Source organism: Pseudophryne corroboree, chromosome 9, assembly GCF_028390025.1.
Source record: "Pseudophryne corroboree isolate aPseCor3 chromosome 9, aPseCor3.hap2, whole genome shotgun sequence".
Classification (NCBI taxonomy): Eukaryota; Metazoa; Chordata; class Amphibia; order Anura; family Myobatrachidae; genus Pseudophryne; species Pseudophryne corroboree.
This window is the reverse complement of record NC_086452.1, coordinates 311717337-311789425: the sequence shown is the minus strand read 5'-3', so window position 1 is coordinate 311789425 and position 72089 is coordinate 311717337. Positions and strand designations below refer to the sequence as shown.

The window sequence follows — 72089 nt, the reverse complement described above, 5'->3', positions numbered from 1 at the left end:
ATATAATGACGGACCTGCTGGACACTGTCTGTCAGCAGAATGAGTTTTATTTTTATAGAATAAAAAAAAAAAAAACACACAAGTGAAGTCACACGACGAGTGTTTAACTTTTTCAGGCAATCACAATATAAGTATACTACTAACTATACTGGTGGTCAGTGTGGTCAGGTCACTGGTCAGTCACACTGGCAGTGGCACTCCTGCAGCAAAAGTGTGCACTGTTTAATTTTAATATAATATGTACTCCTGGCTCCTGCTATAACCTATAACTGGCACTGCAGTAGTGCTCCCCAGTCTCCCCCACAATTATAAGCTGTGTGAGCTGAGCAGTCAGACAGATATATAATATATATAGATGATGCAGCACACTGGCCTGAGCCTGAGCAGTGCACACAGATATGGTATGTGACTGACTGAGTCACTGTGTGTATCGCTTTTTTCAGGCAGAGAACGGATATATTAAATAAACTGCACTGTGTGTCTGGTGGTCACTCACTATATAATATATTATGTACTCCTGGCTCCTGCTATAACCTATAACTGGCACTGCAGTAGTGCTCCCCAGTCTCCCCCACAATTATAAGCTGTGTGAGCTGAGCAGTCAGACAGATATATATAATATTATATATAGATAATAGATGATGCAGCACACTGGCCTGAGCCTGAGCAGTGCACACAGATATGGTATGTGACTGACTGAGTCACTGTGTGTATCACTTTTTTCAGGCAGAGAACGGATATATTAAATAAACTGCACTGTGTGTCTGGTGGTCACTCACTATATAATATATTATGTACTCCTGGCTCCTGCTATAACCTATAACTGGCACTGCAGTAGTGCTCCCCAGTCTCCCCCACAATTATAAGCTGTGTGAGCTGAGCAGTCAGACAGATATATATAATATTATATATAGATAATAGATGATGCAGCACACTGGCCTGAGCCTGAGCAGTGCACACAGATATGGTATGTGACTGACTGAGTCACTGTGTGTATCGCTTTTTTCAGGCAGAGAACGGATATATTAAATAAACTGCACTGTGTGTCTGGTGGTCACTCACTATATAATATATTATGTACTCCTGGCTCCTGCTATAACCTATAACTGGCACTGCAGTAGTGCTCCCCAGTCTCCCCCACAATTATAAGCTGTGTGAGCTGAGCAGTCAGACAGATATATATAATATTATATATAGATAATAGATGATGCAGCACACTGGCCTGAGCCTGAGCAGTGCACACAGATATGGTATGTGACTGAGTCACTGTGTGCTGTGTATCGCTTTTTTCAGGCAGAGAACGGATTATAAAGTAAACTGCACTGTCCTCACTAGTAAACTCTCTCCACTCAGTCTCTACACTTCTACAGTAACAGTACTCCTCCTAGTCAGCTCCAGTAAATCTCTCTCAGTCTCTTATAATCTAAATGGAGAGGACGCCAGCCACGTCCTCTCCCTATCAATCTCAATGCACGTGTGAAAATGGCGGCGACGCGCGGCTCCTTATATAGAATCCGAGTCTCGCGATAGAATCCGAGCCTCGCGAGAATCCGACAGCGTCATGATGACGTTCGGGCGCGCTCGGGTTAACCGAGCAAGGCGGGAAGATCCGAGTCGCTCGGACCCGTGAAAAAAAACATGAAGTTCTGGCGGGTTCGGATTCAGAGAAACCGAACCCGCTCATCTCTAGTAGTTCTCCCCACGTAACATAAGCCACACCCACATTTCAGAAGATGTATGACAAACTTGGAGTCACAATTCATGAAAGACTGTAATACATATTCTTCATTGGTCAGGGGCAGGTGTATTGATGTGGTTTTTCTGGATATATAGGAGCACATGGTGCAAGGTGTCTTACCACATCTATAAAAGCCACATGGTCTCTGTACTAACCAACTCTGATCAGTGGGTTTAGTATTAGCTTTGTTTATTCTCAGATGACTTGGTGCTAGTATAGTTTTTAGAGTCTTATTTTTCTTATAAATTACCTGTATATTATTCGGTAATAATTTCCCGAGTATATTGTCTTGTCTCAATACTTTATAATTACGGGAGATGACGGCCTTAATTTGTTCTGAGCATCTGTTATATTTGCTAATGAAAGCACACTGTCTATCTTCTATCTTTTTAACAGAATCCTGAGAGGATTTATGATCCATATATTTCTCTAGGAGATCTTTTCTATCCATATTCAACACCTCTTCTAAAGCTTGTTTTAGAATATTGTCAGGATACTCTCTCAATCTGAATGATTCGATCATGTCGGTCGCTTGTGTACGGAAGGTATCGATCTCCGTACAGTTGCGACGCAATCTCATTAATTGCCCCTTTGGTATATTGCGTTTCCAGGGAGCATAATGCGCACTTCTATAGTGTAAATATGAATTAGTGTTGACCGATTTGACATAATTGGAAGTAATTATTTTATCTCCCGCTGTTCTAAGGGTCACGTCCAGAAAGTCGACGTGTCCCTGACTATAAGTGAAAGTGAATGATAAATTATATATATTGGAATTAAGTGATGAAACAAAGTTAGACGCTGATGAAAAATCCCCGTCCCAAATAATAAAAAGATCATCTATGTAACGGCCATAGAAGACCAGGTTCTCGCCCCTGCCGCCGCTCCACACATGGTGATCTTCAAAATCTCCCATGTAGAGATTGGCATAACTGGGCGCGAACCTGGTCCCCATGGCCGTCCCCATAACCTGTAAATAATAAGTGTCCAAAAAAAGAAAATAATTGTGATGTAGAATAAACGAGATACAGTCCAGAAGAAATTTATTGTGTTCCACACTGAGGTCTCCATCTGAGGACAAACGTTCACGTACAGTTTCTATGCCCTTAGAGTGAGGAATGTGGGTATAGAATGCTTGGACATCTAGTGTCAAAAATGCATAACTTTGTTTCCAAGAGATCTTTTGAATTTTGTTAAGGAAATCTGTTGTGTCCCTCAGATGGGACCTCAGTGTGGAAACACGTGGTTGTAGAAAATAGTCTATATAGTATGAGAGATTGGAGGTAAGGGAGTTGATGCCAGAAATAATAGGTCTCCCGGGAGGTGAAGTGAGGGATTTGTGAATTTTTGGGAGAAAATAAAAAGTGGGTGTAACCGCAAATGAAGGGAACAGGAATCGTCATTCTTCTCTGGAGATGACCCCTGAAAGAACAGCAGAGTCCAACAGAAGAAAGAGTTCTTGAGTATAAGCCTGTGTAGGGTTCGTTTTGAGAATTGAATAAAATTGAGTATCGTGCAGCTGTCTGAATGCTTCGTTGGTGTAATCTTCTCTATTCATTAGAACTAGACCTCCCCCCTTATCCGCCTCTTTAATAATTATAGTAGTATCCTGAGTCAGATGTTTAAGGGCTCTCTTTTCCTGTCTGGATAGATTAGAATGGTGATGATTTTGTTTGTGTTGTTTCCCAATTAAATCTTTAAAGTCTCCCAAGGTAATTTTGTAGAAAGACTTGATGCAACTACTCTTAGCCGAAATCGGAAAGAATTCGAATTTGAGTCTAAATGTGTTGGCTGATTTTTGTATATCGAAAATCTTTCGATAATCCTCGGACTTAGGTTGTTCTGTATGGTTCTGTTCCCAGAGATCCTCGAGGGTGGAAAGCATAGCATCATCATTAGAATCCAACAAGATAGGTATGGATTGATCTCTTTGTCGCTCAAGATCCCTTTTGGCAAAGAATCTTTTGCGGCACAGAGACCTGACATAGCGATTTAATTCAACATAGAGATCAAAGATGTTGGGTTCATCTGTTGGAGAAAATTTCAAACCTTTCTCCAATAGAGAAATATCTGATTGACTTAATGTTCGATTAGATAAATTAAAGATACTACTTTTATGTGTCTCACTAGTTTGATGTTGTACTATACTCTGCTTGGATTTTTTCTGTGCATGCTTTCCTCCTCTCTTGCCCCTGGGCTTATATCCCTTCCTCTTTTTGGGGTGGCTTTGTAATGTGAGTGATTGAATTTCGTTTTTGGACGTGCCCCTAAAAAATCCCTATCTTCTATATAATGTTTCTGTGCCCCTCCCAGATTCTCATCTCCATATTCACTTCTTCTCTCCTGATGGGGAGAGGTGTGGCTATCTGTAGGATTATATTGCTCCCTCCTATCCACTTTCTTATATCCCTGGTTTTTATAATTGTTGGGATAAGGGGAGTCTTTGGACTGGTTCCTATATGACTGTCTACCTCATCCCCGTTTGCGGCCCCGGATTAGGGCTCCGGCGCCCACGTGGTGCCCGCCGGCCCGGGGCTGGCTGCAGGGGGTGGGGGGGGGTGCACGGCATGTCCGGGTGGGCCGATTTTTGGGTCCCTCATTGGGTTTGGGTAGGGGATCGCGGCCTGGGTGCCCTGGGTTTGGGTGCAGGTTTCCGTGGGTGGGCTCCGTTTCGTGGGTGCATTTGGGTGCCCCCTCCCTTAGTGGGGGCCCCCGGCCTCGGTGCCCGCGGCGGGGTCTCACCTGTGTGGCCCCCCCTTCTCATGCTTGGTTGTTCTGTCCTGGGCCCCCCCCCATTTCCCGGCTTGCAGGTGCCCCCGCATTGCAGGCTGGGACGGTGCGGATGGTGGCAGCGCTGTCGTCTCCGCCTGCATCGTTCCACCTGCCTGGCCCTCATTCTTGTTTTCCGTCGTTGGCTGGGTTTTTCCTGGGGTCAGGTCCCGCCACTTTTTCCCGCAGCTCGTACCTGGCCCGTTGCGCGGCGGTCACCACATCTTCCATTGTTCGCTTCCCGGGCCCCCTGCCCGCCTCCCCTCAATCTTCCCCCCTTTTGCTCAGTTTCGTCCCCTGGGATTCCGCCACGCGGGCTGCCAGCTCGGTAAATCCCCCGCTACGGCCCGCAGGCCCAGATTTCACAGCCTCCCCGCTCCCGCGCAGTTCCCCACGGTTCCGCCATGTTTTCCCGTGCAGCGGTTATCTTCCCCTCCCATGGCTTACGGCCTACGCCATTTGGGACGCCCCGTGGGTCATGGCTGCCTTTCTGCATGATTTCCTCCCTACCACGCGGGGGTCCCCGCCGCCTCTGCCAGCTTCCCCCCCCCCCCGGGTTTCGGGGTTTGACTTGCCACTTTCGCCTGTTTCTCCTGTTTTGTTGTCGACGCGCGGGCGTTTCCTGCCCTTGTTGTACCCTCTGTTTTGTCTGTTCAGGTGTCGGCGGGACCTGGGGAGTCAGGGCTTCAACACGGAGGAACCGGAGGCCGAGGAGGGGTGCAGCGGCAGCGGAAGACGCATCGCCGAGATCGGTGGCGGCAGCGGATGGTGTTCCAGGTCCTTCAGGCACCGGTGAGCATGCTGTTGTTTCTCCTTATTGTTACAGTACGTTTAACTTCTGTAGTTTTCCTCTGGTTCTCCTTGGCGCCCGCATTAGTTGGCTGGGCTCCTGCGCGGCGCGTGGCGTTAGGCGTCTCGGAAAGGCAGGGCGCCGGCGGCTGCTGTTCCCTCCGCCTCCTGCGGTTCGCCCGTACTTTAATCTGTGGTTACGATGTTTTGTTTGTACGGCTTGTGGCACCGGGTCGCGACCTGCCGCGTATCACCACATGGTGCAGTTTGGTGTCAGCGCACGCGATTTAAATCCCAGGTTTACGCGTGGGTAGATAACGACGTCAAGTCCGTTGTGTTCGGGGCGGTAACGTCGTTTTTCCTTGGGGTTGTGGTTGGGGGTCAACCGGCAGGCCGGACCGCACAGTGGGGTCCCAGGTCGCCAGCCCCTCACATTTGGCACTTCTGTTTGGCGTTCCTTGGTAAGGGTGGGTTTTTTTAGCTTATGGCACGGGCAAGTACACCATAGATATACACTCCCGTTTTCGTCACTCATGCAAATTTGTGAGGCCTGTCACCCGTCCAGTGACGGGGCGCTCACGCTGTCCCGCATCAGGTCCGGCAGAAGGTGCACGCAGAACCGGCTTGGGGCTTGTGTGGGCTCTATGCCATTTTTTCCTGTCTTCACGACTTGTGCATCTTTCCTGTGGGGTTGGTGCCCAAGGACCCCGGGCTAGTTCCGCCTTATCCTACATTCGTCTTATCTTCATGGTGTTTCTTTTCATGCTCCGTTTCCGAGACCGGGCGCAGGTTGAGTATTAGTCTTTTAGGGACTCTGCGTTTTGTTTCGTGATTATGGGCCGGGTACCTCCTTTTTGGCTAACTTATACGTTGGTGGTGTTTTCGCCTCTTCCCCTGCGCCCCTATCCCCTGCAATTTTTCGGGCCTTGATTAGGTGCCAGTTTTATGCTGACAGGTGCTTGTCCCTGGGGTTTTTCTGTCTCATGTGCCTCTTTGAGTAATGCGGCACTTTCTTGCGTTGGCATACTGTCCATCTCCGGCCCCCCCCTCTGTGTTTCTCGCCACCGGGACTATTTTATCTTAATGGGTCTGGTAGGCATTTCGGTTTGCAGCTATCCTTCTGTAGGTTGCCAGGTCTTGTTCGGGGGCCTGGGTGTTCCCGTTGCCCCGGTGCGCTGATAGGGCCCTACCGGTTGCCTGAGTTTTCAGAGGTTGGCGCTTGGCACAATGGCGGGTTGCTGTCGCCTCCCTGCTGACAAGTTACCGACACTTTTGGTTTTTATTAACCACTGCTTGGGGCAACGCGATGTTCGGTTTTGGCGGGTGCGGTCGCCGTTTAGCTCCTCCCCGTTTTGCGAGCAGGTTTATCCCCATGGGTGGCATAGTTTGCAGTAAACCTGCGGGCCGCTGCGGGGTTGGCCAGGTAGGGTCACGCAGTTTCCCTTCCCGCGAGATCAGAGATGTTTTCGTGGTTTCGGTCTTCATTCCTATAGTCTTGTTACGGGGAGGTTTTTCGGGCCTCCTCCTCCTTGTTCCCTCCAGTCCCCCCAGGCTTTGCGACTGTTGCGACATCTGTTTGTCTGCTGGTGGCACAGTTTTACCATTGCGCGCCCAGAGTCAGAATGGGTTTGCGGATGCTTTATCTCATTTCAGTTTGATAAGTGCCGTGAGTGGGTTCCGGGGGGGGCAACATAGGTTTTCTCATGCTCGTCTTCTGTCGGGCGGATTGTACGGGTGGCTACTCGGACTAGGCACGCGTTGGCTCCTTCCTCGTTTGGGGCGTCGGCTGCGTCCGGGTGTTTTTTCAGTAGGTTGGCTACAGCGGGTGTGTCCCTGGTAGATGGCTGATGGTTATGTTCGATCGTTATCTGGGAGGTAGGTCCTAGGCTGCCCGGTATCCTGCCCTTGCGGGCATTTCCTTCTGTTCTGGGCTGCGCGAGCTGGTGGACCCCGCCTGGTCTTTCGCCCCCCTTTCGTGAGCGCTTAACGGTTGGGCTAGGGTGCAGCCATAGGCCTGCTACGTGGCTTCCCGTAGGCCTGCTACGTGGCAACTTTTGGCGTAATTGCTGGGTGGGTGTTAGGGTCTCCTGCCCTGTGCTGCCACGTCATCATGGCAACCGGGAGACAAGTGCTAGCGGAGTGACCTGAGCGCAGCTGATACTCCGGTTCGGGTCTTTTGCTGTGCAGTGGTTATAGGCTCTGTGCATGGCAGGGGATCCGGTGCTGGTTTTTGTGCTCACAGTCTGTGAGGTCTGAGTGGGGCGTGGACAGCACCTGCTTTATAAGGCCTCTTCTCAGGGTAAGCAGATGCTGCTGAATCTTTGTTGGTTAGTCAGTTTCTGAAAGTTAGCCAGTACTGTGTAGCTTTGTATTTGTTTGTTGCTTACTGCAAATAGGCCTGGGGATTTGGTATTACACTCTGCCAATCCAGACCTAGCAGTAAGACTGGAGTCAGTCGTTTAGCTTGCTGGGGTTCTGTTACTACTCTGTGAACTTAGCAAGTTTGTGGCTGTATTCTAAGACTTGCCTGTCTAATCCTGTCTCACTGTGCTAGGTGTCAGGGGTCAGTTTAGTGGCAGTAAGCTGAACCTGTGCACTGCAAGTGAGAATTAGGATTGTGGAGACTCTCCTTGTGTCTATCATTCCATCTCTGACCAAGGAGTTTACTGCCACACCCGTTGGTAACCCTTTAGGGTTTTGCTGTTGCCCTTAGCAACAGCATTTCGGGTTCTCTACGTATTAAAACACAACATCTTGCTTTTCCCATCTGAGCAGTTCTAATACAAGGGAGATACCCAGTTCCTTAGCCTCTGGGCTTCTCTGTTCACTTTGTGTGTATTTAGTTAACCTATCACCTTCTGTGTACGTTATGTCATATTCCCCAGTCTGTCTGTAAGTCCATTTGTTTTGCATAACAGTTCAAACACCAGTACATTCCTGCAGGCACTGGAGTGCATAACAGTCCTGACACCAGTACTTTCCTGCAGGCACTGGTGTGCATAACATATTCAGCAGCCTAATACTCCTGTTGAAATTTTGTGGGAATATGGAGCATACCCCTCAAAATACATTGCAACAGGTGGTCGATCAGGTGCAGGTCCTGACTCGACAATTTAATGATTTGTCCATTAAAATGCACACCTCCCAGGCTGCTGGCGGAGCTCCCGCAGCAGCAGCACCTGCAGGGGTTAAGGAGCCGAAAGTAAATCTCCCGGATCGTTTTTCTGGCGATCGCTCGCAGTTCTTTTGTTTCAAGGAGAGCTGCAAGCTATACTTCCGGCTTAGGCCTCAGTCTTCTGGGTCGGAGATTCAGCGGGTGGGCATAGTGATTTCCTTGCTACAAGGAGACCCACAGGTCTGGGCATATGGGTTGCAGCCTGACTGTCCGTCGCTTAAAAGTGTTGATGCTTTTTTTACGGGACTGGGCATGTTGTATGATGACCCTGACAAGACGGCCTCAGCCGAGGCTCAGATTTCGATCCTTAAGCAAGGGCGAAGGCCAGTTGAGGTTTACTGTACGGAGTTTCGGAGGTTGGCCCATGATACCCAGTGGAATGACCCAGCCCTGAGACACCAGTACCGAAGAGGTCTTTCTAACCAGATAAAGGACCAACTGGTACAATATCCCTTGCCTGATAGCTTGGATCAGCTCATGCAGTTATCCATCCGGGTGGATAGACGGCTGAGAGAGCGTAGGCTTGAAAGGGAGACTGAGATTTCCTTCCATCCCAAGGGAACCTCAGACTCTGAGGAATTTTCAGAGGAGCCTATGCAGATTGGGGCTACCCGCCTCTCCTCGCGTGAGAAGACGCGGAGGAGACAGCAGGGGTTGTGTTTGTACTGTGGGAATAAAGGTCATGTGGTAGTATCATGCCCAGAAAAGCCGGAAAACTTCAGGGCCTGAGGGTGATGGGAAATATCCTGTCAGGCCAGAAGTCAGAATTTCCCAAGAAGACTTTTATCATTCCGGTGACCTTGAAGATCCTCGGTCAAACTGTCAAGACTGAGGCCTTTGTGGACAGTGGGGCCGACGGGGTTTTTATGGACCGCCAATTCGCCCTGAAACACTCTGTTCCCTTAGTACCCTTGGCATCGGAAATTGAGATTTGTGGGTTAAACGGGGAACCATTATCCCAAGGTAAAATTACCTCTTGCACTAGCCAGATTTCTTTGTTTATTGGAGCCACACACTCTGAAAAATTGTCCTTTTATGTGACTGTCTGTACTTTTGCCCCATTGGTGTTGGGGTTACCCTGGTTAAGGGCCCACAATCCTCAATTTGACTGGGTCTCTGGGGAGATTCTTAGTTGGGGTACTGATTGTTTCAGGAGTTGCTTGAGCCTTCCAGTCAGGCTCTCACAGCTAAGTTTGCCAGGATTGCCAGGGTGTTATGCAGATTTTGCGGACGTGTTCTCCAAAAAAGTTGCAGAGGTACTACCTCCCCATCGCCCCTATGACTGTGCCATTGATTTGTTGCCAAATGCTAAGCTTCCCAAGAGCAGGTTGTACTCCCTGTCACGTCCTGAGACTCAGGCTATGGCAGAGTACATTCAGGAGAACTTGGCTAAGGGATTTATCAGACCTTCACAGTCTCCAGTTGGGTCGGGGTTCTTCTTCGTGGGTAAAAAGGACGGTTCGTTGCGACCCTGCATCGACTTCAGGGAATTGAACCGTATCACGATTAAAAACTCATACCCACTGCCTCTCATTTCGGTCTTGTTTGACCAGCTTCGTACTGCCACCATTTTTTTCTAAGATTGACCTACGCGGTGCGTACAATCTAATCCGAATAAGAGAGGGGGATGAATGGAAGACTGCCTTTAATACCCACTCAGGGCATTATGAATATTTGGTGATGCCTTTTGGGCTCTGTAATGCCCCGGCAGTCTTCCAGGATTTCATGAATGATGTGCTCAGGGAATATTTGGATAGATTCTTAGTTGTATACTTAGATGACATCCTAATCTTCTCCCATTCCCTGGAGGAACATCGGAAGCATGTACGCTTAGTCCTCCAGAAACTCAGAGACCACCGGCTTGGGGCGAAGCTGGAGAAGTGCGAATTTGAAGTTCAGCAAATCGCATTTCTAGGATATATTATCTCCCCAGAAGGTTTCCAAATGGAGGGTTCCAAGGTACAGGCAGTCCTGGATTGGGTGCAGCCCACTAGTTTAAAGGCGCTTCAGCGTTTCCTGGGCTTTGCGAATTTTTATAGACGATTTATCGCTGGATTTTCGTCTATAGTGGCGCCCTTGGTGGCACTCACTAAGAAAGGGGCGGATGTTGCTCACTGGTCTTGTGAGGCTAAAGCGGCTTTTGCCCGTCTCAAAAGGGCATTTGTTTCGGCCAAGGTGCTGCGACACCCAGATCCAGAGCGTCCTTTTGTGGTGGAGGTGGATGCCTCTGAGATGGGTATTGGGGCAGTGCTTTCTCAGATGGGAGTGTCTGATAATCGCCTTCATCCCTGTGCTTACTTTTCCCGTAAATTTTCGCCTGCCGAGATGAATTATGACGTGGGTAACCGGGAATTGTTGGCTATTAAGGATGCACTCGAGGAGTGGAGACACTGGCTTGAGGGGGCTAAGTTTGTGGTCTCAATTCTCACTGACCATAAGAATCTGGCATATTTAGAGTCAGCGAAGCGTCTCAATGCCAGGCAGGCATGATGGGCTTTGTTTTTTGCTCGCTTTAATTTTTTGATAACATATCGCCCTGGGTCAAAAAACATCAAGGCTGATGCGCTCTCGCGGAGTTTTGCTCCAATCCAGGAGACCACCGAGGAGCCGTTGCCCATTGTTTCCCCATCATGTATTAAAGTGGGCATTACCCAGGAACTCTTATCATTAGTCCTTAGAGCACAGGAGCAGGCTCCTCCAGACCTACCGGTAGGTCTTTTGTTTGTGCCTCCTAGGTTAAGACAGCGAGTGTTCCTGGAATTCCATGCCAAGAAGTCTGCAGGTCACCCGGGTATTGCCAGAACTCGGGAGTTGCTATCTAGGGCGGTGTGGTGGCCCTCGGTGGCTAAGGATGTGGATCAGTGGGTTCGGGCATGTGACATCTGTGCCCGAAATAAGACTCCTAGAGGGGTTCCGGTTGGCCCATTACATCCACTCTCTATCCCATCTAAGCCATGGACCCACATTTCAATGGATTTTGTGGTGGACTTGCCCAAATCCTCGGGGATGACAGCCATCTGGGTTGTCGTTGACAGGTTTTCGAAGATGGCGCACTTCGTTCCACTGGTTGGGCTGCCATCGGCCAGACGCCTGTCTGAATTATTTATGCTGCATGTTGTGCGTCTCCACGGGTTGCCACTTGATGTGGTCTCTGACCGCGGATCCCAGTTTGTGGCCAAATTCTGGAGGGCATTTTGTTCCGATCTCCAGATTTCTGTCAGCTTGTCGTCGGGCTACCATCCGCAGTCTAATGGGCAGACTGAAAGGGTGAACCAGTCCTTGGAGCAGTTCCTCAGGTGTTATGTCTCCAAGTGTCAGACTGACTGGGTTGCTCATCTGTCCATGGCGGAGTTTGCCTATAACAACGCGGCTCACTCTGCTACAGGGATCTCTCCATTCCTTTGTGTGTATGGGCATCATCCTACGGCCAATTCTTTTGACCCCCTGGACTCCACGCCTGGTGGTTCCTCTGTGGTTTCGGTCCTTAGAGGTATTTGGCGGAAAGTGAAGAAAGCCCTTGTGTCTGTGTCATTAGTGACCAAAAGGGTTTTTGATAAGCGGAAAAGACCCTGCAGCTTCAAATTAGGAGACTTCGTCTGGTTGTCTACCAAGAATTTGAAGTTGAGACAGCCATCTCATAAGTTAGGCCCCCGGTTCATCGGCCCTTATAAGATCACCAGGGTTATCAATCCGGTGGCATTTCAGTTAGATCTGCCCCGTTCTTTGGGTATCAATAAAACCTTTCATTGTTCCCTTTTAAAACGGGCGATTAGTAATCCTTCTTCCAGTGGAAGACCTTCCCCTCTTCTGATACGTGGCCAGAGGGAGTTTGTTGTTGAAAGGATTCTTGACTCCAAGGTGGTTCGGGGTCGGCTGTCATTTTTGGTGCACTGGAAGGGGTATGGCCCGGAGGAGCAGTCGTGGGTGCGCAGTTGTGATCTTCATGCCCCCAGACTGATACGCTCTTTCTTCTCGCAGTTCCCCGATAAACCCGGTGGTAGGGGTTCTTTGACCCCTCGTCAGAGGGGGGGTACTGTTAGGGTCTCCTGCCCTGTGCTGCCACGTCGTCATGGCAACCGGGAGACAAGTGCTAGCGGAGTGACCTGAGCGCAGCTGATACTCCGGTTCGGGTCTTTTGCTGTGCAGTGGTTATAGGCTCTGTGCATGGCAGGGGATCCGGTGCTGGTTTTTGTGCTCACAGTCTGTGAGGTCTGAGTGGGGCGTGGACAGCACCTGCTTTATAAGGCCTCTTCTCAGGGTAAGCAGATGCTGCTGAATCTTTGTTGGTTAGTCAGTTTCTGAAAGTTAGCCAGTACTGTGTAGCTTTGTATTTGTTTGTTGCTTACTGCAAATAGGCCTGGGGATTTGGTATTACACTCTGCCAATCCAGACCTAGCAGTAAGACTGGAGTCAGTCATTTAGCTTGCTGGGGTTCTGTTACTACTCTGTGAACTTAGCAAGTTTGCGGCTGTATTCTAAGACTTGCCTGTCTAATCCTGTCTCACTGTGCTAGGTGTCAGGGGTCAGTTTAGTGGCAGTAAGCTGAACCTGTGCACTGCAAGTGAGAATTAGGATTGTGGAGACTCTCCTTGTGTCTATCATTCCATCTCTGACCAAGGAGTTTACTGCCACACCCGTTGGTAACCCTTTAGGGTTTTGCTGTTGCCCTTAGCAACAGCATTTCGGGTTCTCTACGTATTAAAACACAACATCTTGCTTTTCCCATCTGAGCAGTTCTAATACAAGGGAGATACCCAGTTCCTTAGCCTCTGGGCTTCTCTGTTCACTTTGTGTGTATTTAGTTAACCTATCACCTTCTGTGTACGTTATGTCATATTCCCCAGTCTGTCTGTAAGTCCATTTGTTTTGCATAACAGTTCAAACACCAGTACATTCCTGCAGGCACTGGAGTGCATAACAGTCCTGACACCAGTACTTTCCTGCAGGCACTGGTGTGCATAACAGTGGGCTGCCTCCTGTCGCCGAGTCGGTGTTGGTGATGGCCCCTGTTTTAGATTAGCCTTTGCTTTAGCTTTCTTCTGGGTTTTGCGGGTAGGCGAGTAGGGGCGAGCAGCAGGCATTTCGGGATCCCGGGGCCTTTTCTGTGACACGGGTTGCAGGATGGTCGATGGCTCTGCAGGATGGTGTGTTCCAAATCGGATCAAGCAGCTGGGGGTCGCTGGGTGTCCTTGGAGGCCCAGGAGATGGTGGGTGTCTGCCCGCTGCGCCTGGCGCATGAGTATGGATGGGCCTCCGGGGGGGCGACCAGTTGCTGATACAGGCACTCGCTGGTCCTCTCACTAATGTACAGTTTTGCTGCTGTGTTTGGGTTCGGGACCCATTCCTTGCGGAATGGGGCGGCTGACCATGCGGCAGCCACAGGGTCCGCCACGGCTGCTGTTCAGGAGCTGGCCCGTTGGCGGTATACTTCTTAGGTCCTATTCCTTGCGGATTGGGGAGGCCGCCATGCGGCAGCCACAGGGGCCTCCACGGCAGCTATTCAGGAGCTGGGCCATTAGAGATGTACTTCTTAGGGCCTATTCCTTGCGGATTGGGGTGGCAGCCATGCGGCAGCCACGGGGTCCTCCTCGGCAGCTGTTCAGGAGCGGGGCTGTTGGGGGTATGCTTCTTATAGGTACTATTCCTTGCAGACTGGGGCGGCTGACCATGCAGCAGCCACAGGGTCCGCCACGTCAGCTATTCGGGAGCGGGTCCATTGGAGGTATACTTCGTAGATCCTGTTCCTTGCGGATTGGGGAGGCTGCCATGCGGCAGCCACAGGGTCCTCCACGGCAGCTGTTCAGGAGCTGGGCGTTGGAGGCATACTTCTTAGATCCTATTCCTTGCGGATGGGGGTGGTTACCATGCGGCAGCCACAGGGTCCTCCACGGCAGCTATTCAGGAGGTGGTCCGTTTGGAGGTATATTTCTTAGGTCCTATTCCTTGCGGATGGGGGTGGCTACCATGCGGCAGCCACGGGGTCCTCCACGGCAATTATTCAGGAGGTGGTCCGTTGAAGGTATACTTCTTAGGTCCTATTCCTTGCGGACGGGAGTGGCTACCGTGCGGCAGCCGCAGGGTCCTCCATGGCAGCTATTCCGGTGGTGGTCCGTTGGAGGTATGCTTATTATAATCCTACTGCATGTGGATAATGTTTAGTTGCGCCTGTTGCGCTAACCCAAAAACTTGGTTTACCTGTCGGTTTTTGAACGGGTAGCGTTCAGGAATCGAGGGTGTGAAGTAAATTTTTAAATTTTCCTCCGAGGGGGCCTAATTACAATTGGCTCATCAAAGGTCCACGGGAGGTTTTTGAGTTTTCTCCTTCACTTGGGTTATTTCTGTTCTCTGTCACTTGGTTTTCCTATGTGATTTATGTTAGTGTGATGATGTTAGGGTGTTTTCTTTTGCAGCCGTCGATGGTTTGAACAGGCGTGGCTGGTTGGCCGCTCTTACAATTTTTGGGCGGCGGGGCATCCCTTGGCGAGTAGGACAGCTGATGTTTTTGGTTCCAGGGTGGTTTGTTGGTTGGGGTCCGTGGTAAGGGATACTTAGGGGTATTTATACAGCTCCTTTGCCACCGTGAGCATAGTGGGGATCGTCCTGGTAGTATTGTCCTGCATTTGGGCGGCGCTGATAGGGGTCGCATCGACGGCATCTACATCAATTTGTTCGTTAGGCTATTTCGTGGGCCACGTTGTCACTGGCTGGAGATACATTTTGGGTGGTCAATTAGTCCAGCGTTTTTTCATTGTAAGGGGGTGGTGCGTTTCTCAGCTATTGAGACAGCCCGCAAGATGGTAATTCTGCTGTTTCGTTGTTTGTTACAGCTTTTAAGGGAAATGGTTGTAGGCATCCTCTGCTTGAAATGCGTCAGCGGCAGTTCGACAAGGAGGATGGGGTTTGTCTTTCTCCGGCTGGAGTTTTCAGGGGTTTTTTCTTAGCTGGGGTTTGGGTCCTTTCAGTTAGCTATCTTGTTTTTCATGGTTTTTATTGGTTTGGATGGCGGGGCGGTTTGTTAAACCTTTATGGCGGGAAGTCGCTACCAACCAGCGGTCAGATGGGCATAAGTGGTCATTGTGGGGCACCCTCTTTAGAAGGACGGCAGGTGTGTCCTTACCTTGCGGTTGGACATTTAGACGTTCCCCTGCGGGAACCGAACGTTTGCCAGAGAAAGGAGTGGTGAGTCCTGCACAATGCGGGTTATGCAGGGAGGAGGCGGAGTTGTGGTTTAGTCCCCTCCTCAGTTTTTGTGTTTCAATCTAAATGACTGGAGCTGGTGTCTGGTAGCGACTTTTCCTTTGCCATCCTCCAATATAAAATCAATTCAATTACAATTATAGTTTAAAGAGCAGGTCAGCGATCAATAAATATCGTCTGACCTTTAACTACAGCTAACCGTGTCCGTGTCGTTATTTTAGTGTGTCGTTATTTTAGTGGTAAGCTAGCATAAAGAAGTGTTTATGTCAATCGCAATAAAATGATGGGCGCCTTAAATAAGCTGAAGGCTGCATAAGCCTGAGGCCATATAAGAGCCCAATTTTTTGTGATTGGTTGTTTATGACTAAGCAGTTGCTAGGTAGATTAGTGTTTTCTCTGGTATTTTTCTTATAGGATTATAGGGCTGTCCATCAAGGGTTTAGGGGTTGGTCTTGGAATAATATATAAGCCATAGTCATGTGCCTCAGACTTCCTCTTGCCATTTTGGAATGCCCTCCCGCCCGCTTTGACTATATTTTTTCCTGCATCTTGTCTTTCTCGGTGGGCTCTTGACAGCCAGATTGGTGGGAAGTCGCTACCAACCAGCGGTCAGATGGGCATAAGTGGTCATTGTGGGGCACCCTCTTTAGAAGGACGGCAGGTGTGTCCTTACCTTGTGGTTGGACATTTAGACGTTCCCCTGTGGGAACCGAACGTTTGCCAGAGAAAGGAGTGGTGAGTCCTGCACAATGCGGGTTATGCAGGGAGGAGGCGGAGTTGTGGTTTAGTCCCCTCCTCAGTTTTTGTGTTTCAATCTAAATGACTGGAGCTGGTGTCTGGCAGCGACTTTTCCTTTGCCATCCTCCAATATAAAATCAATTCAATTACAATTATAGTTTAAAGAGCAGGTCAGCGATCAATAAATATTGTCTGACCTTTAACTACAGCTAACCGTGTCCGTGTCGTTATTTTAGTGTGTCGTTATTTTAGTGGTAAGCTAGCTTAAAGAAGTATTTATGTCAATCGCAATAAAATTATGGGCGCCTTATAATAAATAGAAGTCCAGCCCACTGCCAATGTAGAAGCACCCCCTTCATTAACATTTTTATGTGCAACACTGCTTGGTCAAGACTCATTTATGTCTGACATTAATTATAAGAGCAAGAGAACATTGGACTGTCTTTATTCCATGTACCTTTAATTTTTATGTACTTGAAGCTTTCATTAAACCAATTTAAGAGCACCTTTCCTGTGGAACTGTTACTGGCATTTGCAAAGGGTTCCAATGTACAGAAAAATAGATAGTGTTTAGACAGGCAGTCAATAGGTCGACACCTTATGGTTGACATACAATAGGTCTACATGGTAAAAAGGTAAACAAGTTCAAAAGGAGAACAGGTACAAGGTTAGACATGACAATGGTCAATATACATATGGTCGCCACACTTTTTTTTCCTCCAAATATTTTTCAACTTTTGCTGGATTTATCATCCACATGTACTACGATTGGAAATAGTAACTTGTGCTGAGTGCAACAGTAGTGGTGCGAGGCACCTTGTCCGAAGCCTGGCGAACGAAGTGAGCCCGCAAGGGTATACATGTATTAACTGTGGTCATATATGAAGAAACATAGAAAATGACACCCAAAAAATTTAAAAAACTTGTGTTGACATTTTTTGTGTCGACCATTTAAATGTTGACCGTTTCTACTGTCTACCTTTTCCATGTCGACCTTATGGACTCTGTCGTCTTAATGCATGTCGACCATATGGGGTCAATATAATGATTGTCTATCTAAATACTATAGATCTTTTATATAACACCCATTTGCAAAATGTATCACATTATAAATATATATGAAAGGCCTGAACTCTATGAGCAAGTGGAGAAGAAATGCTCCATGGTCTAAATAAGGCATCCAATCCATACGTACAATAGCATAGAATACCATTGATTTTTACAATCACAGCCACCATTTGATTCTACAAGTCCAGGGTCAGACTGGCCCACAATTTACAAGGTTGGCCCCCTCCTAAAAAGGCTCAGGCTCCATATTGTGCGCTTAAATTTTACTTTTTTACACTGTTAAAGAGTCAGTACCTTGGTGGTAAAGGATCATGGATGAATTTGGGTGCTTGGTTCCCAGTGAAAAGAGTGCAGAAGTGAGCCAGTGGAGAAAGCTGCCTATAGCAATCAATCAGCTTCTACCTATCATTGTTAGAATGTACTTGCTAAATAATACGTCAAAGCTGATTGGATGCTATGGACAACTTCTCCACTGGTCCACTTCTCTAATCTTTTCACTACTTGATATTGTACAACAAACCCCTATGCCCTCTCTAAGGTTGGCCAAGTCCTTTTATTGTGGCTGACCACACCCTATCCGGTGTCTAGCAACACCTCTTATGCTTGGGCTCCTAAAACTGCATGTCTTGGTGGGCCCTTCATACCTTAGTCTGAAACTTCACAAATCTATGCAATTTCACCAAAAAATCAGGTGGAATTGTACAAAAGTATATGTGCATATCTTCCCAAATAACATACTTTTGATGCTACTGTATATGAAAATGTATTCTGTACTCCTTATCTAAATACTTAGAAGTTTCTATGTGACTCTTATTAAATGTGACATTGTTACCCTGTGAGACATCCATAGCAATCCCCCAATATGTGCTATATGGCTTTTAGTTGCCCTGTGATTTGCAGTTGGTAACCATGTTATTGTGGATGATTAATTAAAAAAAAAAAAAAAAAATACAAAAGCCAGACAAATTTTATTGGATAAAGCAGATTTATATATAAGTCTCTGGGGACATTTAATATTGTATCAAAATATTTACATTTAGTGCATAAGATACATATTTATTCTATTCCACAAAAAGCAATAGCCCCCATGCAAAATACAATGCCCATAAGTACAGTATGAGTATATTAGCAGAAAGGGGGAAAAAACAACAACAACAACAAAACAGGTTTACCTAGGTAAGTACATAGTACATAGCAGGTGGTATCGGTGTTATTTCTTATCTGTTGCGTAATATAAAAAGCAATAAAATAACCATGTTTGGGTCTTTGGGATGGTTGGTAAGAACTCAGACTTTCATCCACTCAAAGAAATAGTGTAAATGTAATCTTAATGAGCGCTAAGCAGGACAAGTGGAGGTATTGCCCATAGCAAACATTCAGATTCAGCTATCACGTTGTGTATTGTTCAACAAGATAAATGATCAGAATGCATCATGACACCTTGGTTCCTCTGTACAGAGCAATGGTGGCTGCTCACATCTTCAGCACTTTCTGACCTTACGTTCACCAATTTTAAGAACAGTAGGCCCTCGGCCACAGTTTAGGAATCCGGGAATTGAAACAAACAATACTTAGGGAGTTTGGTTGTTTTTTGTATCTGATACCAGAAATTGTATTTACAGGGGATTTACTTTCATAAACTAAAATGATTCTGGTATTTAGATGCCCAGCAGCAGGGGGGGAAGGGATCACAACGAAGCCCCTTACGGGCTTCGTGGCGAGCGCAGTCCCTGTTGGTCGGCATGCTGACCGTCAAGATAGTGAAGGTCCGGGATGTAGGTGCCGGTGTTGTTACATAAGATTTGATGTGACAATTACTGAAACCCTACATTGTGAAAGGGGTGTGGTATGGCTGACCGATGGTCTCCTGACTGCCGGTCAGCATACCGACGCCGGGGAGGGGCGAGTGCAGCAAGCCCGTTGCAGGCTCTCTGCGCTCGTGACGCTGCAGGCTCGGTGGCAACCTGCGGTCACCACGGGTTCTATTCCCACTCGATGGGTGACGTGGACACCCACGAGTGGAAATAGTGCCTGTTGGTCGGCATGCCGACCGTCGGGATCGTGAAGGGGACGGGATTTTGGGGAAGGTCATGTGACCGTGGGTCTGCTGACCGCCGGTCACATGAATACCACCCCTGTGAAAGAATCTTTCAAGTCTACTCTATCCAACATGTACATTGCTAGTTATGGGGCAGATGTATTAACCTGGAGAAGGCATAAGGAAGTGATAAACCAGTGATAGGTGCAAGGTGATAAATGCACCAGCCAATCAGCTCCAATATGTAAATTAACAGTTAGGAGCTGATTGGCTGGTGTGTTTATCACCTTGCACCTATCAATGGTTTATCACTTCCTTATGCCATCTCCAGGCTTAATACATCTGCCCCTTAGTTCCTTGCTTAGGGCCTGTCATAGCGCTGCAGACTTTTTAGGAAAAAACGCAGACATTACATGTACCTGGTTAAAGAAAGATGGTGCAGTATGCTGAGTCTCAGACATCTGAAGATTACAGTACATCCAGCTCTGCATGTGCACCAGTTTTATGTTGGGGAAAACTATAGTGTACACGCTTGGTTTACATCCGGAGATGTGGCTTGTTAGTGCTGACTGACTGCTACAATAATTAGTTACTTTAATGACGTGCCATCTACATAGGACAGTCTGCCTGTGTCTTACCAGTGTTATTTAGAAATACTGTATTTGCATTTATCATGTAAGATACAATACAGACACAAGTACTGTACAAAATTAAAATCCTAATTAAGTTCAAATAAATATCATCATTTATATTCATTTTCATCTTTAAAAACCAAATGGGATCTTCTTTCCTGCTGCAAACAAAATGCAAATATTACTTACATTGTGTGAATAGATTGCAGCAGCTTCCCTAACAATTTAAAAACTATTAATGGGGTGATTGGGAAGCCCTCAGCCACTTTACCCAGTCTTTGTCACTGTCATTAGAGTATACTAAGCACTAGAGGTCAAGCATATGGCTCCTGACAAACATACTGTATATTCTCACAAAAAAGTAGCATTTAGGAGAACATGCCCTTACTGCATTCCAACCCCTAGTCCACCTCTCTGCGCGAGAGAAGTCATAAAGTGCAGCCAAATTTGGTTATGGATGGAAGCGTTTTTCTGTATGCATGCAAAGTGCAAAAATACATTCATCAATAAGAGTGGCGTCTGTTCAACTCTACATCAGGTCCTTGGGGGTGGGAGCAAATCCAGCTAAGGGATACAGAAGTGCCCCTGGACAAGGCATGTTGTTACATAATGGGTTCAAATACAATTTTATCACATGTGAGGAAGATGCTGCTTGTTTAATCATAGAGCACACAAATCAGGTCACCTGTAGTTCAACACTGCGATTTTGAGTGATCAAATATACATCTTCCTCCCAAAGCTAAGTCTGTCTCCATTTACGTTTGCCCCCATACAGCACAATATGGTTTTGCCACTGTACATGAGTGCTCCTTATAACTGGATTTACACTTACTGTACACTAAATGTAACACTGCTTCCTTAGAACACCTTGTGTCATGATTGACCATTGCTGCTTGAACAGAGATGGAATCTTACAAAATAACCAACGTTTTCACCAACTGTCCCTTTTCTCAAAGGTGGTTGAGATAAGGATACACATGAAATAAAGACTCAATTTATTCTAAGGCCAAAATGTAAATACATTTTAGTTTTACATGACACTGTATTGTGTAAGAAGAATGCAAAATACTGTAGAATGTCCTCCTTATTAATTCTCTTTCATATACACAGTACCAATGCTCATGTCTCAGTGACTAAATATAGTATCAGATAATTATATAGTATTCCCTACTGCTAAACTAAATGCAGGTTTCATCTGCAGAAATGGATTATTTTATATGGTAGCAAAAGATTCCTATTTCACTTTGTTTTAACAATACTATGTAAAATATACATTAACAGGTGCTGATATCTCGCTATTATTTCTCATGTATGATATTGATAGTACAATGGATATTTATCCATAATACAATTGGCTGTCCACAGGACCATACAGATCCAGTGGCAATGATGTGGTGTTGTATTCTGAGCATACAGTACTTAGAACATGCCACTTGGTGTCCCCAAAACACAACCTGACAAAAAGCTGTTGCACCTAAAATACCTTTTCAACTACAATTCAAATAAATTAAAATAATAAAAGACTGCTTTTATCAAGTCACAAATAAATCCCAATTTTTATCTTTTGAGATGATTTTAGTCATGAATAAAAATAAGTCAAGGAAATTTATATAGCCTTCTTTTTTTCTCCTTGACCATGATGCATTCCCCACTGCCCAAATTTATTTTTACATGGGGGCAGCCATTTTAAAAGCACTGTAACTTTTTCGGTGACATTTATAAAACCATTCCACAGTGTTTGCTCTTGTGTCTGTGACTTCATGATGGAACAGTTCTTGTATGTGCTGGCAAACTAGGAGCTCTTGTTGAAATTAAGGTTCACAGGCTGTGGGGTATGGTACATAACTGTAGCATGATTACTTCTTCCGCAGGATCATGTAGAGGATTCCAAGTATGAAGCTCAGGCAAAAGCAGATCCATGCCAGAATAAAGCAGTATGCGTGATAAAATCCTGTGGATTGGTTTGCAAATCTGGCTGTGTAGATGGACACTCCAATAAGAATACAGAGCCCTGTGAATAATACATCATTTATAATCAACACTCAGTTTATGGCATTTTTAAGATTTTCTTAAAGGATAACCCCACTATAGATGTTTTGAGTGAGGAAAATCATTATACTGGGGAATTATCTGCGTAACTGTGATGAACTGATTTTGTTATTACGAGAGGTTAATTACTTAGATTTTGTTACATTGCAAGAATTGAGTTTTTTTGAGGTTTCAAAAGGCAATTTCATGCAGAAATACAGTAGAATCTCATGGTTTCTACTTTCTAGAGGTATTCCAGAAAACTATTGTACCCAAGAATGAAGCAAACCATTGTAGATTTGGGAGTTTATGATGAACTTTTTAAATAACTTGCTATTTACATTTTGCATTCAAAATGTTTTAAGGTTTATCACTTGTGATGTCCCCAATATATGCATCTCTGAGATTACTGTATGCTTGAAAGAAACCATCACCTCTAGATGCTGCTTGGACCCATGCCACGGATTATAGGTCATCTTTCTGTTATGTGAGATATTGTAAAGTGGAAAATACAAATCTGCGCCCTGTAGCTAACTAAGGCTTGGTACACACTTGGCGATATGCTCCCCATATATCATCTGATCCGGAGTTTGGACGATATATCGTTCATATCGTCCAGTGTGTATTCACTATATCTATACGATATACACTTACACTACCATGAGTCATTAACGTTGTACAATATCTTTAGTTTTCACCTTGAAACCTAAAGATATTGGCCCTCATTCCGAGTTGTTCGCTCGCAAGCTGCTTTTAGCTGCTTTGCACACGCTAAGCCGCCGCCTACTGGGAGTGAATCTTAGCTTATCAAAATTGCGAACGAAAGATTAGCAGAATTGCGAATAGACACTTCTTAGCAGTTTCTGAGTAGCTCCACACTTACTCGGCATCTGCGATCAGTTCAGTGCTTGTCGTTCCTGGTTTGACGTCACAAACACACCCAGCGTTCGCCCAGACACTCCTCCGTTTCTCCAGCTACTCCCGCGTTTTTCCCAGAAACTGTAGCGTTTTTTCGCACACACCCACAAAACGATCACCAGAACGAAGAAAAAACCTCGTAATGCCGTGAGTAAAATACCTAACTGCATAGCAAATTTACGGCAACAATTAAAATTCTAGCGCTGTAGGTCATAGATGAGATGAGAAGATCAATATACAATCATATTTAATGCATATAAAAAATCACTAAAACATCCATGGAATTGAACACTTAAATAAAAAATAAATAATAACTATACATATATAAAAAATGTATAATGATAATGTACCATAGAAAAGGGTGTATAGCATAACTCCCAGACACATTCAGCTGAAATTGTGGAGAAAATACTAGGACCTGTGTTCCTATGTAAAATGTCCCCTTCTGTATCCAATAGTACCAATAGGATAGTCCTTTGTTAGCAATAGTTACCACAGAAGAACAAGGATATTTAAGCGGCTCAGCATTCCGCAGTATTGCAGTTCCTTGGTGCAGTGGAATAGATTTAAAGTTCCTCAATTGGGATGGTTTACCTCCAGCAAAGGTCCATGAGGTTCAGTAGGGGGACTTACTACTGAACCTCATGGACCTTTGCTGGAGGTAAACCATCCCAATTGAGGAACTTTAAATCTATTCCACTGCACCAAGGAACTGCAATACTGCGGAATGCTGAGCCGCTTAAATATCCTTGTTCTTCTGTGGTAACTATTGCTAACAAAGGACTATCCTATTGGTACTATTGGATACAGAAGGGGACATTTTACATAGGAACAGGTCCTAGTATTTTCTCCACAATTTCAGCTGAATGTGTCTGGGAGTTATGCTATACACCCTTTTCTAGGGTACATTATCATTATACATTTTTTTATATATGTATAGTTATTATTTATTTTTTATTTAAGTGTTCAATTCCATGGATGTTTTAGTGATTTTTTATATGCATTAAATATGATTGTATATTGATCTTCTCATCTCATCTATGACCTACAGCGCTAGAATTTTAATTGTTGCCGTTGCTTTGTGAGGTCTGACCAACCTCTTTCTTTATAGCTGCTGTGTTGAACCTCCCCTAGTTCAGCGCCTTGAGAAAATCACCTTAGGGTGTTTTCCGCTTTTCTCTTGCATAGCAAATTTACTTGGCGCAGTCGCACTGCGGACATTGCGCATGCGCATTAGCGACTAATCGCTCCGTTGCGAAAGAAAAATAACGAGCGAACAACTTGGAATGACCACCATTGTACAAGGCAGCATGCTCTTGGATATGGATACATGCCCTCACTGATGGTATAGTCAACGATATTGTTCAGTATGTATGAACGATATCGTTTGCGGGGGGAAATCTGGACCCAGGGTCCCGTGGCCACCACACAACTTGTACCTATTATATAGATATGCCAATGCTTAGTGGATTATCATGAGCATTATTATGTATGCTTTATTAGATTTTGGGTCTGATTCTGATTTGTGAGCAGAGCAAAAAAGGGCAAGCAACTGTGCACCTTGGCAAAACCCAGTGGCGTCAGAAGGAGGGGTGCGGTCCGCACCCAGGTATGACACCAAAATGTCGGCTCCTCCACAGTGACAGAAGCCAGGTGCTGCAGTGTGGAAGTCTTCTACAGCACTCGGCTGCTGTCACGGAAGAGGAGCCGACAGCACAGGATGACTATCTCCAGGGGCAGCCCAGTACTGGAAGATGCTGGCCACAACCCCGGGATGACAATCTCGTGATCCCCGTGAGGCCATTCCTCTTCTATATACAGCCACGCCTGTTTTTCCCGTGAGCGTTACCCTGGTGCGCCAGATCAAGGGTGCACACCGGGTGTTGCCACACCAGGTGACACATCTGGCAAAACCATGTTGCACTGCAGATGGGGTGTATTTAAATTGTGCAGAGTCATTTAGATTTGTGTGAGAGGTGTGCAAACTCAAATCAAAATTGCAGTTCAAAAATCAAGTTGCCCTGCATTTGTGGGCTACATGCAAAATCAGTCATTATTTACCCTACATGTAAAATTATGGATTTGCAGCCTTGCAGTGCAACATGGTTTTTCCAGGTGCAAAGTTACTCCAAATCAGAATCAGCCCCTTGGTGCATGGTCACAGTATACTCACAGCAAAAAAGCATCAAAGCTCCTGTGATGTAAAAGCGACATCCTTTCTCCAGCGTAAAGAGCTGTCCAATGAATGAAATCAGGGCAAAACAGCAGAAGATAATGGCGAGGATCATGAAAGCTTCCACTGCCCTCATAGCAGCAGCTGAAATAGAGCATTTATGCAAGAGGCAGATTATTATAGGAACAGTAAGGGTTACAGACATAGGCATACACTGCCATGTATTCAAACATTCCCCTTTCAATCCCTGTATGCAAGTGCTGTATGTATTTCATGAGCTAGTGAACATGATGTCAGATGTTCAAACTTGTCAAAGTGGTTATCAGTAAATAAAGATTGTAATAGTGGAGAACCATTCATTCAGTAGTAAATGCAAAATGGTTAAATGTGTAGGTTAATAAGGCCCACAGATTCATTATTGCTATGGAGCAATAAGAATCGTAATCTGGTTTAAAAAAAACAGGGTAATTAATTTTATTTTACTTTTAAAATATTAAATTGTCTATAATATTGACAAATATAAGATGATATTTACCTATGTATTTTAAAAAATGACTAAAAATAACTTCTCATCTTCAGCTAAAGAAAATCATAGAACAACCAGCAACCAGGTAATCGCCGTCTACAGGGGAGGGGGTAAGCGCATCGCAGGGGTGCGAACGGCTGTGCAGAGAGCTGCAGAAACAGAAGTTTGTGCAGTTTCTGCACAGCACAGCACTTACTCAGCCACTGCGACGATCCGGGACGCTGGTGACGTCAGGAATCCTCCTCCGGAACGCATGGACACGCCTGCGTTTTTCCGGACACTCCCTGGAAACGGTGAGTTGCCGCCCAGGAACGCCTTCTGTCTGTCAATCTTCTTGCGATCGCTTTCTTCGTAGAAACCGTCACTGTCCGGTGACCCCCGTCGTCAGGACAGCGACGCGCCTGCGCATTGCGGTCCGCACACATGCGCTGTTCAGACCCGATCACACGGCTGCAAAAAAAGGCAGCGTGCAATCGGGTCTGAATGACCCCCAAAGTACTATGAGCCTTATTGATGTTGCATCGCCAACGCAATGCGACTGCAATTTGTGAGATCGGGCGCAGCGTGCATTCGCAGGTCCTGTCCTGCACATGTGCACGCAGTTATTACGGTCGGGTCGCTTCTGCCTGTACAAAAATGAATACTAAAATAACTTACCGTCTGAATCAGGAATGTAATTAAATATACTGTTACATGATGCATTTAAGCAATCTAGCCAGATACCACGTGATTCTTCCCCACTGCCAAGTTTCAACCAAACCTGAAACAAAATGATGATAAAAAGTGCAGTGACTGTGCATTATATACCTGTCATTTCTACATATAATTCAACATATTGTTTACTAATGAACTGTTAACATTATAGTAATCATTACTGAATTTTGTTTAAAAAACAACAACTGATAGCAACCATTATACAGTATTTTCATTTTCTACACACCTGATGTTAGAATAATACAGTTCATAAATTAATGTTATTTATTTGTAAAAATGTTAAATACTATTTTTATTAAAACATCTTATAAAATACTTATATTACAATATATAAAATATAATTAACATCAAGGGCAGTATATGTATTATCTCCCCTCTTCAATACGTACATTGGAAATGGTGGCAACAAATAGCATCACGGTGGTGGCAATATGAACCACAAAGATGGCTGCCATGATGACCAACATGTTGGTATCTTCTTGGGGATGGCTCTAAGGGATCCTAGAAGAAAATGAGATTGTTGTTATACAGATGAAGAGATGAAATTCCAATTGTTTGCGGAACACATAAAGTGGACGTACTGTATAATTTATCTTGTTAGAAAAGCCATTGGTTTAAATCAGATTTTCATTCCCCCCCACCCATCCCCACTTCATAGATAGAAGACCTTAATTAGTGAGATAATTACATGCAAATAGGAAGGAGCATTATATAACAAAATATTTTATATTGTGTATATCAACAATATCTACTTTAGGAAATGACAGTCTGGCTCTGTGGTAAGTAAGGTTGTAAGCAAGGCCATAACTACTATAGGTGTAGGGTGTGTATTTGCTATGGGGCCCAGAGCTGAGAGGGACCCACCTTCCCTGTCAAAGTAACATGTGCTATATACATTTTCACCATTGGGTGGTAAATTGTTGCCCTTACACACAACTAGAGATGAGCGCATTTGGTTCACATAGAATCGAACCCTACCGAACTTCACGTCTCAAGCCCGGATCTGAGTCTGGCTCGGGTTTTCCCGCCTGACTCGGATACCAGAACGAGGCAAAACGTCATTATCCTGCTGTCGGATACTCGCAGGGTTTAAATACCATATAAGGAGCCGCGCGTCACCGCCATTTTCACTCCAGTCCTGGAGAGTGTAGTGAGAGGACGTGTCTCCGTTCTCAGTGTCTGTGCGGGGGGAAAGTGGTGATGTCTTGTGCTGCTCAGTCCAGTGTAGTGTCTTAGCTGCATCAGTCAGTCCAGTGACCAGTCACAGTGGTGGCGTCCTCTGCTGCCATATGTCCAGTGCTGCTGTATAATACGTCCCTTACAGTGTCACTGTGTTGTCCTGCAACAGACCAGTGGTAGTGTCCTGTGCATCAGTCAGTGCAGTGATCAGTCACAGTGGTGGTGTCCTCTACTGCCATATGTCCAGTGCTGCTATATAATAAGTATCTTACAGTGTTGCTGTGTTGTCCTGCATAAGACCAGTGGTAGTGTCCAGTGCATCAGTCATTCCAGTGACCAGTCACAGTGGTGGTGTCCTCTGCTGCCATATGTCCAGTGCTGCTGTATAATAAGTCCCTTAAAGTGTCGCTGTGTTGTCCTGCATCAGACCAGTGGTAGTGTCCTGTGCATCAGTCAGTCCAGTGACCAGTCACAGTGGTGGTGTCCTCTGCTGCCATATGTCCAGTGCTGCTGTATAATAAGTGTCACTGTGTTGTCCTGCATCAGACCAGTCGTAGTGTCCTGTGCATCAGTCAGTGCAGTGATCAGTCACAGTGGTGGTGTCCTCTGCTGCCATATGTCCAGTGCTGCTATATAATAAGTCCCTTACAGTATCACTGTGTCATCCTGCATCAGACCAATGGTAGTGTCCTGTGCTGTATATTATTTACTCCAAATAAAGGGGTTATTAACATTTAATCCAAATACAATTTTTACAGGGTTTGCCCTGTGTGGTGTAGGGGTACGCTCTCCTGTGCCACATACTGTATATAACTCCAGAAAAATAATGAAGAACAAAAATTTGGAGGATAAAATAGGGAAAGATCAAGAACTACTTCCTCTTAGTGCTGAAGCTGCTGCCACAAGTCATGACATAGACGATGAAATGCCATCAATGTCGTCTCCCAAGGCTGATGCCCAATGTCATAGTAGAGGGCATGTCAAATCCAAAAATCAAAAGTTCAGTAAAATGACCCAAAAAAATTAATTTAAATGGTCTGAGGAGAAATGTAAACTTGCCAATATGCCATTTATGACACGGAGTGGCAAGGAACGGCTAAGGCCCTGGCCTATGTTCATGACTAGTGGTACAGCTTCACATGACGATGGAAGCCCTCATCCTCCCACTAGATGATAAAAGTTAAGCTGGCAAAAGCACAGCAAAGAACTGTGCGTTCTAAGATGTTATCAGAATCCCCAAGGAGAGTCCAAGTGTGTCGGCGGTTGCGATTCCTGACCTTCCCAATACTGGACGGGAAGAGGTGGCTCCTTCCACCATTTGCATGCCCTTTGCAAGTGCTGGAAGGAGCACCCACAGTCCAGTTTCTGATATTCAAATTGAAGATGTCACTGTTGAAGTACACCAGGATGAGGATATGGGTGTTGCTGGCGCTGAGGAGGAAGTTGACGAGGAGGATTCTGATGGTGATGTGGTTTGTTTAAATCAGGCACCCGGGGAGACACCTGTTGTCATAAGAAGTCAGTGTCAGGTTGTGAAAATTTGGGTAAGAGCGTAAGCAGTCCACTGACACCTAAATCCCTTCTTCCTCTTGTACCGAAGCTCTGGCAAGCCACATCACCAACTCCCTCAACATCAACTTCCTCCTCAGTCAGGAACATCAGTAGTCCTGCAGGCCATGTCACTGGCAAGACTCAGGAGTCCTCTCCTAACTGGGATTCCTCCGGAGGATCCTTGAGTGGTACGCCTACTGTTGCTGCTGCTGACGCTGCTGTTGTTCCTGCTGGGAGTTGATCGTCATCCCAGAGCTACTACTACTTCAACTAAGCAATTGACTGTCCAACAGTCCTTTGTGAGGAAGATGAAATATGACAGCAGTCATCCGGTTGCAACGTGGATAACTGAGGCCTTGACAGCTATGTTGGTGTTAGACGTGCGTTAGGTATCCGCCATTAGTTCATTGGGACTTAGAGAATTGTTTGAGGTAGTGTGTCCCCGGTACCAAATCCCATCTAGGTTCCACTTCACTAGGCAGGCGATACCGAGAATGTACAGAGACGTCGGAAAAGTGTCCTCAGTGTCCTAAAAAATGCAGTTGTACCCACTGTCCACTTAACCACGGACATGGGGACAAGTGGAACAGGGCAAACTAAGGACTATATGACTGTGACAGCTCACTGGGTAGCTGTATTGCCTCCCGCAGCAACAACAGCAGCGGCACCAGTAGCAGCATCTCGCAAACGCCAACTCGTTCCTAGGCAGGCTACGCTATGTACACTATATGCACTTGGGTCAAGAATTGGTTAGATAACAGAGAGCAGCACGTTGTGGTTAATGGATCTCTTTCAAATTGGACTGAAGTGTTAAGTGGTGTGCCACAAGGCTCGGTATTAGGACCGCTATTGTTCAACATTTTCATTAACGACCTAACAGAAGATCTAGAGAGCATGGTGTCAATTTTTGCAGATGATACCAAATTGTGTAAGGCTATAAATACAGAGGAGGATGCTGAGTCTCTTCAGAACGACTTAGTTAAATTAGATGCATGGGCAGCCAAATGGAGAATGCGCTTCAACACAGACAAGTGTAAGGTAATGCACTGTGATAGCAAGAACAAAAATAACACCTACAAACTGAATGGGGTAACATTAGGGGATACTGTACTGGAAAAAGACTTGGGGGTTCTCATAGATAGCAAACTAAGCAGCAGTTCCCAAAGTAGGATGGCAGCAAAAAAGGCTAATAAGATACTAGCATGCATAAAACGAGGAATTGATGCAAGGGGCGAGGATGTTATACTCCCATTATATAAATCACTAGTGAGGCCACACCTTGAATACTGTGTACAATTCTGGGCACCGTACTACAAAAAGGATATCCTGGAACTAGAAAAGGTTCAGAGGAGGGCGACTAAACTAATTAAGGGCATGGAGACGATGGAATACAAGGAAAGGTTTGAAAGACTAGGCATGTTTACATTGGAAAAGAGGAGACTAAGGGGGTAATTCCAAGTTGATCGCAGCAGGAAATTTTTTAGCAGTTGGGCAAAACCATGTGCATTGCAGGGGGGGGGGGCAGATATAACATGTGCAGAGAGAGTTAGATTTGGGTGTGGTGAGTTCAATCTGCAATCTAAATTGCAGTGTAAAAATAAAGCAGCCAGTATTTACCCTGCACAGAAACAATATAACCCACCCAAATCTAACTCTCTCTGCACATGTTATATCTGCCTCCCCTGCAGTGCACATGGTTTTGCCCAACTGCTAAAAAATTTCCTGCTGCGATCAACTTGGAATTACCCCCTAAGAGGGAATAGGATCAACATCTACAAATATATAAGGGGACAATACACAGAGCTTGCGCGGGACCTGTTTTTGGCCAGATCAACATATAGAACTCGTGGACACTCGCTCAGGTTAGAGGAGAGGAGATTCCGCACAATACGTCGTAAAGGCTTTTTCACGGTATGGACAATACGTGTTTGGAATTCCCTGCCTGAGGGAGTTGTAATGGCGGAATCGGTCAACACCTTTAAGATTGGGTTAGATAAATTCCTAATGGATAAGGATATCCAGGGTTATGGTGCATAGTCACACATTATAGTTACTACAAAAAGGGATAAAATGCAACGGCTGACATCAGCATCAGTCAAAAATTTTAGACAAATCATCATGCATAGGACACCACAAATAGGTTGAACTCGATGGACAATTGTCTTTTTTAAACCTCAGATACTATGTTACTATGTTACTATGTTACTATGCTTTCCGTAAGAGGCACATCGCTGACAACCTCTTACGGAAACTGAGGGACATCATCGCACAATGACTTACCCCAATTAAACTCTCCTGGGGATTTGTGATATCGGACAACGCCACCAATATTGTGCGTGCATTATATCTGGGCAAATTCCAGCACGTCCCATGTTTTGCACATACAATTAATTTGGTGATGCAGATTTTTTTGAAAAATGACAGGGGAGTGCAGGAGATGCTGTTGGTGGCCCGAAAAATTGCGGGCCACTTTCGACATTCAGTTTCCGTGTGCCGAAGACTGGAGCGACAGCAAACACTCCTGAACCTGCCATCACCTGAAGCAAGAGGTGGTAACGAGGTGGAATTCAACACTCTATATGTTTCAGAGTATGGAGGAGCAGCAAAAGGCCATTCAAACCTATACATCCACCTATGATATAGGCAAAGGAGGGGGAATGCACCTGATTCAAGCACAGTGGAGAATGATTTCCGTCTTGTGCAAGGTTCTCCAACCCTTCGAACTTGCCACATGTGAAGTCAGTTCAGACACTGCCAGCTTGAGTCAGGTCATTCCCCTCATCAGGCTTTTGCAGAAGCAGCTGGAGAAATTGAAGGAGGAGCTAAGATGGAGCAATTCCGCAAAGTATGTAGGACTTGTGGATGGAGCCCTTCATTCACTTTTCCAGGATTCAAGGGTGGTCAATCTGTTGAAATCAGAGCACTACATTTTGGCCACTGTGCTCGATCCTAGGTTTAAAGCATACGTTGTATCTCTCTTTCTTTCCGGCAGACACAAGTCTGCAGAGGTTCAAAGACCTGCTGGTGAGAAAAGTGTCAACTCAAGCAGAACGTGACCCGTCAACAGCTCCTCCTTCTTTTTCTCCCGCAACTAGGGATGCGAGGAAAAGGATAAGATTTCCTAGCCCACCCGCTGGCGGTGATGCAGGGCAGTCAGGAGTGAGTGCTGACATCTGGTCTGGACTGAAGGACCTGCCAACGATTACTGACATGTCTACTGTCACTGCATATGATTCTGTCACCATTGAAAGAATGGTGGAGGATTATATGAGTGACAGCATCCAAGTAGGCTTGTCAGACTATGTATACCGGCAGGAAAAAGAGGCAATTTGGATGCACTTGCACAAACTGGCTTTATTTTAACTAAGTTGTTGGTAGCCTTGTCAGCGATCAGCGTAGGAGGTTACTTCCACAAAATGTGGAGAAGATGATGTTCATCAAAATTAATTATAAATTCATCCGGGAAGACCTTTACCAGCAATTGCCTCCAGAAAGTACACAGGGACCTGTGATGGTGGATTCCAGTGGAGACTAATTAATACTCTGAGGAGGAGGATGTACACAGTGAAAGGGGTGAGAAATCGGAGGATGAGGTTGAAATCTTGCCTCTGTAGAGCCAGTTTGTGCAAGGAAAGATTGATTGCTTCTTTTTTGGTGGGGGACCAAACAAACCAGTAATTTCAGCCACAGTTGTGTGGCAGACCCTGTTGCTGAAATTATTGGTTTGTTAAGGTGTGCATGTCCTCTTTATACAACATAAGGGTGGGTGGTAGGGCCCAAGGACAATTTCATCTTGCACCTCTATTTCGTCTTTGCATCATGTGCTGTTTGGGGACTAGTTTTTTAAAGTGCCATCCTGTCTGACACTGTCATACAAGTCCAGGGGTACAGCCGTATAAGTCCAGTGGTGGTGTCCTGTGCTGTATATTATTTACTCCAAATAGAAGGGTTATATACATTACTTATATTATTACCTAAATAATTTTTACAGGGTTTGCCCTGTGTGGTGTAAGGGTTCGCTCACCTGTGCTGCATATTATTATAATAGCTCCAAATAAAAGGGTTATTATTATCCAAATTAATCAACCAGCAACCTCGTTGCAACCTTTTGGCCTAAAAACAATATTGTGAGGTGTAAGGTGTTCAGAATAGACTTGAAATGAGTGAAAAATTTATGTTATTGAGGTTTATAATACCATAGGATCAAAATGACCCCCAAATTATGTGATTTTAGCTGTTTTTATGTTTTTTTTTAAATATCATCCAGATCCAAAACCAAAACACGAAACGGTGGGTTTTGGCAAAACCAATCCAGATCCAAAACACGAGCATGGAACCAGAACCAAAACCAAAACACAAAAGTGCCCACCGCACATCTCTACACACAGCCACTGATTGTAAGCACCGTACCTGCTGGGAGACGGCTGGGCTCGGCCATGGGCGCTATAAGGCTTAAGTTCAGCTTAACTATACCACAGTGCCACAAAATAGGGTAGAGAGCATGATGGGCCCGCACAAGTTGGCGGGCTCGCCTTCATGTATCCCCCCCCCTCCCCCCTGGTCTCAGTATATTTCACATAGAGTACACTACAATATAATTGTGTTTTCTATTATTTGTTTTTACCTTTCAAAATGTTTTTTTATAATATTATTTATTCTATAACCCATGTACCAATGTAATAGACTTGAGCTGCCTGTGCAGGGATCCCGCTGGACGGGATCCCGGCGGTCGAAATACCGACGCCGGAATACCGACCACACAATCCCGACAGGGGTGGCAAATGGAACGCAGCCCCTTGCGGGCTCGCTGCGCTTGCTACACTCGGCACACTATTATATTCTCCCTCTATGGGTGTCGTGGACACCCACGGAGGGAGAATATGTCAGGATTGTGCCGGTCGGGATTCCGGCGTCGGTATTTCGACTGCAGGGATTCCGTCCGGCGGGATCTTGACCGCATCCCCTCTACAGTATACAGCAAAAAAGACACCGATGACTGTTCCATGTGTATAAATTGATCTTAGTTCATGGACAGTATATTAAACAGAATGTATAGGGCACAACAAAATTAGGGGTTATTGAATCCTTTTGTCATCACCTGATGACGCATTCAGAGCAACTTTCGCACTTGCAATATACAACAATAGCCAATGCTAAAACAAAAATATATTATTGGTGGCAGTTCTTTAAGGGGTATGACATTTACTAAACTGTAACAGATTTCTTAGTAATACTGGAATATTCCAAATGGTAACATTATTGGAAAACACCAGTATTTCATTTATGTGCACATTTACAGCAACCAGTCAAAAAAATAGCCTTTATCTAATTTTTAGTGTAAGTTAAACATTGGAAGCAAGTGCTTGAAAAGAGGTAGAATGTAAAGTGTAAGAAAAAAAAAACCTGAAAATGATATGACTGTGGGAAGGAGAAATGGTGAAAAGCAAAGTGGTGAATATGAGTAAATACAGAAAAGTGTAAAGACTTAGACATTTATTGACGTGTATAACATAAGATAGAGATGGAATGTGGGTTCAGATCCAGTTTCTCCCATTATAAACCTGAACTCGCAACCTCAAGGAGTGTTATGGGTGAGGTGCTATCCCTTCAGCATAGCTATGTGTGACTTGCAGGCACACCTCCTACCATTAACATGAATATAGGTGATGTCATCTTTTCTCTCTCTCATGTCACAGCCAATCCCTACTGCTTGTCATGTTTTTATATTACTGTATGTTCTATTTACTAATTTACTTTGTTACTGAGCAATGAATGTAATGTGTGGAAACAGGGATCCGGTCAGAAGATCGACAGTGTCTAGGTCGACAATGTTTAGGTCGACCACTATAGGTCGACAGTCACTAGGTCGACATGGATGGAAGGTCGACAGGGTTTCTAGGTCGACATGTGCTAGGTCGACAGGTCTAAAGGTCGACATGAGTTTTTCACATTTTTTTCTTTTTTTGAATTTTTTCATACTTAACGATCCACGTGGACTACGATTGGAACGGTAAAGTGTGCCGAGCGAAGCGAAGGCACCATGCCCGAAGCATGGCGAGCGAAGCGAGCCATGCGAGGGGACGCGGTGCACTAATTTGGGATCCCGGTCACTCTACGAAGAAAACGACACACAAAAAAAAAATCATCATGTCGACCTTTAGACCTGTCGACCTAGCACATGTCGACCTAGAAACCCTGTCGACCTTCCATCCATGTCGACCTAGTGACTGTCGACCTATAGTGGTCGACCTAAACATTGTCGACCTAGACACTGTCGATTTGATGAACCACACCCGTGGAAACAATGTATAGAAACAAAACAGACTTTGGAAAGTAAAAGTGTGTACCTTAAATCTATTTTAAAAGAGGGTAAAGTGTAATGTTGGATATGGTACGGAACAGTAATCCTGCACACCAGCCCGCCAAATGACTGTTCTGAATGATTATTGTTCAGTGTATAGGTTTGAACGATAATTGCTCAAAGCCTACAAATATAAAACCAGCCGTTGTTCAGCCAACCCCATGCTGTGAATGGAGATCCCTCCATACATTGTGTATTGTATGGAGGCATTCTTATCAGGCCATCGCTCCAACCCTGTTTGATATCTGCTGGTCGGCTGCACCACCCGCTTACGTTTTGAATCATAAATCATACAGTAGGTAACCTCCCATTTGCACCAACCATTATTTAAAAAAAAAAAAAGACATATCTCTCACAATTCTTATTATGTCATTGCACATTAGAATAAGTTGAAATCATGTTACAGGATAAATAGTAATAATAACAACCCTACATATGCTAATTAAAAATTCTGCAAAACAATTTTCAAACAAAATGGAAGCAGATTAATAGTAATAACAACAACAACAACAACAACAACAACAACAACAACAACAACACTAAAGTCATTAAGCATCATTTACAAAGTTTTTATTTAAAATAACTTTATACTAAGGCAAATTTTAGGGCAGGTACATAATGGAAGAATTTATAGGAAACAGAACTACAGTAAGGAAAAGAACAGTGCTTATCAGACACCCATAATGCAATGAGGTCAGATGTATACAAATAAAAATCAGCCTGAATGTAAGATTAAGGATCATTGATCAATATGAAGAATGAGCCCCAAGTACACACTAGTGATTAATGAGAACATGGATTTCATTTTCTGTTTCATCTGCCATTCACTACAAATGCTCTTGTTCTCTTAGGGTTCATTCTCCATAGCGCTTAATGAATACAAGTGGTAGATGCACATCAGGTCTTACTTCTGCTGCACACATATATATGTGTACCAAGTGTTGTCATGCATGTTTGTTTTTCTGGATCAGCCATTAATAAAAAGCCATCATCATTTCCAGATCCATGACAGTTGGACAGGTCAATAACAGTTAGCCATTTTTTCTTGAGTTGTATATCAAATATTACTTTACACAAGCAGAAAATCCTTGATCCTTCATGTCACATACTTTACCAGGCTTTAAGGATTTGCACTTTGAGAATGCTGGCTGACCAATACTCATGACCCTGCAGTGTGCACCATGTCAATGCACTAGAACTAGTAAACTAGTCAAATCACTTTGTTACTCATGTGTCAGTTCCTGATGAATTGATAAATGCATTCTCATGAATATTGGTGCAGTCTACAAAATGATATATTTAATATTACATGTATATATTATTATTTATTAATTTTATACATCAGTTCACAACTAATGTATTCTCTAAAGCACAACAGTAAAATGTGCTCTAATGTAACACCATGGCAGGCTTCTGTTTGATGAGTACATAGACTTATCCATTTACCCAGAGAGGTCATAATTTTAGCACTATAAGTAAAGCCATTGAAATATTTTGGAATCTGGATGGAAGCCAATGAAGACACTTATCTTGTTTGTTCCTGCTTATCTGAAAGGTAAAATTGTGGTTTTCTCTGTTGGTCTAATAGACTATTGGTCTAATAAGATTGGCTGCTCTCTGTCCATAACTGTTTCAACACATAGGAAGTTTCATTCTAAATTGGAACCATGGCCTAGGTGGATACAGTTAAAAAAAACAAAAAACAAAAACAGTTTTTCACTACACACACTACTAATTACTGGAAATATGGAAATTGAAGACAGCCCATTTATCAACGAGTGATGAAACCCATTGTGTATGATAAATAGTGCTCCAGCCAATCAGCTCAACTGTCATTTTTCAAACACATGACAGTTAGGAGCTGATTGGCTGGAGCACCTTTTATCATTCATAAGTTTTATCATCCACAATGAATTTGATCATTTGTTGATAAATGAGCCCCATATATTTTAAAATGAATGTAATGGGAATAAACACTTCCCAATCTTGGAGCCTATGGGGTAGATCTATCAAACCTTGGAGAGGCAAAGTGGAGAGCTTTAAAGTACAAGTCAGTCAGCTTCTAAATGTTATTTTATAGCCTGTGTTTGAAAAATGACAGTTGGGAGTTGACTGGTTGGTACTTTATTTCTCTCCACTTTATCTCTCTCAAAGCTTTGATACATCTCCCCTACGTGAGAACTTTTGATGTCTCAATTAATATAATAGCATAATTGGGCCTCATAATGTCAATGCATTTTACAGTTTCTGCTGCTTCCTTGTGGTTTAGAATAATTTTATTTAAGCATTATTTTCACCTGTTGATTTCTTTATGAATGTTCTCCTTCCTCTATGCCCTACCACCATTTTTTAAAAGTGACAGCAATGCATATGTAATTGGAGTCACTTACAGCCTAGTTCCAGTCATAAAGTTGGCCTTCACCTCTTCTAATGTAATTGTAGCCACCGCAGGATTGTTTTATCAAGCAAAGGCCAATCGTAAAAGAAATATGAAGTCAGGTCAGAAATGCTATCTGGCGTAAACCATGCTCTCTAGCTTTCAGTAAATGTCTGACAGCTAGACACTTTTTACATAATAGCAGCTGGAGTGCCTTGAAGAACAGAAAATCTGATGAATTGGACTTTTTCCTACATGATAACGTAATATTCTAGAGGCATTTGTGTTGTGGGCTTGTATTTACTGAACATGAGCTAAAGAAACACTAAAGACCGCACCTAAGCCTGAGTCTCTTCTGGGTCCAGGCCAGTAGTGTGTAATAACTCGCCAGGGCTGTTCCAGAGGGTGTGGACTGACTGGCACTTAGCAAAAACTCCTCATTTTAAGAGAAAACCAAGGAACCATACATATAAAACAAGCACTTACATGACTTCCATGAGTGCACAGAGAATGGTTTCAGAGTTTACTATCTGAGTAAACCCTCTAACTATGATATCAGGAAGATAAAGAGGCATTTTATATTTTACACAGCAAGATGTCAGTCACCCTAAGGTAAATGCTTGCATGTTGCCAGATTAATATATATATATATATATATATATAGTATCATATCTTCTATAACATATAGCATATCAATATTACATCTGTGTCAAAGTTTATGGAAATTAAAATAAAAGTCAATGCACGACAGAAATAATATTCATGTACTGTAATAGCAAAAATAAAAAGCCTGAGTTTTACTTTTCACACAGTAACTTAAACTCATTCAACTAATTTCTTGATGAGAATGATGTGCTCTGCTCCCCATACTTTATGCCAGTGGTTCTCAAACTGTGTGCCGTGGCACCCTAGGGTGCCTCAGGGCACTTGCAGGAGTGTCTTGGATTGGTGGTCTAGGACCAGTTCAAATTATTTATGGTCAATGTAATAGGCAAAACCAGTGCTGGTGACTGCCAATCATAAAATATGTGGACAAACAGAAGAAATCTTGTCCCTCACCACACTATTGAGCCTAAGGATGATATATATATAAACACAATTGACTTAATTTAATATTTATATCTACTTTTCTAACAAGAAACTTTTGGCCTAGGGGTGCTGTGAAAAAAATTGTGATACTCCGTGACTCAAAAATGTGAAACACTGCTATGTGAGACATGTGGGAAACACTGCTCTATGCAGTTTGTGTGAGCCGTGAATGCAGAAGGGTGGTGACATGTCACATTGTAACAAAGGCTGTGACTCACTACAGATAATATTTGTTAAATGAACACCAACAGACCATCACCCTGACACACGTAATACATCTGGAATTAGCATTGTTCCTTCCTCTATGACTGGGGTAGCTAAAAGGTAGATCGTGATCTACCGGTAGCTCGCAGAGAATCTGCCGGTAGATCGCGACCAACTTAACTAAACAGCTCCCAGTAGTGCAGCGCGCTGTGAGGAGCCCACCACCGCTGCTTCTCTTTCTTCGACTGCCTGGCCTGTCTGTCGTGGCTTGCTGTAATGGGGAGCTGCTGTTCTGCCTGGCTGCCTGCTTGGTAGGCAGTATTTCTTATTGAAGTGTTATATGGAGTAGGGGGAGGGAGGAGGAGTGGTGGGGGCTGAGACAATTTAATATATACTTGTTTTGTTTGTGGGGGACAATTTTTTTTACTTGTATGGAGCAATGTATTTGTACTGTACTACTGAATGGGGGCCAATGTGTTTTTACTACTGTGTGGGGGCCAAAGTGTTTTTACTCCTGTTTGGGGGTCAGTGTGTTTTTACTCCTGTGTTGGGGCCAAAGTGTTTGAGGTTTTTACTTGTGGAGGCAAAGTTGTGATTTCGGGTGAGACAGTCCATACCCCCGATGCAGCAAGGAGGTGACACCCCTTTTTTGTCATGCCATGCCCCTTTTTGAGGGTGCGTGCCTGTGTCATGCGCTATTGTCCCACCTACAGTAGGTAGATCACGAAAGCTATTCAGCTTCCAGAATAGATCGCCAACTCCAAAAGTCTGGCCACCCCTGCTCTATGACATGTTTTGCGATAGTCTAGCCAGTAAATTATAAATTCATTGTATGATACATATGTCTGGAAGAGGATTATTGCTCATGGTCCAAATTGTGCTCATAAACTCCGTTTTACCCAGATACTTATACACTGAAATTCTTTGAGAACTTGTTGCTGCAACAGTTAAAAGGGAACCTAATGCAGCGTTTCTTAAACCATAACTGTTCATGTTTTCCAGATAATCTAGCTGGAGCACAAGTGTGTTAATTGAATAGCGCTGGGAATTAGCTCCCGGCGCTATTCAATTCAGCTCAAGTTAAGTCGGCGAATGCCAGTTCTCGCGGACTTAACAGGTTAATTTGTCGGGAGAGCGGGAATCTCCGACTTAACTCCCCACCGTGATGCTGATTTCTGACAGAATCAGCCTCGCGCCGGCCGCGCGGCAGCATTTTTGTCGGATTTCTTCTCTCATCCCTCGGGGGTGAGAGAAGAATTCCCGACAATTGAATGTCACTTGGTGCTGTATTGAATAGCGCTGGGAGCTAATTCTCAGCACTATTCAACTGTCGGTGAATTGAATTGACCCCATTGGGGTCGATTCAATTCACCGACAGTTGAATAGCGCTGGGAAATAGCGCTGGGAATTAGCTCCTGACGCTATTCAATACAGCGCCAAGTGACACTCAATTGTCGGGAATTCTTCTCTCACCCCCGGGGGATGAGAGAAGAAATCCAACAAAAGTGCTGCCGCGCGGCCGGCACGAGGCTGATTCTGACGGGAATCAGCATCTCGTGGGGAGTTAAGTCGGAGAATGCCCGTTCTCCCGACAAATCAACCTGTTAAGTCCATGAGAACGGGCATTCGTTGACTTAACTTGAGCTGAATTGAATAGCGCCGGGAGCTAATTCCCGGCGCTATTCAACTGTCGGTGAATTGAATCGACCCCATTGTATCTACAGGTGGCATTAAATATTCCTGAGTTATCTGACAGCACACATACTCAGGGCCGGATTTAAGGAGGGGCGACAGAGTCGGTTGTCCAGGGGCCCTCACGCATTAGGGCCCCCCACATTGGACCCTTGCGGCGGCACTATTAAAATTGGAGCACAGCATTTAGCTGTGTTTCCGTTACACCTAATTCAGCTGCCAAGGAGCTACAGTGCAGTGGTACACAGTCTCACAAGAAGTCAAATCCCGCAATATACTCACTGCCACAGAGCTGCCCGCGGGCCGCTGGGATACTGCCGATGTGAGGAAGCTCAGCGGTGCCGGTGGTGGTGGTAGCATGGCCGAGTTTCCTGGACCCCTATACGATAGAGCCTGCTGTTTTACCAGTGACCTACCTCAGTTACACTGAGCGGTGCCAGACTGTACTCCCCTTGAAGACAGAGAGCCCATCACTGGGGAGTAGCAGTATTGAGGGCACTGTGTTGGATACTGTGTGACATAATGGGGACACTGGCATATAAGGGACACTGTGTCATAAAGGGGACACTATGGCATATAGGGGCATTGCAAGGGCGGAGTTACCATAGGTGCAGGCAGTGCAGCTGCTATGGGGCCCAGAGCTGAGAGGGCCCACCTTCCCTGTCAAAGTTACATGTGTTATATAAATGTTTTGCCATTGGGTGGTACGTAGGGGTCCTTTCAATCCTTTTCCTTGGGGTCTGCAATATACTGTATCTAGGTATGTCCCTGGACCTGCTCATTGTAGTGTGGTATAAAATGAACTGGAGGGCATTTAATGTTATATAATATGGACCAGGGAGTGCCACGTCATTGCACTCTCCTGATTGACAGTGCAGGAGCGCACAGCCAATTAGGAGGAGCGCACTGGTAACAATGTAGCGTAGTGCAACTCCATTGTAACCAATGTTGGGAACTTTGCGGTCTGCGGTGAACCGCAAAGTTAATTGGGGTCACACACAAGAGTGACCCCAATTAACTTCACAGTGAACCGCAGACCGCAAAGTTCCCATCATTGGTTACAATGGAGCTGCGCTACGCTACATTGTAACCAGTGCGCTCCTCCTGATTGACAGTGTAGGAGTGCACAGCCAATCAGGAGAGTGCCATGACGTGGGACTTCCTGATTGGCTGGCGGGACCTTCACTGCAGAAGTCACGGGGGTCCTGCCATTTGGGGAAAGGGGTGCCATGTGTAAACATGGAGCCCCATTAGTTGCGAGGAACAGATTTTTGTTTTTTTTATTTTAAACAAGTACGTGGATTACGACGAGAAAGAAGAGGACAGATCTACACTGGATTGGTTGTAAGTATAATTTTATTTTTACAGGTAATACGTGGATTCTACTGGACAAGTGGACGTGAATCGCAGCGTTGGAGGTAGGTAAGTGTGTGAGTGTGTGTGTGTAATTACAATTTTACTGTCACGGTGTCTGTGTACTGTTTTTTTTGTAGTAGAACTACAGGTACCAGCGGGACCCTTATTTCCCCGCATGCTGGTACTTGTGGTTCTCCAAGTACCAGCTTGCGGGGGAGGCTTGCTGGGACTTGTAGTTATCCTACAAAAAACAATATTCTATTTTTTACACAATGGCTATCAGCCTCCCATCCACCACCCATGGATGGGGGGGGGGCAGCCTCGGGCTTCACCCCTGGCCCTTGGGAGGCTGGAGGGGGGACCCCTTGATTTATGGGGTCCCCACTCTTCCAGGGTACCTCGGCCAGGGGTGACTAGTTGGGGGGTAATGTCATGGCCGCAGGGACCTATATAAAAGTGTCCCCCGGCTGTGCCATTATCTCTCTGGCTAGTGGAGCCCGGTGCTGGTTTAAAAAATACGGGGGACCCCCTACGTCTTTTGTCCCCCATATTTTTTGAACCAGGACCAGATACAGAGCCTGGTGCTAGTTGTTTAAATATGGGGTGGCCCAGTCATGTTTCCCCCTGTATTTTTACAACCAGTACTGGCTCAAATAGCTCGAGGATGGTTATGCTTAGGAGGGGGGACCCCATGCAATTTTTTTCTTTCATTTATCATTCTTTCACACCCCTACCCACAGATAAGCATGCACGGATCTCACTGATCTGAGCATGACTATCAGAATATGGATAAAAAAAAGCAGGTCTATTTTAATACTGCTTTTTTTTACGAATTCTATGATTTACCGGCAGTGTTTGGCTTTTGCTGGCAGTGATTGTGAATACGAATTCTTAGTAAATTACCGAGTTGTATAAAATAACAGGCGTGTTTGACCGATGGTGTATTCATTCGTATTTGTGAACTCTGCCGTTAAAACAAATACGAATGCCCTCATCACTGCCGAGATTTGGGTTTAGTAAATTCCCGAGATGACTCTTTGAAAAAAAAAAAAAAACTCGGTCAAAATCGGGACCTTAATAAATATACCCCATGGTGTATTTTTTTTTTTTTATCACTATCCGTGCTGTAAATGGCACAAGTAAAAAGCCTTCATTCAAAACACAAACTATATTAGCTTAAATGTTTTCCCAGTGTTATAGATCAGCAAAATAGACGTAAACACTACCAAATCATATGATCTACGTGCCAAACATAAATATCCCACATAAATATGTATTACTACTACTATTAAGAATGATACATTAATGTAAATGTGCTGTCATTGATCATGAATTAGGAACTGCTCCCCGCTGGCACTCCCTACACCGCTGTTATATTTTTGGATTGAGCAATCAGCTTTTGTATAGAATATTATCCATTGCAGTGTGGGAAAACACACTGGACATAACCTCCCTTATATTCCAAGTGGTAGGACTGGCTTGTCTTTTAATATATTTAACATGCTTGGGCAGGCATATTACTTGGCTTGTGTAGTAATACAGAAACATGTTACAACGCTACGCAGATGGCCTCAGGTGACATGTCAAGAAACTGTGATTCACATGTACAGAAAACACGTGACATTATATTATCTCCAGTCTTAATTAGGAACGTATCTTAAATTCAGGTTTGCACATCTAACAATATATAAAGCATAAAAAAATCACATTTCGTTTTATCTATTCTGCTGCAAAATTAAAGGTAAGTTTGTTAAAAGTAGTGTTTTTCAATCCCAGTCTATGTCACACCAAAAGTAATTATGTAATTTACAAATTGATTATATTCTTGGAATAAAATTGCAACTAGATGAAACATGAAAACAGGATGATTAATCTGCCGCCCAAATTCCTGAAGGATTCAGAGTAGACCTTCCTTTCTGATACTGACAATACATTAGGAAGTGTATTGCTGAAGCACTGGATTTCCTATCAAATTTATTAAACAGCAGAGGCCATCAATGATCGGCGATCCTTTAGGGAATTTTGGAAACTGCATGTTACAATTCCCCCATCTGGCGAACCTGATCATTATTTTGGCATATCAGGGAAATTCAACATGTGAATTTATTGGTTTCATGACCCAGGCATCGGGGAATCGGGGAATTACATTTAGGTTAGAATTCAATCCTAAACAGTATGTTTCTAAGTAAAAAAATAAAAATAAAATTGTATATATGTAATTATGTAACTTGCTTTACCTCATTTAAGTCATAAAGGCACGTTCTACATGTTTTGTTTAAACAGTGCATAGCAAAATGGTTTGTTATCTATGCTTTTTCTAGGTAAAGTAACACGGATGAGTTGGCTGAGTTAATAATTACAGCAAGCTCAATTACTACACAAATAGATATTGCTTTTTGACCCTTTGCAAATGCAAACTGATGCGAGTGAAGTATGGGGCTCGTACAAATTGTCCTTATTTACAAAGCAAATCACTAACTTTTGACATATTTGTTATAAATGGTTATGAATTATGCATCATGAAGTGAGGTTGCAATACTCTATCAAGTGGCTGTGTGAGTCCTTATCACTACTGATTGCCTCAAACACGTGACTTTCAGGTCACATGACCAAGTATGGGGGAATCAGTAAGTAGGCATTTAACAATTTACAAAAAAATACATTGTCAGCATTATTCCAGCCATCATGTAGCAAGCATACAGATGTAGAGAACACACCATTATTTCCCATGCATTGGATGTTGATATGTAGTTTACTATGTCATTTAGCAATGTTTTATGAGTCATAAAAATAGCCAATGAATAATTAAAAGTCAGTTTTGTGAGGACACTTTTTTATTAAACAATCTCCAACCACAAAGACACCCATAACCAGTCCAGTATGTACAAGATACTATATTTTTTAATGGGATAGAGTTGGATTCTAGTTATTTTATTGCCTGAGGCAGCAACTGCAGCGATGTCTGTCTCATCCCTCTAAGTAAGCTAAAATGAAAAGCTATATATTCATAGGGGTAAATTTACTAAGATGGGAGTTCTATTTAAGATGGGATGTTGCCCATAGCAACCAATCAGAGTACAGGTATTATCTTCTAGAAGGTGCAAGATAAATGAGAAGTAGAATCTGATTGGTTGCTATGGGCAACATTACATCTTAAATAGAACTCCCATCTTAGTAAATTTACCCCATAATGTGTTCTGTATTATATAAATATCAATATTGTAATTGTTATTCCAGCTGCCGAAATCCTAGAAGACGCATTTAGGTGTTTGCAGCTTGTGAATAATCATTATTCTAAACTGATTTTCCCCAAAAACTGCAGCCTGAAGTAGCTTCCTCAGTCTGCCCATCATGCGTTGCTGCCTGGGAGTGTATGGTACCGTAGACCTAAATGATACAGAAGTATTTCAGGGATAAGAGTTTGGCAAAACTATTAAAGGTGAAAAATGGGAGCCTGAGCCACTGAGAGGTCATGTGACCATAATAATGTATAAATACATTAAGTGCGCTATCAGCCTGTGTCTACACACTAAGGGGGAGATTCAAATGTTTGAAAAGTCAGTTGGGAGTCTGTTTTTTCCTATCTAATAGACAGGAAAAAACAGACACCCAACCAACTTTTCAAACATTTGAATTCCACCCTAAGGGTATACTAAAGCTTCTAAAATGAAAATAACTGTGCTGCCTATAGCAACCAATCAGATTATTTCTATCAATAGAGAAATAATAGCTAGAATCATTTTTAAAAGCTTCTACCACTAAGGAACTGATTCTGAGTCAGATGCATCTTTGTGCATGGATGTTTATGATAAGTTCTTGCATACAGCACATGTGCAGATGCTCATCCTATTCTGAGTTCGATGGAACTTGGCCAAATCTGTCTGTCTGTGAAACTAGGAGTTTCAGGGTGGGAACAGGGCAGCTACAATTCAATAGCATGTAAGTGCCCTGATTTGTAGGAATGTCATGGGGGTGTCATGTGCATGCATCTAATGCTTTGTGTGATTCCCAGTCATGCTTATGGCAAGAGCAGCTTATTTCTGATTGATGTCTTGCACTTAACATGGGGCTGGTGCAAGAGCTGCTACTCATGATGGCGGTTTGGCGGGAAATATATGGGTGGCCTGGCTCCCCGCTTGCAGACACACGGATCCCTGCATTAATAGAACAGAAACTCACATTACTGTAGCGTAAGGTTAAAAATCTGTCTTCCACCACTGCTGACAGTTACAGCCACTTTACATCTGACTTAGAATCAGCCAATAATCAGGAAGTTACGCTAAGGGACTTGGGGGTAAATTTACTAAGCCTTGGGGGTAAACGTGATAGGGTCCGAGTTGCTGGAGGTATGGAATTTGGGACGAGAATGCCAATATTTTTAAAGAAACAATCATTTACAAGGCAAAATCAGGTGGGTTTTGACTTTTTGCCCAAAGTCAGCCTCCAGCAACTCGGACCCTATTATATTTATACCTTTGAGAGAGATAGCGATAAAGTAGAGAGAGACAACATATCAAGCAATCAGCTTCTGTCATTTTTCAAACACAGCCTGTAATATGGTAGTAAGGAGCTGATTGGTACTGTATCTCTTGCCATTTTATCTCTCTCCAAGGCTCAGTAAATAGACCCCTTAGTTGTATAGCCCTGATATGTCATTTATAAAAATGGTACTACAAAAGACTTACCGTAGCATAAAGTAATGTATCTCAAAAGAGAATTATCTTAAAACACCCTCTCAGCAGAGAGTACAGGAAAGGGTTTCATTTCCTTGCAGTCTTCACAAAATGGGCATCTTGTCATCGGGTGTGGTATGTTAGATAGACTAGACTTATGTCGAGAGTGTCTAGGTCGACCACTGTTGGTCGACTTAGTTTCTAGGTCGACAGGGACCCTAGGTCGAAACGTACTAGGTCAACATGAAAAAAGGTCGACATGAGTTTTTGGAGAAAAAAATGGTGTCGTTTTCTTCGTAAAGTGATCAGGGACCCCAATTAGTACACCGTGTACCCTCGCATGGCTCGCTTCTCTCGTCTTGCTTTGAGCAAGGTGCCTCGCTCCGCTACCGCTGTGCTAGGACAGGTTACTGTTACCAATTGTAGTCCATGTGGATAGTAAAGTATGAAAAACATATTTTTAATTTATTTTGTCTGTGACCCCTCCCCCTTACTAGCACCTGATATATAATTATCTCCAGGAATAATAGAGCAAATGCCATTGTTTGTCTACATGTGTGAGAAAGGCATTGAATGGGAGCAGTATTTGGAAGGCATGCTGTTCCTTGTAGTGCTAATGGGAGATCCTGGGGGTGGCTCCCGGGTAAGTTAGCTCTCTGTCTGGATGTGTTTTAGTATGAGCCTTTATCATGAGGTCTTACTGTAGACAAATCACATGGCCCTATGTGGGCACTGCTATTATGTAGTATTAGGACTGCTGAAATCAGGGAAGCCTTGGCGCGGCTGAGCAACTAAACATGTCTTTGCAAACACATGTGACCAATTCTCTGAAATTCTATTACCTGATAGGTTCAGGTATGGTTACAGGTAATTTTTTAGTGTGCTGGCGGGATACCAGAGGGGGGGAAGCACCCCCCCCTCTGTCTGCTGTTTGTCTGTGACCCCTCTTCCTTTCTAGCACCTGATATATAATTATCTCCAGGTATGATAGAGCAACTGCCACTGTTTGTCTACATGTCAGTTACTAACTGATTGTTTGATACTTTATATCTCTCCAAGCTTTGATAAATATCTCAGCAGATGTATTAAGCCTGGAGAAGCGATAAATCAGTGATAAGTGCACGGTGATAATGCACCAGCCAATCAGCTCATAACTGTAAATTTACATATTGGAGCTGATTGGCTGTTGCATTATCACCCTGCACTTATCACTGCTTTATCACTTCTCCAGGCTTAATTATTTTATTTATGTATTTTATCAGTTACTTATATAGCGCAGCATATTCCGTTGCGCTTTACAATTAGAACAACAGTAATAGAACAAAACTGGGTAAAAATAGACAGACATAGAGGTAGGAAGGGCCTGCTCGCAAGCTTACAATCTATATCTTAATACATCTGCCCCATCTGGTGTCATTGCGGCAACGTACCTTGCTATATAATACAACAATTTCAGGAATGTGCTGCAGAGGGCGGACCACGATTATGCGATTCTCTGCTAATTATAGAATTGAGCACTTGGAGGAAGTACTGTAGGTGGAATCCAGGAGGCTAGACTACTCTCCCCAGATATCAGCGAGCTCCCTAAAATGCGGGAGTGTCCTAGAAATTCAAGTATGATATAACTCCGCAATGTACTCTGTTTATGTGGCTAATGTACTATTCTTTGCTATATCTTCTCTGGAGCTCATTACTAGCTGAAAAAGGCATTTGTTTACTGTGTCATTATCAACATTTTAGACTGCAGCCTGACCATTGTCTCATGTTTTAATGTGCACAACCAGCACTAAAGATTAGCTTCTTCCACTTTATCTCTCTCCAAGGCGTAATACAGACCCCTATACTGGTAACAGCACAGTGCATGAAAAGTGCATGGAAAACAATTTCTAAAGCCTGTACAGTATTACTTTTTTTTTTTTAAACTTATTTTTACCTTGCACTTATGTGTGAACAAGCCCACATAAAAACTGAGCTGTTGTTTTGTCTCACACTTGGCTAATTTATCAGTTAATGGCAGAGGTCTATTGCTCAGTTATTCACAGACAATTTAGTGTCAACAGTTTCAGTAATTGAGTTGAAATTAGAAAAAAGGAAACATAATTTACCTTTCTATTGTAATTACTTGCAACAATCTACAGTTGCGTCAAAAGTCATTCAATCTACTAAATGCACAGTCTGCAAGCATACTCACTCACTTAATGAACACTTTACAAGAGATGTATGTTAGAATGAAATGGACACAGCTTTATAGAAATATATGCATTCTTAAATGTACATTTCCTTTTGAAATTGAATGATTACAGGAATTATTTACATAAATACCATGAAAAGGGTAGGTACAACAACATTTGGAATATTTGTGTGAGCTACAGTACAATTAAAATAATATTTCTAAGATTTCACAGTGCAATACTTTACCTTAAATGCTTAAGTGTTCTAAAAGCACAACTAGTGGCAGTGCCATTACTGAACACATCTTCTTTATGGTGGCTATACACAGGCCGAGCAGGGAGTGTAGCCTGAAGGCCCGATTTCTACTTGATTTCGCAATATACACATCATTTCAAATGTGTATCCAAATCCAAAGGATCTACCTTTAGTGTGTCAGGGTAACCCACCTTTTTAGGCCCATCCACACCATGGTCTGTAGTCTTAAATGGCTGCTGGAGTCAAATTATCAACAGGCATCTATTGTACAGTATGTAGATTTCCCCCAATATCAGGCCAGTTACTGAATATTGGCTTTGAAGAGCCAACATAGGTGGTATGCATTTCCTAGCACAATATGTACTGCAAACCCATTTTCTCCCTTCACCCAAACATGGCTCACAGTGCACAGCTAGTGTTCTCCTCACAGGAGTACGTGTGGCTCAATCAGCAGTTCAGCTGTAGGCAAGAGGGTTTAGAACAAATGGACTATTCTTCAGATATCTGAGTCCTACTGTTTTTTTTACAGTAACTTTGTTATGTGACTGAACTTCCTTAATAAATTATATAATGACGTCATACTATTAGTATATTTGAAAGTAGTAAAGTAAATGGAATCAAGAGCAGATATGTTACCAAAACCCTAACGATCTAGTGTTTCCCAAGATTTAGGGGTATATTTAGTAAAGTGCGGGTTTATGGAAGTGGAGATGCTGCCCATAAAAACCAATGAGATAGTAGCTATTATCTTCTATAAAGTGTTAGATAAATAAGTAAAATCTGATTTGTTTCTATGGGCAACATCTCCACTTCTATAAACCTGCACCTTAGTAAATATAGCCCCTAGATTATATTAACGTATAGTCTTAATGGGTAGCTGCCCAAAGGCCCCACAGTTCTAGAGGCATACGAGGAGGGGTTGGTTGTGAGTGTCTGCCCCCTAGGCTGACGCCTCCTGAGCTTCTTGAGAGGCAAGTAGAAATTGCTGCCTGGCCGCTCTGATTGTGAATTACACACAATCAGAATGTGGGTGGACCCAATATTAGTAAGAATGATGCCTCTCATTTCACTGGAACAAGTACCTCATGACTATTACTAAACAGCTTCTCAGTGTTGTCATGGGTCCTGTACAGCCACCTACTGCTTCAGAATATAATTGGTGCTTCCGCTGTGTGTACTGTAGGTGACACATTAATTTTATATTACATAGCAGAGTTTCCCAAACTCTGCATTACAGTCCATGTTTTAAGGCATACTTGCCAATATTGTGGCTGCCCCCACCGGGAGGAGACAGAGATCTTGGCAAGGCGCTGGAATGTCGTGCAGCACACTGGAGGTGTGGCCATGGCTGCTGCTGGGTAGGGGCGGGGGCGTGTCTGAAAATTCACATAATCGCGGGCTGCCCCTGTCACCCAATGCCGAGATTACAGGTATTGTGAAGCAAGGGGACGGAGCCACGATGACGCAAATCACATCATCACCCCCCCTCCTCTGCCCACTTTTCCGGGGGGCTGTGTGAACACCACAAGATTTTTGGCAGAGTAGGCAACTATGGGGGTAATTCCAAGTTGATCGCAGCAGGAATTTTGTTAGCAGTTGGGCAAAACCATGTGCACTGCAGGGGAGGCAGATATAACATGTGCAGAAAGAGTTAGACTTGGGTGGGTTATTTTATTTCTGTGCAGGGTAAATACTGCCTGCTTTATTTTTACACTGCAAATTAGATTGCAGATTGAACACACCACACCCAAATCTAACTCTCTCTGCACATGTTAAATCTGCCTCCCCTGCAGTGCACATGGTTTTGCCCAACTGCTAACAAAATTCCTGCTGCGTTCAACTTGGAATTACACCCTATATTTTAACTATATCCATGCCTGAGTCCATATAGTTCAATTAATTTGACTAAGCTACTAATTAAGGGGTCTATTTACTAAGTCTTGGAGAGAGATAGATTACCTGCAAATCAGCTCCTGTAATTTTTCAAACACAGCCTGTAACATGACAATTAGGAGCTGATTGGCTAGTACTTTATCACCGTCCACTTTATTTTTATCTCTCCAAGGCTTAGTGAATAGATCCCTAAGTCAAGCTTTGCTCAAGCATGGATATCCATAAAATCTGGGGGTCTGTTTACTAAAATGCGGAGAGAGACAAAGTGGAGAGAGATAAAATACCAACCAACCATTTTTCAAACATGGCCTATAACATTAGGCCGATTGGCTGGTACTTTTTATCTCTCTCCAGGGCTAAGTGAATAGACTTCCTAGACTGTTATGGCGAAGTTTGGAAATTTCTGATAGTGAACAATGAAGTAGATATAGTAACTGGAATACTGGATCATTTGGGTTGATGATAAATATAATGTAATTTATTTACATCTTGGATCTATTTCTCTGACGTGGTTTCCAGAGCCATTACCAGGATTTATAGAACCAGTGACATAGATGAGTGATTGATTCATATTGTTTCCTTGCACGTAACTTTCACAATAAAACAAAGACAATAAAAGTAGAACCAGGAGTCTATCATCTACTTTTATATTATCCTCTTTGGATACATACATATATAGTGGCAGATACTCAGTTAGCTTAGTGATATAATTCAGGTGCTTGAAAGGGAGGGGTATTTTCTTGCTCTTTGGATACATGTAAGTGGGCATAACATCATACACAGATTGTCAAAGTACTTAACGCCAACTGCATGCCAAGTGGGAAAGAAAACTGCATTTCTCCACTGTTTTCAATCTGTTTTCAATTTGTAGAAATGTAGTTTCTTCCACAACAAGCTGGAAAAATGTTTTTTTTTTGTACATTTACTAAACAGATTCTAGGAGCAGGCCTGTCATAAAAACATTGAATGCCTGGGCAAAGCAATGCACTGGGGCACCTACCTATTCATGGTATGCGGTCAATATGCCAGCTGTCGGGAACCCAACAGTCGAAATAGCGATGTCGGAACTCCAAAAGTGGCAGGAGACCGACGCCGGATTTCGGCAGTCAGCATCCCAACCCTAGGAACAGCCGCGGCGGGTTAGGCTAGGTACAGTAAGCGAGGGGTTAGGTTTAGGTGACAATCAGGGGGTTTCAGTTAGGCAGCGGGTTAGGTTAGGGACAGTAAGCGGGGGTTAGGATTAGGCGACAACTAGGGGGTTTGATTTAGGCAGTGGGTTAGGTTAGGGACAGTAAGGAGGGTTAGGCAACAACCGGGGGTTAGGGATAGGCTGCGGGGAGGGAGGATTAGGGTTAGGCACTCCCTGGGGAGGTTAGGGTCAGGCTGCAGGGGAGGATGGGTTAGGTTTAGGCAGTGGGGATGGTGATTAGGTTTAGGCACCTTTGGGAGCAGGGGATTAGGGTCAGATACTAAAGGCAGAGGTTAGGTTTAGGCACCTTTGGGAGCAGGGGATTAGGGTCAGATACTAAAGGCAGAGGTTAGGTTTAGGCTGCAGGACCAGAGGGTTAGGGTTAGGGGGTAGGGGAGAGGTGGAAATATCATCTAATCACCCCAGTCAGGATTGAGATCATCGAGATCCCGGAATCAGTATTATGAACGCCGAGATCCTGTGCGCCGGTAATTCCTACTGAACCCACATTCATTCACGGGGGAAAAAAATCATAACTTACCCCTCCTACGGTCCTGAGCCATCTCTCTACATGCTTCCATACAGTTAATGACTGTCAGCACTCTGATTAGTGGATAGCTTCAGCTGTCCACCAATCAGCATGCTGACAGCCATTCACTGTCTGGCTGCAGGCTGGGAGGCAGATAGAGAATGCTGAACCCTGATTAGTGGATAACTTAGCCATCCACTGTCTGGCTGCAGGGTGGGTGCAGGTAGAGAATGCTACACTCTGATTAGTGGATAGCTCCAGCCACCCACCAATCAGCATGCTGACAGCCATTGACTGTCTGGTTGCAGGCTGGGAGGCAGGTAAAGAATGCTGCCTGGTCAAAATGGCAGTGTGTACAGTAGGTGCCAGGTCTGTTGCTTACACAGTTAAAACCATCAATAAGAATAAGTAATACTAGGAGACATGAGGCAAAAAATGAAGTAACTGGTTGCTAGTGAACTGAGTTTACATTTACATGAATGCTAACAAAATGGCTGCTCCTGCTGTGTTTTTGGTAAATGATGGTACACTCTTCTCCTTTTAGTTTTGATTGTTAATGGATTCCTGAGGTTTATACATTACAAAAACAGACAATACAATGTTATTAGATCGCTACCGCACAAGCACACTAACAGGATTATCACATCTCTGTGGTAAAGTCTCGGCAGGTAGAGAAAAACAAGACAATCTATTGAAGTCTAAATAATACACTATATCCAAAATACTGTGTAATTAATTATAAATACTTAGCTGTATCGAATTGCAAACCACCAGTGTTATACAGTAAATGGGAGTTATGATCTTCGTTTTGTTAAATATGCAAAGTAAAGGGAATTAATTAATGTTCTTTTGAAAGTCAGAGTGTGGGTTCCTTTAAGCATGGAAGCAAGCACTGTAATTTTCTGTTTGCATGGATAAAACACTGGATTGGATATCTCTACAATTAGACTGGCGGGCGTGTCTTACCATTTGATTTGGATTCTCTAAACTTTTCTCTGTGAATCCTAAAGGAAGCTTGGCGAGGACACATAACAATGTATTCTTTCATATTCAAGTGTTTGGAATATTTGTTTATTGTTCACTTTGTGGCTGCTGATATGTTCAGTTTGTCATGGATTTCATCCTTGACTACATCCCATTCGGGAGAATTCACTGTGTGTACTGCCAAAAAGCTCATAGTGTATAATACATAATAGAAGAGAGGACACCAAACAATAGTGCATCCCATATAATACAGCAGTGTGTCTACTGCACACAATAAGATTCTCAGAGGCACCTAAAGAGACTAGTTAGCAAGGGAAGCATGCCTCCAAGTCTGCAATGCATTTGTCCAGAGGGCACCCTTTGGGGCGTGGCCACACTTCCACATATGGTCACACCCCCAGTACTTGTGCCCCGATCTCTTTATAGTAATACTTTATTAGTAATATTTTACCAAGGTCACAAGCCAGAATTATTTCTATTTATTTGCCAAAAATGCAATTAGTTATATAGTGGGACAATACAAATGTATGGCTGGGAGGGAAATGGGTACAGAAAAATTGGCCTATGGTTTAGAAGTTGTAACTCTGCACAAGGATTTGGTGCCATACAATGGAAGATGGAAGTAAATGAAAAATTGTCTTCATTAACCATCGACGCGTTTGTTAAGAGCATACCGCTTCCTCAGGCTTGAGGATGTCAAAATATGACGTTATTAATTCTACTTTTGTGTTAGCTTTGACTGTCCAGGCCATAAGCATCTCTTGATAATCACTTCTAAAGTTTTACATCTGTACTGTACTATCTTATTTGGAAATATCTTTTGCACATAGTGATTATTATATGAAGCCTTATGTATCTTTTTGCTTCTAGCAATTGCTTATTTTCTGTCACATGCCTTGTGCTTGTGTGTAGAAATACTGTTGATTACTATCTGTAGAGTATAAATTCCCAGTAACTCATACTTTCTAAACAATATACTTGTTTGTTGGTGTCTATACATGACATGATTTAGTCATCCAATTAGGATAATTTTGGACACCCTTAGATGTGAAATAAGTCATAAGATAAATGTCAGACATCTGATCGTGCATTTGGACAATCAGTTGCTGTCTGATTACAGATTATACACACAAATAGAGACTTATATAACTTATCATATATATAATGTATATATTCTAGGTTGCACCTGACTGTACCGTCTGTTTTAGGTCTAGAATACAGAATATGCTATGTACAGTATATGCTGACACTACTGTATTGAGACAGTAACATTAATATTTAATCTTACATTTGACAGTTACTTTTTTATCTTTAAATTGACCAACTTCTTATGAATAGATTTTTTTTTATGGCTACCACTTATTCCTTTTTATAATGTCATTGCAACTTTTTCATTAATGCCAATATTCTCTAGATAATGCTGACATCACCCAGCAACAGACTTTTTTTTTAAAGACTTTTCATCTATGACGAACAATAGTAATGTAGTAGTACAGTATATTTGCTTTTATTCAATTGATCTTACAATGTAAACATGTGATTACAACTGAAAATTACGCCTATTGCTGCATATTAAAATCATTGTGGTCTTATGGGGGGTCATTCTGAGTTGATCGCTCGCTAGCAGTTTTTCGCTGCCGTGCAAATGCTAAGCCGTCGCCCTTTGGGAGTGTATATTAGCTTTGCAATAGTGCGATCGCTTCCATCGCAGAACGGCTAAAAAAAAAAAAATTGTGCATTTTTAGAGTAGCTCCAGACCTACTCAGCGCTTGCGATCACTTCAGACCATTCAGTTCCGGATTTAACGTCACAAACACGCCCTGCATTCACTCAGCCACGCCTGCGTTTTTCCTGGCACCCCTGCGTTTTTCCAAACACTCCCTGAAAACGGTCAGTTGACACCCAAATATGCCCACTTCATGTCAATCACTCTGCTGTAGCCAGTGCAACTGAAATGCATCGCTAGACCTTGTGTAAAACTACATTGGCCGCTGTGAAAGTACGTCGCGCGTGCGCATTGCACCGCATACACATGTGCAGAAGTGCCTTTTTTTGCATCATCGCTGCGCAGCGAACATTTTCAGCTAGCGATCAACTCGGAATGACCCCCTATGTCTCTTATCTTTTCTGCATCAAATGCAAAAACAGCAATATACAAACCTATTGGTACTAATTCTAAGCCTGAATTCAGTAAAAGTGTAAAGGGCCCCATACACTACAACGATATGTCTGAGGATGAAGTCGGATGTAATTTCCCTTGAACTCCCCCTGGACCTTCCCGGGAGTGATTCCATACGACTTGGTACTTTTGTGCTATTTTTGCATAAGATATATCGCATGCGATTGATGAAGCCGCTATACATCGCATGCAATATATCGTACGGCATACAATTGTACAATGAAATATATCTGATGGGCTGGATAGAGGGCTACGGGGGCTGGGAGTGTCCTGAGAATGCCAGTCAAACTTCCCTGTGATACATCGCATGCGATATATTACATGCACAAAAAACACACTTTTTTCATCTGATTCCATCCAATTCCGATATATCATTAGTGCAGCACCAACGACAGCCACGGGGACGCGCATCAGATTGGATACGATCTAAAACACATACGATTGTACACAATTTCATACAATACATCAGACACATATATCGGAATTGTATGAAATCGTGTAAAATCGTACTAGTGTATGGGGTCCTTGAGGCTGGGTACACATGTGACCATCCCACCGACCGGACGACCATCCCTCCAACCGAGCTACCAATTTGGTAAGCATAAACACTTACCAATTGGCCACTCGATATATGTCTGCCCAGATATCACAACTGAGTGGGCATATTTAGATGTGTCCACCCATTGTGATGTTATTGTCTGCAGTTCCTGTGGCCACATACAGTAAGAGGTCAGTCAGTAAGTATGTACCAATATATCTGAATGCACTAGTGATATATCGTTCGTCGGCTGTATGAGTGATATATTGCATAGTGTGTACCCAGCCTATAAATGATAAGTTGCATAGTGTGTACCCAGCCTAAGATATGCATTTCACATGGTAGTAGCCATCTAGTCCCCCCCCCCGCCATAAAGGTGAGAAGCAGCGTTAGCCTTTTATTAAATAGGTTTGGGGCTTTACTTACATGTGCTGAGGTTTACTTGGAAACCTAAAAGTTTGGAGATGATGAGATTTCAAGGCTTTGTCTGTTTCTGTGCAATGAATGGTGTTGTATGAGTATTAGAGCATGTGTGAGAGCAAATTGGAGCCTCCACGTGGAAAATCTACAGAAATGTCTAGGGTACATGTACTGGCAGACATCCACTTTGTACTGTAACTCAACGCCCTTAATGTGTTTGCTCAGCTCAAGCTGGTTGTTCAACAGAACACTTCCTAATATTTATAGGTCTGAACCAACACCCGTCTACAAAGGGAGTGGTAACACTCTTCTTCCAAATTCTCTGCTGCTCTTGCTTAGAGTCCATTCAAATGCTGCAATGTATTACACTTTTCTGAAATTCAGTATCTACGAAAATATAACTGCGTATTTCTGGATTAGATAGATCGATAGACAGACAGGCAGGCAGCAGATCTTTCAGAAATATGTTATATGGGGATACGGTCCATATAATGGCAGTTAGGATCCTGACAGTCAGAAGATTGACAGCAGGTTCCCGGCGGCCAGAATCCCAGCACATCCTGAAGACAAGTACAGGGTTTGTTGTTAGGCACTAGGGGGAGGGTTAGGCTGCATGGAGGTTAGGGTTAGTCTGTGGGAGGGGTGGATTTGGGTTAAGATTAGGGATAGAGTAAAATACTTACTGTGATGTGTCAGGATTCTGGGCATCAGGATCCCGCTGTCTGTCTTCTGACTGTCAGGATCCCAACTGCTTGTATTTTGTTATACTGTATATGTTAAACCCCTTTATCATTACAATTTACAGTTTTAACCACCCTCTTTATGGACACAGATAACACATAATGTACAGCCACATGTATCTATTCTCCTCCTGCCTACATTGACCAGACTACCCTTCATTACATAGGATTGGTATATCTTTACGTCATTGATAATCTGTCTACAAACCATTACACTCTGTGTCTTGTTTATGGTGCTGTAAAATTCAGTTCTAGTCTGTGGAATATAATCTTTTTGATGTATAATAAATCTGACATCATGAGAAGTATATCTTAATAATATATAATATATAACATAAATCCTTCTCAATCTTACTACTTTTGAAGTAGGCAAAATGGAGTTTAAAAAAATAGGGTAATACTATACCGTAACTGTAATATGTTCTTTGCCCATACCATTGCTAAAAAATGTACAGTTCAAGTTAAAAGTACATTAAAATGAAATTTTCATATGAGGATATGTTTTTTTTACTTATTAGGATAACCTTTGAAATTAATACAGGTGCATTATTAGGATGATGTGCATTCTATTAACATTTGAGCTACCCATGGTGCAATGCTGCTACTTGTCCTGACAACTGAGCAACAGGACCACTTTCCAATTTGGCCACACAGTGGATTGTGCAACTTGACAAGTTCTGACCACTGAGCACTCACTAGGTCACTAAGGGCTGTTTACTGTGACCTGAAAATTATGATACAGCAGACACACAGACCGAACCCATATCATTGCATTTACTAATGTGTCCAATAATGCTGTTATGCGATCAACATAGCAGTTAGTGCAAGTCTGCAGTATAGTCTACATCGTTATAAGAATATAAAAGTGTTTGATACTGAGAAAAACACTACACTAACATTGGGAAGGTCTTGCCTAAAAATGTGTTGAACAAAAGCTTTATATCACAAATACAATGTATCCATGCATGAGCTTTCTGTGTGCATGAGACTTGCTTGGAAAGATATAAAACACTGAGACCTATAATTAATGTAAAGTAAACATCTCACCTTCTAAACTGTAAACTCTGCAATTTTCCCCACTGGAATAATATGCTGTCAGCAATACAGCACAGCGGACATTTGATCTCATAATACAACAGCCTAGTAGTGTATCTGATACCAATCTAGTTCACCGCAGTTGTCATATTTAAGTCCACTCCTTTGTTTTGCTAGCGCTTGTCATAGCATAGTCCGTGGTTTTTACACAATAATACTGAGAATATATACTGTAAAGCAGAGCAAGGATCGTGATATAAAACATATGGAGGTATCTTCTAATCAGGGTGTTTCATTTTCAAGTTTTGAAACCACAAAATCAATAAAACAAAGCAAAGCACTTCCATTCACTAAATACTGTTTCCTGATGAACAACTGGGTCTGGGACTCCAGGTTGACAACAAAAAGGTCGACACACCTTAGGTCGACGCCAATTGGTCGACACACCTTAGGTCGACATGGACATAAGGTCAACAGGAACAAGGTCGACATGGAAAAAGGTCGACATGAGTTTTTTATGTTTTTTTGGTGTCGTTTTCTTCGTAGAGTGACTGGGAACCCCAATTAGTGCACCGCTCCCCTCGCATGGCTCGCTTCGCTCACCATGCTTCGGGCATGGTGCCTTCGCTCCGCTGCCGCCTCGCTCGGCACAGATGACCGTTCCAATCGTAGTCCACGTGGATCGTTAAGTATGAACTGGTTCCAAAAAAAGAAAAAAATTGCGAAAAACTCATGTCGACCTTTTTCCATGTCGACCTTGTTCCTGTCGACCTTTTGTTCATGTCGACCTAAGGTGTGTCGACCAATTGACGTCAACCTAAGGTGTGTCGACCTTTTTGTTGTCGACCTGGAGTCCGGATACCTGAACAACTATAGCATTCTTGTTTCTTATATAAATAATATAAAATATATACATCAGGCATAGGGATTAAAAGAAGAAAAACCTGCTTATTAATTCTATCATGTAAGTACTATGTAAGTGATTGCCAAAATAGTCTTCATAAGGCATTGGGACCTGTGAGTCACATGTGCAGCTAGAATGTTATACCTTGGCATATATCCTACAAATATATGGATGTATGAGACATTGCTCCACAGTTTCACATACCTACGGACTGGAATGGTCATAGCATCTAGTTTACATTGTGTTCATATCAATTAGTCAAGCTATTCAGTGACCTACTGTATTATCCCCTTTACATGCATGTCATTGTGTTAGATTTGGAATATTTCAATATGGTATGAAGGAGTTCACTCCGAATGAGTGATAAATTGTACACTATATATGACAATTTCCGTGCCCAGAACATCGGGATAAACAAGCATTGAAACCTGTAGACCTCTTTGGTAATGTGCCACATACTCCCTTGTTCTCTTTCTGGGGAACAGGATAATTTATGATTTTATCTGACCACATTACCGTTTTCACTGCTGTGTTGGCCACTACCTTGTTCACTGCACTATTGTTCTAGTTAAAGTGTATTTTTGGGTCAGCTATGCACTGTACCCCAGCTGTTGCATTAACCTCTAAATTGCTCAGTGGACTACACTGATATTACTATACCTATGGCAATACCAGGGTGAGGACTCTATTGCGATGTGAATCAGAGACTTTTTAGTTGACCCAGATTTATTCCTGGTACCAGTCATTTGTGGACTTGTTTAGGTTACAAGTTGTCTATTTGTGTCCTCAGCATCAAAATAAATTGAGATGTCCATTGGCTATGACCACTGCATACCAGGGCACTTAAACACATTGGGCAGACCCCCTCCCTCCCCCCTCCAGCAGATTGGCATCTACCAGCACATCACACAAGATGGCCACATTTGCCACCTGCCTTGGATGGTGGCACCAGTTGCAACACACTCAATACAGCTCTGGGCATATCATGCATAATATCTCCATTTTGTTGTTACAGAAGTATTAACTCTCCAGCCTTTGCTATGTAACTGCATATATTACACAAACCATACATATTAGCTACATAACTACATTATATATATATATATATATATATATATATATATAAAATACATTATGCATATATTACGCAAACCATAAATATTATCTACATAACTACATTATGAAATAAAAAACTAAAAAAACATTGTGATTGAATTTTATTCTTTGCAAGGACAGGGTTAAAAAATCACACAATAAAAATAATGAGATGATGGCATTATATGGGATTATACATTGATTCAACACACAGCATACTGCAATAATTTATCAAATAGTTTTGTTTGCTTTGTAATATTAAAATACACTACTGCACCACCGATGTGTCTCAATTATGCTTCTGTACAATGGTGTTTTTATAAAATCTAGCAGACTAAATCATATTTGATGAATGTATAATTCTTTAGGGGTATACATACGTAGTGATTCTGACTAGATTGCTTAGAAATGAAGCACACATTGCTCTGTGTGTATGCCCCATACCGATAGCGATACGCGGCCCCACGCAGCGCTATTGCCAGCTCAGATCTTGCCTGCATGCAGTCAAGACCTGGCTAGATTGCAAGGCTCTTATTGAGCCTTGCGGTTTAGTTAAGATCGGGCTAGCCTAGCATACAGTACATCGCAGCATGTGTACAGACACCTGCTGCAATGTGTGCTAAGCCCACATCGGGCTCAGCACACATCAGACTGAGCCTGAATTGCGACGTGTGTACCCCCCTTAAGTTTCATTTATTAATTGTAACTACTTTAAAGCAATAAACACATGAAAATGTTTTTTGATTTTTTTTAACAATAATCACTGTGGCAGGCTAGAAATAGAATCTTGGTTATTCTGATTTTGCTTGGTCTGTTTACTTTTTACAGTTTGGCATGGCAACCACTGTCACATGGCAGTTGACTAGGGAGCAGGGAGACTTTGAACACCTCTCTTGGGTCTGTCTGCCCTGTAAAATCCATCCTCTTGTGCAATTACTTGACATGCTGTGAGTCTATATGAATGTAATTGGCTAACATGCTAGTTTTACCCAGGGCCGGTGCAAGGTCTCTCTGCACCCTAGGCAAAGCTTCAACCTGGTGCCCCCTAACCTGCAAACCCCCCCCCCCCCCCCCCCACACACACACAGGAGGTGCATCAGGGCTATGAGAAGCGGGCGTGAGACGCCCCTCGGGAGCCATAGTTACATCTGTCCTGCTATATGCCTTCACATGACTTGATGTTACACGTGTTGGCACAGAGGAAGCACTGAGGCACCATGTGGTACAGCCTGATAGTGGTGGCTGCACCTAATTAGACCTGCAGCAGCTGCCAGCGCAGTGTAAAAGGAGGAGGCTGCATACAGAGACATCATTCAGTGTTTTGCAAGATGAATTCAGTTAGGCCCTCCAGGGGCTGGCACCCCTAGGCAGCCGCCCCTGGTCTTACCCTCCAAAGAGATTTTGAAAATGAAATAATGACTGGTAGGACAGCTAACAAAATGTCTATAAGATGCACAATTAAAATGTACTTAGCTTATTTCTTACATTACATGTTTCAAAACTGTTAATGGTTGCAATTTAAGTGAAATTGAAGTGTGGAGTTGTGTTGCGATCTGGTTACCAAATACTGATGCTGGAATTCCGACACTGGTCAGAAGACCGATGCCAAGATCCCAACATTGATTATAATACCAGTGCTGGAATCCTGACTGCCGGCATGCCAATCATAAGTATGCCAGGGAGAGTTAAGCTGTTAGAGGTGGGGCGGGGGGGGGGAGGGAGAGTAGGTTTAGACACTAGAGGGAAGGTTAGGCCGTGGTTGGGGGGGGGGGGGGCAGGGGCATAAGGGCCAGGCACTAAGGGTGGAGCCGTGAAGGGTTAGGGTTAGGCTGCGGGAAGGGAGGGTTAGGCATTAAGCGAGAGGGATAGGGTTAGGCTGTGGGGGAAGGGATAGGCTCAGGTTACAGGTTAGGGGAGTAGGGTTATAATTCTTACCTAGCAGGTGTCAGGATTCCGCGTGTTGGGTGTTGCTGTTGGTATTCTGACCGCCGGCACCCCAAGCGTCGGGATCTTGATACCAATTTACTATTATAGCATTTACAAGTTTATATTGTTCTAAATGGATAAGTTGTGTTAAAAAAAAAATCTGTCATGCAAATGCCTTATTTGCTATTGTGTGACAGAAAATTTCAAATATCACACCAGCAGCTGCCCCACCCAGCTGGATGATTCTCTGACTCATTGAACATTGCAAAACAAAATTTTAAACAGCCCAACCTATCTTGTGGGACATTTCCATTCATTGCCAGACATTGACAGACAGAAACCACATAAGATTGTACAGTACATTTACTGTATTCAGTGTTTAAAAGGCATTGTCCCATAGTGTTAAAAGGCATTGTCACATCCACTGGAAGACATTTCCCATATGTGACCTTAGTATGGATTACTAGCGTTTTCTTTTTACAATAATATGAAACAGATAATAGATAGAACATATGTAACAATATATTTGTTTTTCTGCATTGAAAGCTGCATATGAATCTCCTTATAAACTGATAAACCACTCAGCTGTATGTTCTTCCCTGCTGGCATAATACTGCCCCGAGAAATATATTCACAGTGAGACCTCTGTATCACTATAATTGTAATGAATCACTGCACATGTAAATCTTTTTCACATATCTACCCAATGCCTTCAGCTGCGAATGATAAATCTTGAATGAAAGATGGCGATATGTTAAAAGGATGCCCCTTTGACACATTACCATTGTTTATTCAATATATGTTCATTGTTGAGGTATGGGGAACACCTTATAGGTATTGTGACTTAAAGGCAGCAGCCTCGCTTGTGTAACCAAACAGCTTATCCAGAATAATATTAGTGAGATGAGAAATCTTATCTACTCATTTTTAGAACCTCTGCATATAGCTGATTAAAGATAAAATGTAAGCTTTAGTTGATCAGAAATAATGAAGCATTATTGTCTTGTCAGATCAGTTGGATATATAAATTGTGTAAGGAGAGTGTGTATTGTGTGGGATCCGTGAGACCCTCCACTGCTGTAAGGAATGTTGCTCTGTGATGTTACTGTACAGTATGTCTTTGTATGTTACCAATACTTTCTTCCAGGAACATGCGGTGAGGTAAATGGCTCAGGAGGCACTGGCTAGCACCAGAGCCAGATTTACATGCAATATATCAGCTAAAGGGTACATCTGGAAATTTGGTGAGTTTTGATTGGAGAAGTGCGGAAAAGGTAGGGAGGGGAGGCACTGCCTCACCTGCCATAGACTTTTTACTCCAGAGTTTTGGCTATAAAAATGATTATAATAATGCAGACAAGATATTGCAAACAAATTATTTGTATTTTTCGGGATGCGGTCAAGATGCCGCCGGACGGAATCCCGGCGGTCAAAATACCGACGCCGGAATCCCGACCGCCACAATCCCGACATATTCTCCCTCCGTGGGTGTCCACGACACCCATAGAGGGAGAATATAATAGTGTGCCGAGCGTAGCCCGCTCACCACCCCTGTCGGGATTGTGTAGTCGGGATTCCGGCGTCGGTATTTCGACCGCCGGGATTCCGACCAGCGGCATTTAGTACTGATCCCGTATTTTTCATATACTGTACTTTATACAGTCAAAACTCTGACACAAACGTTAGTATGAAAATCTCTGCCTCACCTGCCTCACCCCACTGCATGTCACTGCTTTCGTCACACTACTGAATTGTGGCTAATACTGTACTACACCCAGCTACTTAAAGTTAAGTTTTGCCTGTACTTCACTGTTTAAACTGCACTGCACTTTCACGCTAAATAAATAGTTTTATATTGTGTTTTATACCATAGGATTCCCTGTAATGTTTTGTGTTTCTCTATAATCTTCCATTTCTAATACTGTATATCACTCTTCATTAACTTGTGTTTTGATGCTTAGCGGGATGGTAATCAGGTGTGTGTGATCACGCATTATTTACACGAAAACTCTCTTAAACCAAAGTGTGATTATTTCTATTTCTGGTTATGTACAGTAATTAGTAACTTAATTAGCAAAATATTAAGAGGGGCATTTATCAAAGCTCAGAGAGAGATAAAATTGTAAGAGATAAAGTACTAGCCAATCAGCTTCTAACTTATATGTTACAGGCTGTGTTGAAAAATGACAAGAGCTGATTGGTTGGTATTTTATCTCTCACAATTTTATCTCTCTCCAAGCTTTGATAAATACCCCCCTAAATATTTTTAATAGTAATTGGAAGAGGCTGAAAATTATTATTTTGGATAAAAAGGATCCTGGGACCATCCATGTCTGTAGTAATATACTCTGAGCCACACCCACATTTCTTCATATCTGGACTAATCTGCAATCATATGATTGTTGCACTGCTGTCTGAGTGCACTGCGTCATGTCTAGAAGTACTGCAATAGCTGATGCAAACCTTGTTAGAGGTTAAGGGGAACATGTACTAAGCAGTGATAAAAGTGGAGAAGTGAACCAGTGGAGAAGTTGCCCATGGCAACCAATCAACTGCTCTGTATACTTTTGTAGTATGCAAATTATAAATGTTACGTCAATGCTGATTGGTTGCCATGGGCAACTTCTCCACTGGCTCATTTCTCCACTTTTATCACTGCTTAGTACATCTGCCCCTGAGTTACAATATTCAGTGTTATGGCTGCTGGTAGTCAAGTGTTTTGTGCACTGTAAATGATCTAATAGTAAACAGCTGCATATACAGTATCTGCTGGTGCTGGCTGTGATTCCTGTCTGCCTTGTGCTGTCTGTCACACTAGTGTTTTCTAAGCATCATGAATACTGCATGGAGTGTTTTCACCTGGCATTAAGAATCCGCTCAAGGAAATAAACTACACTTGAAGTAATGGAAAATGTTTGTCCTGGCACTGACGGCATATAAATGGCTTAAATGTGTGGTTCTGTAGTACATTTAAGATTGGTCAATCTGTTGCATTTTGCCTTTTCACTCTCTGTAATATACGTATCTATCACAATGCCAGAACCATCATTAGCACAAAATCCTTCTTGATGCTGCGTTTTGACAGACCCAGATAGTAATTGGTTTTGGTCATAATGTTCTGAAATCAGCTTAGAAAATGTCATAGATGAGCATGAAAATGCTTTATACAATCTCTTGCTGTGTATGATGGTGCGGATAAAAGATATTTGCAAACTCTACTACATTTTTTAATTATCGTTTGTAAGCTATAGAAATACACTGCTTAGAAAATGTACTAGAGGTGTTACATTAGCCTTATGCTCACTGGGGTATCCAGTCTTTAGGTCGACAGTAAGTAGGTCGACACTGTCTAGGTCGACCACTATTGGTCAACAGAAAGTAAGTCAACATGGTTTCTAGGTCAACAGGGACTCTAGGTCGACATGAGAAAGGGTCAACATAAAAAAAGGTTGACATGGGTTTTTTAAATTTTTTTTTAAACTTTTCCATAATTTATGATTCACGTGGACTACAATTGGAAGCGGTAACCTGTGCCAAGCGCAGCTAGGTACCTTGCCCGAAGCATGGCAAGCGAAGCGAGACATGCGAGGTGACATGGTGCACTAACTGGGGTTCCCGGTCACTTTACGGAGAAAACGACACCAAAAAAAGTAAAAAAAAACCCCCTCATGTCGACCTTTTCTCATGTCGACCTAGAGTCCCTGTCGACGTAGAAACCATGTTGACCTACTTACTGTTGACCAATAGTGGTTGACCTAGACACTGTCAACCTAAGTCTAATCTACCTAACATACCACACCCGCTCACTGGTAACATGAATGTCAACTGCAAAACTATCTAATGCCTAAGACTCATAGTTACTGTAACACTGGGAAAGTGTCTAACTACATGAATAGTCTTATGTGGCACGTTACCTTGTCATCCCCATAATAAATTGCTAGTGATAAGCATTCCTATAAAAACATTTTTTTTTAAATAGTATTATTAGATTACACACACAGTCTCAACATTTAATTTGCCAATATTTGCATACTATTACTGCTATTCCCCATGCTGCTAGTTCTCAAACAAATTCATCATTGAAAATAATAACTTTAATCTGTCACCATGCTGAAAATCAGTGTATTGGACATTTTATATTATGTTACTGTAATAAAATGAAATTTTGCTATTAATAATTAAATTTCATGTATAAACTTGTATTGTATAAAACAATGCAGAAACAAATAATATCTTACAATTCTTGTCTCCACAAGATTAAACAGGTCCTGCAGAATTTCTTTGCCACCAGAGGGCCTAGAATATGATCTACCTCAAATTGATTAAATATGAGATTAACTGATTTGGATTTTAATATGTAGCTCCTATAAAATGTGGAATTTTCTATATATAAGAGTATACATTGGTGTTAGTTGGACGGTTTTGTAGGACCATTCATTCAAACAAATACTGTAACTGTCCTGCACCAACATTCACAAAGTTCTGTAAGCTGTGATGTATGTTTCTCCATACCCTGCAGAACTTACCTTGTATAACCAGGTCAGAGTGTGGAAGTCCTCTCTCCCTTGCAGTGTGAATGGCAATACTTGTGTAGTGTTATTTCACAGTTATAAGATTTCTGTGATGCAATTAGGGAGGCGCCTGAGTGTGTTTTATAGGAACCTATTTGCAAAGAAATAGCAGAGAAAAAATGCAGCTACACCCTTATTTTTGGCAGCTGTACAGTTGCAAGAAATGGGAGGAGGCTGAAAGCTATAATAGGTTCTGTACAGCTTGAGTCACAGTAACTTTTTTTTTTGGTGGTGGAAAAGAATGAATGACTAAACCATGCGTGATGAGGCACAGAGAAACCGATTTGTTTACAATAACACAGATTTACAACCAGAAAAAGGACATAAGGTGTAGACAGTTTTGTGGTAGTGGATTGAGAACTGAATAGGGAAATCCTTCCAGCCCTTTTCTTATTATAGCATGCATAAGTAATTATAAAGTGCAAAATTATTTCATATCCCCACCACACTAGCATGAAAAGTAGAAGCTAAAATCTCACAAAACAGAATCTCCCTTTTTCCAGTCTGCAAGCTTTTGACTTAATTACATTATAATGTGTATCACAATGTAGTATTAAAAAACAAAATGTACCTTGTAACATTAACCCCCACTGACAAGATTGTAGACTTCCTTTAATACATATTGATAGGGTAGCAGTTTGAGCCCCTCCTACTGCCATCAGAGTAGTTTGTTCCAGAGCTAAATAAGATGAAGGGTTAAATGTATTTATTTGGGGTTGATTAAGGTGAAATTTGTTTTTATTTTTAACTTAGGTAATGACTTGAGTATGTTAGTGAATATTAAATTAATTGTTGATGTAATTAATGATTAGTATGAGGGAGCTAATGTTTTAAGGGGTTCATTATGAGGAGTTAATTAGTGATGAGGTGATGATTTGTGTGGCAGCCAAAAAAATGGCCTATTGTTTTGTATTGTGGTCTCAAAACTGTTCTTTGTGTATGTCAGCCTCAAAAATACTGTCTGTACTGTGTGGTGGTCACAAAAAATGTCCATTGTATTGTGTGGTAGTCACAATTTTTTTTCTTATTGTATGTGGTCTCTGTGATACTTGTGTACTGCAAGGAGGTCACTGTGACAGTTAATGCAATTCGCTGTGTCCTATGGCAGTCACTGTGATGATAATGCTGTGTGTACTGTATGGCGGTCACTGTGATGATAATGCTGTGTGTACTGTATGGCAGTCACTGTGATGATAATGCTGTGTGTACTGTATGGCAGTCACTGTGATAATAATGCTGTGTGTACTGTATGGCGGTCACTGTGATGATAATGCTGTGTGTACTGTATGGCGGTCACTGTGATGATAATGCTGTGTGTACTGTATGGCAGTCACTGTGATAATAATGCTGTGTGTACTGTATGGCGGTCACTGTGATGATAATGCTGTGTGTACTGTATGGCGGTCACTGTGATGATAATGCTGTGTGTACTGTATGGCAGTCACTGTGATGATAATGCTGTGTGTACTGTATGGCGGTCACTGTGATGATAATGCTGTGTGTACTGTATGGCAGTCACTGTGATGATAATGCTGTGTGTACTGTATGGCAGTCACTGTGATGATAATGCTGTGTGTCCTATGGCAGTCACTGTGATGATAATGCTGTGTGTACTGTATGGCAGTCACTGTGATGATAATGCTGTGTGTACTGTATGGCAGTCACTGTGATGATAATGCTGTGTGTACTGTATGGCAGTCACTGTGATGATAATGCTGTGTGTACTGTATGGCGGTCACTGTGATGATAATGCTGTGTGTACTGTATGGCAGTCACTGTGATGATAATGCTGTGTGTACTGTATGGCAGTCACTGTGATAATAATGCTGTGTGTACTGTATGGCGGTCACTGTGATGATAATGCTGTGTGTACTGTATGGCGGTCACTGTGATGATAATGCTGTGTGTACTGTATGGCGGTCACTGTGATGATAATGCTGTGTGTACTGTATGGCGGTCACTGTGATGATAATGCTGTGTGTACTGTATGGCAGTCACTGTGATGATAATGCTGTGTGTACTGTATGGCAGTCACTGTGATGATAATGCTGTGTGTACTGTATGGCAGTCACTGTGATGATAATGCTGTGTGTACTGTATGGCGGTCACTGTGATGATAATGCTGTGTGTACTGTATGGCGGTCACTGTGATGATAATGCTGTGTGTACTGTATGGCGGTCACTGTGATGATAATGCTGTGTGTACTGTATGGCGGTCACTGTGATGATAATGCTGTGTGTACTGTATGGCGGTCACTGTGATAATAATGCTGTGTGTACTGTATGGCGGTCACAGTGATGATAATGCTGTGTGTACTGTATGGCGGTCACTGTGATGATAATGCTGTGTGTACTGTATGGCAGTCACTGTGATGATAATGCTGTGTGTACTGTATGGCGGTCACTGTGATGATAATGCTGTGTGTACTGTATGGCAGTCACTGTGATGATAATGCTGTGTGTACTGTATGGCAGTCACTGGAGACTCTGTTTACTGAGTTCTGGTTGTGTTGCTTTATACTGTTTCCATAGTGCATATGTGTGTGGGGAGGTATTAATGTAATGCCAGGGATAATTATTAGTGTCATTTGAATGTTAATAAAAGTATTTAAATGTTGATATATTAATTTGGAAACAGCTGGGACTGGGACACCTTTTTATCTACTTTGCTCCCCCACATGTCAGAAACTGGCGGGGTGATCTCTTTGCAGCCCTGGTGAAATAAAAATCTCATTAGGCATGCTATAAAAAACGATATACAAAACATTAAAGTCCAACCTTTTACCTCCCCTTTGACTAGATTTTTAAACACTTACATTGTGATACATTATGGCATATTTGTAATAAGAATATCTTCATGATATCCTCTGAAAATACCAATTTTTAGAGACTACCCCCCCTCCCCCAAACACTAAGGATACCCTGAATAAATTTAGTGAAATTCAGGAGATATCACAGATATCTGCTGCAATCCCCCACTTTTGATTGCAAAAGCAGCATACAGTAAGTTGCTATTGGGGCTGCTAAAAGGCTGAATGCATTAAGGACAACAACAACAAAAGACCTTGGTGCAGTTGCTATATACAGTATAGTAATTAAATCAGGAACATTCGCTCTGCTGCAACAATGAATAATTTGTCAAGTCCCTAGTACAAAAATATTAGGAACAATAGACTTGAAATGCTTATTTAAGATACTGTACTTGAATGGTAGTTACATACAAATGCCATTAAATAAATATTAAAACAAACAGTTCTGCAAAACTGCTTCCTCTGGACAAATTATACAGTGCAATTCAAACAATTGCTGGTGTCCTAATTTACAAAAAGAAAGTGTATAACCTGCGCTTTCAATCCAGAAGCAAGGGTCCATCCTAGGAACACCAACCCTCTTAACACAGACCATACAATAATGCCACCGAGCGCTGTTTTCTTGTTATAAATGGGATGCAGTCAGTTTACCTCCAATCAAAATCCCGACGTTCAGAATCCCGACACCAATTGACCGATGGTCAAAATCCCGACAAGGTCAAAATCCCGACATGGACAAAATACCGACATTTAAAATACCGACAAGGTCAAAATACCGACATGTAAAATGCCGACAGGTCAAAATACCGGCATGAGTTTTTCATGATTTTTCCCATTGAAACCAACTTGTTCATACTTTACCATCACAGTGGACCTGGAGGGGAAAATAATAGTGTGCCGAGCGCAGCGAGGCACCGTTCCCCGAAGCATGGCGAGCGCAGCGAGCCATGTGAGGGGACACGGTATACTTTATATAAGTCGACATACACACACACAAAAAAAAAATTGCATGTCGGTATTTTGACCTGTCGGCATTTTACATGTCAGTATTTTGACCTTGTCGGTATTTTAAATGTCGGTATTTTGTCCATGTCGGGATTTTGACCTTGTCGGGATTTTGACCATCGGTCAATTGGTGTCGGGACTTTGAACGTCGGTATATTGATTGGAGGTATTTCATACCGATCCCGTTATAAATCACTCATTTGTAGTAAAATAAAAAAGGAGAGACAAATGTTCCACAATAGTCAATCTGTAATTAGATTTCAACACATGGAGTGCTCCTCTGTAACTGTATTGCTCACCTTAAATAAGTGTAAACCTACCCTGAAATGTTTGTTTGACCTTTTTGACTTCACCACAAAGCACCTTTTGGTAATCGCTCTTTATATAGGAGTAGTAGGAAAATGCTCCTCATAGTGTTTAAAAGTTTCATGTTTTACTCAGAGTAGACAATTGACATTCAATAAAAACTCCTACTAGTAAGGGTTACTGTGTACCACACAAGGCCTTTTGAGAAAGGTACACGTAAAGGTATGAAGGTATTGGTGGAATTCCTCCTCCTCATTACAGTGTGACCCCTCTTGGGGTTCCAGGGGGCAGCAGAACATCATCATTGTTCCTCAATTTGAGAGTTGCTACATTTATAGCATAGTTGCGCACCTTCGTGCTTTTTCAAGGTATAAGGGGGTACTAACTTGAAAATCTATTTACAGTATACCCTACACTAGTCATGTGATACAATAGAGTGTCCGTCTCTCTAACATCCTATTATTATCAAAATGTTCATACAACAAAATCAATGTACAGTATATGAAAATTAATTAAAATATATAATACATATACATAGTATTCTGTGAAAAGC

The 72089-nt window shown here is 42.9% G+C and overlaps 1 protein-coding gene across 1 annotated transcript; it reads right to left on the bottom strand.

The window, feature by feature from the left end:
• Positions 1–19809: 19809 nt before the first annotated feature.
• Positions 19810–67509, bottom strand: EMP1 (epithelial membrane protein 1). Its single transcript, XM_063940428.1, has 5 exons — positions 67371–67509; positions 26893–27004; positions 26447–26549; positions 25264–25407; positions 19810–22155 (listed from the first exon to the last, which is right to left on the bottom strand). The coding sequence occupies exons 2-5, from the start codon at positions 26968–26970 to the stop codon at positions 22001–22003; spliced, it is 480 nt and encodes a 159-aa protein (XP_063796498.1). The 5' UTR covers positions 26971–27004; positions 67371–67509; the 3' UTR covers positions 19810–22000.
• Positions 67510–72089: the final 4580 nt, after the last annotated feature.

Coding starts and splice junctions, on each gene's coding strand:
- EMP1 (XM_063940428.1), bottom strand. CDS start 26,970: ATGTTGGTCATCATGGCAGCCATCTTTGTGGTTCATATTGCCACCACC. Junction 25,408..26,446: donor TTACATTCCTGATTCAGACG/GTAAGTTATTTT, acceptor GCTCTATTTCAG/CTGCTGCTATGAGGGCAGTG. Junction 22,156..25,263: donor AGCTTTGATGCTTTTTTGCT/GTGAGTATACTG, acceptor TATTATTCACAG/GGCTCTGTATTCTTATTGGA.